This window comes from Callorhinus ursinus, unplaced genomic scaffold, assembly GCF_003265705.2.
Source record: "Callorhinus ursinus isolate GAN/ISIS: 27379988/994484 unplaced genomic scaffold, GSC_fseal_2.0 scaffold30, whole genome shotgun sequence".
NCBI lineage: Eukaryota > Metazoa > Chordata > Mammalia > Carnivora > Otariidae > Callorhinus > Callorhinus ursinus.
The window spans coordinates 7548695-7620783 of record NW_027397092.1 but is presented as its reverse complement, the minus strand read 5'-3'; the positions used below and the strand labels follow the sequence as shown (position 1 = coordinate 7620783).

The following is a 72089-nucleotide window of genomic DNA, read 5'->3' as shown; positions in this document are numbered from 1 at the left end:
CAGCTTTGCTCCTTCTGCTGCTGGGCTGGGTGATTTCTCCATTCTCATTCCCTAGAGAACTTAGGGAGGACCTTTGGAAGGACTGCATCTCAAGGACAGGTGCCCTTTCATTTCCCCAGGGACCTCTCTCCCCCTACACAGTACATAGCACACGCGCCTGTACTTAAGGATTTTGTGGGAATGTGAGCCATGGCGCGGAACAATCTACATCAATTATTTTATTACTTTCTAGCAACAATCGCAGCCGGTACTGCTATTGACCCCATTGTTCAAATGCGGACCCAAGAGACAGAGAATCGAGGAAACTTCAAAAGTCCTGGGGTTGTGGTGATCCATCTGTGATGTAAACTCTGGCAGCCTGCTTCCAGGGTAGACTCCTCTACCAATTCCATGAGGCCACCTAGTCGCCTGCTCCCAGAAGTCACAGGATTGCTGATGCAGCTGCTCACGCCTGGCACATACAAGGGAATTGCGCTGGGCAGCCTGTCCTCACGGGGGCCGCACCGGCCATATTCAGCTCTCTTAATTCATCAGTGACAAGTTTTAGTCCTCTCCCCAAGCCCTTCATCTCTTTTGCCTTTTTGCCCTCATCTTTCTGAATTCAGAAAGCCTTATCAGTTCTAATTCTTTCTAAATTTGCCGAACACCCTCCCATGCAGGGCTTGGCACAGGGTGGAGGCTCCAGAAATCTTTGCTGAATGAGTTTAGAAAGCAGACAATTCCCACCCTACTGGGCTCATTAGCGTCAAAACCATTCATGACACACATCCTGTCTTAAGGATGGCCCATCTTTGTTCTTTCCTTCGAATATATAAATTCCCATATTTGCACCTTAGAACATCTGCTCCATCAGGCTGGGATCACCCAGTATACCATGCCAAACTCACTTGAGCTAATGGCCCCATTATAAAAACATTTTAGAAGGCTAAGCTTTTTCCCAAAGTTCTTATTTAAATATTTAATCAACACTCCTAGAAACTGCTCTAGTCAAAATAGTCGTTTTCTAAGACCCCACTGATAACATTTATTAGATTTGTATATGGTTTCTGTCAAATGAACATCACTCTCAGAGGGATCAGATTTAAGACATGATGTTCTGGTACGGCCCAGTGTCTTGCAACCATCTTTAAAGCAAGAGCTAAGAATTAAGAAGAAAGTTGAGAAGAGAGGAAAGGTCTTATTTGTGTAGAGACAATTCCTAAAAGTTATATAAGTTGTGTCTGAAAATGCGACCACATCAAACAATCAACAATATTAATTAATAAATGTTTTCCATAGCTTATGTCTACTTAGCTACTCTCAGCTATCTGCCCTGGTTCTGTGCGTGTGCGTGTGTGCGTGTGTGTGTGTGTGTGTGTGTGCGTGTGTGTGTGTGTGTGCGCGTGTGTCTCCTGACAGACTACTATTATCAGCTGGTTTTTAATTCTGTGGCCAGTGCCATCACCGAACACTAAGACCTAACTGGAAGGAATGAGACAGCTCTGGCCAGCTCTCCATATAAAGATGTAGTCTTGCTTTCAGTGGCTCCTTCTCAGAATCCCACCTCTACATTGTGAAAGGTCAAAAAATGGTGAGATTTTTTCTTCAAGAAACCTAGAATTCTCATTTAACTCTGGTTACTCCTCAGACTCCTCTCCAGTCAAATGATCCTGTTGGAGATGGAGCCAAGGAAGGAATTTCACTCCCTTGTTTTCATTAGACTTGTAGCTCAGAGTCCTAAGTGGACTTCGAAATACTAGACACATTCCAGCCAGTACTCTGGGGTCAGACAGTGGAAGTGCCCCACTGAAGGGCTCCACAGATGGTTCAGCAGAATTCTTTAAAGTGATTTTTGCCTCTCCAAACAGAAGATCTTCACCTCCAGCTACCCTCCATTACCTGGCCACATCCTTCCTAGGCTCTCCTCCTCCTCCTCAGAGTTCATCAGCGACTCTCTTTTCCTCCTATAACAAGTTTAATCTCCTCCTGGCTTATGGGACCCTCTGTACATTTGTGTCACCCTTGCTATCTGTTGCAGAACAGATTTTGAGGTGGAGATTTGCATGCAGGAAGCATTGGGCCTACTTTGGGAATTCTTATCTTTAGGTAAGTGTGGGAAGCCGGACAAGGGAAGCAGCGAGAGATGTCAGGCCATGATATGGTCATAGCAGAGGTCTCTGACAATCCCATGGGATGCGTGGAGCTGGAATGGCCCTGCAGAATGGCCTCTTCATGGAAGCAAGAGGCCCAGCCCTTGTCTCTTAAATTCCATCAATCACTGGATATGGGCTGTCCCCGGAGAAAAGTTGAAACCTTGGCCCAGAGGGCTCCCTTCAGCTGAAAGCAATTTCTGGACAGGTCTCAGCTGAGAGATTCAGCAGACAACAGTCCAAGTGGCTGGGGAACGGTTGCTTTCATCTTAAAGCAGGGGTCTGGGTGGTCTGCCATGGCATCCGGCATCCATTTTCCTTCTCCCCCCTCTCCAACACGTATTATTCTTCCCGTCTGGTCCTGCTGCATTAACAGGTGTAGTCTCCAGTCCAGAATCCTGGGTCTTGCCTCCAGCTATTGCACTAACCTGTTTCTCTAACCTAGGCCCCAGCTTTTTGTTGCCCTGGCTGGGTGCTCTGTTATCTGCCTATCTTCAGTCTGTGGCATCAATTAGCATTTAAATATGGTGTCTCATTTGAAGCAGCAATGTCATTGGTTTGTGCACTTGGGGGTGGGAACAGTAAGGGAAGACAAAGTGTTATTTGTCTCCCCATTTGGATTGCATATTCCTTGAGGGCAAAGACCTGGTTTTAATTTCTCGTGTATCACACAACATAGTAAGAGTGCTGTGCATGTGGAAAATGCACAGTGTCTTCACACACACACAAAATACATATATAGCACTTATTTAGTCAAGCACTATTCTAGGTACTGGGGTTTCAATGGCAATTAATAAAAAGGCCTTACTCTCAAGAAGATTACATTCTGTTTATTAGGAACTGAAAGTCAGTCTGCTACTTCTTCTACCTCAGCATTTTATTAGTCATTATCTAGAATGTGCAGTAATTATAAAGAACTCTAATAGTCACATCTCCTGTCTTCCTTGTGTTGTGACAATAAGTTAACCTTGAAATCTCAGGGACATAACAACAATTCTCATCCTCATCATACCCTGATGGGGGTTGGGTGGCTCTCCTCCATCTTGGAGCAATACCATTGGGAACATGTAGCCTCCACGTTTTCTTCCTCAGGAAAGAGACCTTGAAAGCACACTGGCCCTTAACTGCCTCAGTCCTGCCCATGGCCTTAAAATAAATGCAGACGAGGCTGGGAAATGTAGTGGAACAAATACATAGGTATTGAGCACTAACTGTCTCTGCCACAGTAGTCAATGTCTGTTAAGTACTTCTATACAGTTCTAAGCGCTTAAATGTTCTGCACCCAATTCCCCAGGGGGTGGTTTCGACACCAACAACCATTGTTAGACACCAGCTGGGTGTTCTACAATTCCAGTCATTTCTGACACTATCTATCCAGATCCCACAGGTAAAGGGTCCTGTCCTAAAAGACCGCCCCCTCCCCACTAACTGAGATGCCCGTTGCCAAGTCCAGAGGGTCACCTGTGCTTCTGAATGACTGGCTCTCCACTGGAAGTTCCAAAGACCTCTCCTTGAGTCAGACACCTTTGCTAGAGCAGCTCACAGAACTCAGAGAAATATTTCACTTACCAGATTACTGGTTGTTAATAAAAGGGTAGAACTCAGGAACAGCCACATGGAAGAAATGCATAGGGCAAGGTATGGGGAAGGGGCTCCGAGCTTCCTTGCCCTGGGTAGGTGTAGCACTCTGCCTGCGTTCACCCAACCTGCCCTGTGTTCACCATCCAGGAGCTCTCAGAACCAGTCCTTTTGGGTTTTCACAGAAACTTCGTTACACAAACAGAATCGATGAAATCATTGGCCTTTTGCCACCAACTCAAGTTCCAGCCCCGTTCTGTCCCAGAAGGCCTCGGGGTGGAACTGATAGTTCCAACCCTGGAATCCCCTAGTTGGTTCTCCAGGCGACTAAAGTGCTTCCCAAAGTCACCTCATTAACATAAAAAGAGACACCTCTACGGCCCTATTTCCCTTTGGGAAATTCCAAAGGTCTTTAAGACCTCTGTACCAGAAACAGAGACCAAGGCCAAATCTATCCTTTTTATTATAAATCACAATATCACAGTGCTTCACACTGATCACACACAACCCTATGATGTAAATACTGATGTTAATTCTCTTTTACAGATTAAAAAATCTGAGGTACGGAGAGGAGTAATTTAGCCAAAATCCCATAGGTAGTAGTAATTGGAGCAGGTGGGCTTCGAGTTCACTCTGTAAGCTCCAAAGTCTATGTTGTTTCCACCAACTATACTTTAAGAATACAATAAAGACTGTAAAAGAAAGGCCTTTCCCCTTTCAGGATAGATCTCTGAGAAATACCCTAGAAAATAATCTCGTTTACTCTTGGTATGCCTTGGAAATACTTATCCAACCTACTTCAGAAGTTTCCCTCTTTCTAACCCTTCTTGTGAGTAACATCGCAGTTCCCTTGGGGCTCTGCATGAGAACACTTGGGATTTTAAAATTTTTGCTTTTTCTAACCTTCATTAGTAGTTCAAACATTTCAACGAGCTCCCTTTGAGTAAGCCATACGAATCTGCCAAGAGCCTTGCTATTAAACTGAAAACTATTGCTGATTAAAGTTTTATTGTCCCTTCCCAACTGAAAAAGAAAGAAAGAAAAAATCCTCACAATAACATGTCCAGAGGCTATTGAAACATACATGTTCTTTATGAATAGGAGTCTCCCGTGATTTGGAAACGCAAAGTCCTTCTCAAGCGTTCAGATTTTATGTACAAACCTTTATTCCTCTGGTTCTATCCTGACTCCGCCTATCTTCCTTTCCATGACAACGAGGAGACCATAAATGATTGAAATTAGGTTTCTTTTAAGGATGGGCTCAGAAGCTGAATTAACGGGAAATGCCTGCCCATGGAGGGGAGAGAAGAGACTTTACTGCCCCCTGCTGGGCTCCACGTTTCCATCCGCCTATGCCGCCCTCCATTTCTGACGCTGAATTTCCGGCTTTCGGCTCCTTTCACAGGCTAGATGCCCTCTGACATTTGTCAGTCTTTCTGTTTCTGTTTCGATGGAACACTGTTATGAAAAAGAGATAAAAACTTTAGCCTTCAGCGTCATGCTAATTCATAAACAAGGATAATCGCTAACCACTTCGCCACAGCGCTCAAATTGCTTCCAAGTGTTTTTCATTAAACCTAAGTGAAAACACTTCCCACGATGCCATTTTAAGGGAATATTATTAATCACATGCCTTGATTAGCTTTGGACAGTGGGATAAGCAACCAGCTGAATAAAAAGGATTCGCTTCTTTCTGAATATCCTCATTGTACAAGATGGGTATTGCGGAAGGTTTTGGTTTTCTGAAAAACAGAGAGAGCTCGGTAGAGTGAGTGCTTTTCCAACTGTATATTCATCTGCAATGTTTGGCATTTAATTTCATCTGGCTTTATATTTTAACTATCTGATTATAAAAGGGATTGTTGATATGGACGTCCTCAGGCTCTAAGGCAAAACATTCCAAATCTTTTCCACAGCACTTAAGAGAATAAACAATTTAATTTAACAATTAAATTTTTTTTAATTTAAGAAATGAACAAAGTCCTGTAGTAGTTAGAAAATTTCTAAGTATGAAGTTTTTATTGGCTTCAAACTCTTCATTTGTTTTGTATTCTCTGCCCCTCATGTGAAAACACATGGCTGTGAAAAAAAGATGTCAGGGTTCCACAGAAAGCAGAAAATGTGCAGAAGGATTGGTATTGGCAAAACAAACAAATTAGCATGGGTGGGTGAACGGAACTCAGGGTTGAGGATTTGTGATTTTAAACTTAAATTGCATACTGTGTTGCTGGGCAAGAGTCCCTATTGTAAAAATGGGGATTCTTCCTGAAGGAATGTTTTCAATTTGATTCAATACAAAGTAATATCCTAGCAAAATTATTTGTGTGATTTGACCTGCTTGATTCTAGAATTCATCAAGAAGGAGAAATCAGTAAAAAGACCTGGCAAAATTGTGGAAAAGAAGGAGGTCTTTGCCAGACGACATCAGAATATACAGGAAAGAAAGTCTGTAATCAGTGTGATAATGTTGCAGAGATAGAACAGGATGGTGCATCAAAAATGGTCACATTTATAGATGGGATCAATTAATAAATGATCCTGGAACACTTCATTGAAGAAAAAAGTTAGAACCCTACTATATACCATAGAATCATGAAATTGCAGGTGATTTAAGGGCCAAATAAAAAAACTAAATATTGTTAGAAGAAATTGAAGAGTCAGGGCAGCTGGCTGGTTCAGTCGCTAGAGCATGGGACTCTGGATCTCAGGGGAGCTCAAGCCCCGAGTTGGGCATGGAGCCTACTTAAAAAAAGAAGAAGAAAAAGAAATTTAAGAGTCTCTGTAGTCTTGGGGCAGAGGGAGTGAAGAGGGCTTTTAAGCTTGACATCATACTCAGAAAGCATAAGTCTAACGTACTTGACCACATTCAGATGTTTAACCGCTTCCTGATAAGATGCCTTTCTTCCAGGTACAGCATTGCCTACTGTGGGATTTAAGGGAGGCCCACAAAGCTCCCTTTAACCTCCCCCATCACATTTCACACTACAGTGCAGAAAGGAAAGGACTGAGCACCAAGTACCCCTAAACCTAAGTGAGGCCCCACGCGCTCCGGGTCAGACCCACACAACAGTCAGCGGTCCTGAACACTGCCTCCCTTCATGTCTCCCTCCTTAATTGGAAGTGGGAACAGCCATTCCCTAAAAGACCAGCAGTACTCATCTTGTTGGGAATTACACCCATTTACTTGATACACTTAATCCAGAAATTCAAGCTTTCCAGGGCCTCATGGAGACTCTTACCCAGGGACAGATCTGGATATTCCCTAGTCGTACTTTTCCCAAATTTGCACATATCCATGCTTGCCATACATAATTTGCAGAACCTAGTGCAAAAGGAAAAGGTGGGGCCCCTTGTCCAAAAGTGAGTATGAATTTTATGATGGTAACAGTGAGACATTAAGGCAAGCATGGGTGCCTTCCATGTGAATGATACCCTCATGAGGCTGCCTGTGTTCTCATCCCCAAACCCTTTCTTTATTGCCTTGTAGTTGTTATCAGCAAAATGTAATCTCAATTTCTTCTCTATTTTTTTTAAAGATTTTATTTATTTATTTGCCAGAGAGAGCAGACAGGCGGGGGGGGGGGGGGCAGGCAGAGGGAGAAGCAGACTCCCCGCTCAGCAGGGAGCCCGATGCGGGACTTGCTCCCAGGACCTTGGGATCATGACCTCAGACGAAGGCAGACGCTTAACCACCCGAGCCACCCAGGCATCCCCTCAATTTCTTTTCTAAATGTTGAAAAGACTTCTTCATACTCTAACTCATTATTAGCTGCCCCTGAGGACACTGCCAGATTCCCATACCCTACATACTATGGTGCCTGGGGACGGGGTGAGCATCCTCTTTATTTCCCCCTGCTCTCCCTTTATAGAACTTTCTCTTCCTTTTTCAAAACTCCCATTTCTTTCAAACCCATGCCATCCACCCTTATCACCCATTGTCTCTCCTTGTGCTTATCCGCATACCCCCCCCCTTGTCCAGCCAGCAGGGGACAACGAATAGAAGACCAAAAAGTAGGTATTGAGAAAGTTGATCCACGATGTGTGCAATCATTTTGAAAACAAAACCAAAAAAAAAAAAAAAAAAAAACCTGGGTAGAGTACAAATTCGACTTGCCAACTGCATAAGAGCAGGCACGGTTTCAGCAAAGCGCCCGTACTGCCGGAATCACTCACGAGATCTGGATATTTGCATTCTATATTCTGCCTGTTTTGTCAGAGAACCGGCCAAGACGTGGCCTGTTGCGAAGCCAAGTCAATATTTATACCGTAAATATTTACGATTTCTTTTAAAAGTTGGCAAGGGGACAAGATGAAGGAGTCACTCGATATGACTTCGGCAGTAAATTCCTGTCCCTTTCATAGGTTTGTTGCTACAGTAAGCAAGAACCGAGAAGCCCGCAGGCCTGGCCATGCCTGTCCTGCACGGTCAGGATTTCTCCGATCATTGCTTCCAAATGCTGCCCTCTTCTGGCCAGAGTGCTTACTGGCAGAGCCTGGCGACAGGAGCCTGCTTGGGGACACAGATGGGACCAGAGGCAGGGATACTCTGCAGGCATGACAAGCACCATGAGACAAATCTGGGAACAAAACGGGAAAGGTAAATCTACAGCCCCCGCCCCCCAAACCTCGATGTTCACTGAGTCCATGTGTCTCCTCCTTGATCTTGTCCAAAGTCCACCTGAAGAAAACCAGGCAAGTCTAAAAACTCATCAGACTTGCTTTAGCACCTCCCGCAAGCTGAGGGCTTGGAAGAGCGAAGGCACCGTTGTCAGGGCCCCTCTCCTCTCTAGCACACGAATCCCGCACGCACCCTTTATCCTGCTTCGCCCGTTGCTCTGACTTGCTGTGGGTGTCGCTGTCCCCGGAACCTCCGCACGCAGCTGACCTGCTCTTGGACCCCCGGGGAGCCTTCCCGATGGCACCAGGGGTTTCCCCTCATTGCTAAAAGGTATATGGAATTGCTTCTCCACCTGCTGAATCTGGGATCCTCTTTCTCTAGAAAATTCCACATTGGCGATAGAAGCTGGGAAGGAAGCATGTTTTAAAAAAAGAAGAGAAATAGCAACTTTCGCCAGGGCAAGTAACTAAAATGTGAACTTTGATAATGTCTTTTTATAGTTGATCCCACAGTCTAAAGGCTCTGTGCTCGTCTTTATCAGGGTCAACATCACTTACCAACACACAGGCTGCAGATCTCCCCAGCATGCTTCGCTTTCCAGCACATCCAGGAGATGCTGATATGGGTCCCGCACACTCGCGTTAACCACCGAGGCTGCTCACAGCCAGAGGTGACCACCACCAGGCAGACAGCCTGGGGGGACAATGTGTTAGCACAGCAGTAATGGGCACCCTGGTTAGGAAGCTGTGGTCTAGAAAATGCCCCAGACTAAGGCCAAGTCGCTTGCCTTAATCAAGTTATCAGGAAATCCTGTGGACAGACCCCAAGGAGTAACAAGGAAAGACAAGCCAATTTGAATGCAAACAAAACATACCGAGCTCCACAATTCTTAGAGCGGCCCACGGTTGGTTCCTGTGGTTTCCTTCCTGGGGTGTCCTACAGTGTCCCCGCTGCCTCTACCTGTTCATTCTCTCAGGGCCAGCTCCAAATTCCCTCTGCCTCATGGTCTTCCTAACCATATCAGCTTCCCTGTCTGCTTTGGCCGCAGGACTCAGAACCTGTCCACCACCATTTGGCACTTGGTCTGGGGTTATTCACGGACGTTCCCTTGGAGCATGTTTAATCCTCTACCCACGTTCTCTGGCCTTTCAGGGCTGCATACTCCTTTGCTGGCCAAAATAACCCAGATCTGAGTCCTCGTTAGATGACATCAGGAATCTCCATCCTCCCCGTAGAGGGTAACTGAGGATTAGCGGAGAGACGCACCTGACCCGGCTGATGCGCCTAACTGCTACTAGGCATGCTCCGTGCAGGCTCAAGTGTTTCCTTGCTCTGTCCCTGTGCAGACCTCAGCTTCCCTCTTCTTTTACATATCTACCCCCCACCCCAGCACAGCGAACAATAAGGCAGCATGAAGGCTTGAGGATGCACAATAAGAATGGGAATGCATGTAAGGAATCTTTAGAACTTAGTAACAGGAATCACTGCTCCCACATCCAGCAGCCTTCTCCCAATGTACGGAGTCCTCTCTCTGTTGTCTCTCACCTCCGTCTATCTTGTGGACACGTTGCTATGGTTTCAGTCCCTCCTCATATAAGTGGGAGTCCCCCGGATCCAGTTCTGAGTCCAAAACTTCAATTTCATTTCTGTCCAGCGCTAGCCCCAGAGGATGAAATATAATAGTAATTCCCAAAGTTGGAGCTCTGTCTGCTATGCCTTTGCAAAATTGTTTCTCTCTTCTTTGTGGCAACCACCCATATAAGACTAAAGCCAGGGTTAGGCTTTGTATATTACAAATGCCCCTTAAAGAGTTTCCTTGAACAATAAAAAGAATCTTTCCTTCCAATATCAGATGATGCTGCTAGTATCCTGATATGTGCATATGACTGAAATTTTTTATTGACTTCTTTTTTATTTTTACTTTATTTTTTTAAAGATTTTATTTATTTATTTGACAGAGAGAGACACAGCAAGAGAGGGAACACAAACAAGCAGGGGGAGTGGGAGAGGGAGAAGCAGGCTTCCCACAGAGCAGGGAGCCCGATGTGGGGCTCCATCCCAGGACCCCACCCCGGGATCGTGACCTGAGCCGAAGGCAGACGCTTAACGACTGAGCCACCCAGTTGCCCCAATTGACTTATTTTTTAAATTAAGCAGCCTCCATGCCCAACATGGGGCTTGAACTCACGACCCCAAGATCAAGAGTCACGTGCTCTAGCCGACTGAGCCAGCCAGGCACCCCTGACTGAAAGTTTTTAAACTTTTGCCTGTTTTGAACCTAATTTGCCAAATTTATCTGCCTCAATGGCAAAAAACAAAGCCTTGTTTGCTCCTGTTTGTGGCCAAAATGTTGTCAGTTTTTCACGAAGGGAAAGTGGTCCCTAACAAGAAGCCAGAAATAGATTTCTGTTAGAGCAGCATGGTAGAGACTTGCCCCTCTGAATGTCTGTCTACCTCTTCTTCCTGCTGCCACAGTGAGACACTTGGCCATTGTTCCTTTTAAAGCAAGAAATAAATTTCGGCATTATTTCAGCCATCATGTTTTGGGTCTAGTACCCCAGTTAGGCTCCCCTTAACACAAGCTATAAATGGATACATCAGAGATGCCCCTGCTGAGATGTGGAGTTAGCGGAGGTCTGCCTGGTATGGGGAGCGACACTTATGGTCAAGGAGAGGCCTGCCCCCCACGCCTTTGTGACTTCCATCCCAACATTCTGTCTGAAATCCCACCACACAGATTTCATTACTTTGGATAAAGGCATATTCTTAGGAAGCTTCTCTTTAAAAAAAATTGTATCGCCTGATGTTAACTTACTGAAATTAAAATAAAAAAAAACTACATCACCTGAAAGAGATAGCACATAAAACCATTCCCTTTAATTATCCCTTTGCAGAGATGACCTTCTCAAATTTCTTTCTACTGAAACATCTAGTGAAAAGTCACGGAAGGGACACAGGCCGTGAAATGTCAAAGGGCAGATGGGTGAAGGAAAGCTAGAGGGGTATCTGGAGCATGGCGCATGGAGCCCTTGAGTTTTTGTTCCCCTAATGGACACGGAAGTCTGGGCCAGCAGTGGGTGGGATGTGGGACCATAAGATCCTGGAGAAACCTTGAGAGAGAACCAGAGGTTCTAAGAAGGGAGAGGGAGGCGTTGAAGGCAAACCTCATGCTCGATAATTTGGCTGAATACCGATCCTGAGATCGGTGGTGTCAGCCTTTCCCTGTTTTAAGTGAGTGATTTCGATGGCCCAGCCCATGGCCCCTCCGGAGAACCCTGTGCACAGTCATCAGTGAACCTTGGGATTTGTTCAAATGTAACCGAACGCAACCTTTCAGGGTTTGGGTGATTTGACTAATTTTTCACTCAATAGCTTCCTTAGAGATTCCTCTACTGATAGCTACCATTTCAGACGATGAAGTTATTTTTCTCTCTGTGGCTCATGAAAAGGACAGACAGGTGGGCGGGGCAAGGCCTTTGGGGTTATCGGCACCAAACTCAACGACCAAATAATTCAGTAGCATCTGTCCATGTACGGTTAGTTTTTAAAACAACTGTGGGCACATGACAATCGGTTTTGTGGTTAAAAATATTAACAGGACATTAAGATTAACAGTGATGAAACAGAACATTAAAAATTTGCATCCAGAAGGTGACATGTTTCAAAATAGCTGTGTATTCAGGGGTGGCAAATCCTGGAGCCTGTTTCCTTGGGCAATCTGCCCCAACCAAATTCGGTTGTGTTCTCATTTCCTTGAGGCCGGCCGTGGAGGTGGCCGGCTTCCCTCACGGATGTGATTGCTGTAGCTCTGGTCCATAGTTACATTGGTCCTACCCTACGCCACCTAGATGCTTCTATTCGTCGTCTATGGCTGCCAAAATAAATCACTGAAAACTTACTGGCTTGAGCAATGCACATTTATTTTCTTACAGCTCTGTAGGTCAGGAGTTCAACCCTGGATTCACCAGATAAAAATGAATGGTGGGCAGGGCGGCGTTTCTTCCTGGAGGCTCCAGGGGAGAATCCGTTTCCCTGCTCATTGAGGTCAGTGGCAAAGTCCAGGCACGTGTGGTTAGAGGACGGAGGTTCCAGTTTCCTTGCTGGCTGTCAGTTGGGGCCACGCTTAGCCCCTGCAGGCATCTCTCTGGTCCTTACACAGAGTTGCCTACATCTCCGCTGGCAACAGGGTGATAGATCCTTCTTATGCTGCCGTCTCTCTGACTACCCCCCTTTCCCTTCTTATTCCACTTTTCAGGACTCATGCAGTTCAGATTGGGGCTCCCCCAGATAATGTGAGATCATCTCCCCCCCCTCAAGTTCTACAACCTTAATCCCATCTTCGAAGTCTCTTGTCCCCTGTAAGGTAACATTTTCAGAAGGTTTGGGGACTGGGCATCCACAATGTTGGGGGGCTGTTGTTTTGCCTAGCACACTCTCAACTAAGAGTCACCTTAAAACCCTTGGCCTGTAAGTGATCAATGTGTTTCAGTGATAGGACCTGGCTCCATAATGCCTAGGTCAGGTTTCACTTTTTTTTTTTTTTTTAATCACATCTGAAGTTGAAGCTGATATCCGTTGCTGGCTTGATCTCATGTTCCCATAAATATAGCTGAAGGGCGTTATCAGACGTACCGTGGAATCCTATGCTCTCAACAGCAATCTCTGCCATTCCATTTTCCTCTTTTGCCCCAAAAATTAGGAGCTAAAATTTAAACCATTCCAGTTCGACCCCAGTGGGATGTCAAGAAGAGAGTTTACCTGGGTGTAGAGAACATGAGACTTCACTATACTTTTTCTATGAGTTGTGTTTATTTAAATATTTTTATTAAAAAAACGTAAGCAGAACTAAGGTGTATCATCTTACGATAAGTGTTTTTCCTGGTATATATTCTCTCTACACCTCCCGGTTTGGCCCCCACTGGAAACCTGACTCCTTCCCCAAGGAGTCTGTTTCCTTCAAATGCAGGAAAACCTCACGTCTCATCTCTGATCACAGTGCTCACAGAGATTGGGCAGCATGAGCCAGACAGGAGCACCATTTCATGTGGGCTGGATGGTGGGTCACCAGGAAAGTAATAAATGATAAAGGAAGGTGGACCATCACTTCAGGATGGGGGAAGGAAAGGCGCTGAACTTCCAGCCCTGACTTGATACAGGATTAAAGCCACACAGGCTGGTTCAGGCCGGAGTGTGAAGAAGAAATGCTACTAATGTCAGAAGGAGACAAATACAGAAAGACCCAGGGCTGTTTTCAGTAGGTAGAAGGCACTGGATATCTGCTCTCTCTCTCTCTCCCCTGCTCCACAAATGAGTCCGCCTGCCCTTAGCCATAGCAGCTTGCTTCTTTTTCCACGAAGAGTCTCAGGTCAGGATTCCTCAGGCCCAAGCAGTGTCATCTGGGAGCCAGCCCAGAGACCCCAGTTGGAAATACTTGTCTGTCAGAAAATACTCAGAGGAGGCCGCCCGAAGAGTCCCCGTAATGGAGCTCTTAACGGGATTTCCAGGCGGACTCACAGCGGGAGATTCGTCCCCTCCACACCCCTGCTAGGATATGCTTGTTTGGTCCCCCGTGTTCCCTGCTGATAGGACATCCCCTGCAACTGTGATGTGAATTGAATGTGCAAATGAGCATCCAGAAATCCTGGAACCTTTCCCGTAGACTTAACTAGAGGGGATTTTTTTTTTTTTTGCAATTCCTAAACTTTTATTTTTCTTTCTTTTTCTTTCTTTCTTTCTTTTCTTTCTTTCTTTCTCTTTCTTTCTTTCTTTCTTTCTTTCTTTCTTTCTTTCTTTCTTTCTTTCTTTCTTTCTTCTTTCTTCTTTCTTTCTTTCAATTCCATTAATTAACATAGAGTGTATTATTCATTTTAGAGGTAGAGTTTAGTGACTCATCAGTTGCATCCCACACCCAGTGCTTATCACATCATGTGCTCTCCTTACTGCCCCACCCCTCCACCCCCCTCCTCTCCTAGAGGAGAATCTAATGGAAGTTTGCAGCACCAGTTAACAGAGCAGTGAGGGCGGAGCGGCGTTGCCCATGCCTCTAAAAATCACGCACCCCAGACCAATAACTGCCCAGCTGGGAGTGGAAATGGAAACCTAGGAGTACCTTCATCTAGTGTCTGCTCCTCATCATCCAGGAGATTATCTACGGGGACCACAGCAAGGTTCGAATTCACAGCTCACGGAGGTTCCAACTACTGTTCAAGAAATTATTTTCTTTTTGCGGTACAAATACCGGCACAGAAGTGAGTTAATTGGAAGGAGGGCCGTTGGCAGAGAACCGTGGAGCTCCCTCCTGCCCATGTGGAGGTTCTGACGACTTGTCTTTGCTAAGAGACAGGAACTCTTAGACTGAGGTCGTCCCTCCTGAGCTTGCTCTGGGTGTAATTCCACGGAACACTTGCAGGCCAGCTGAGGGGGAACTGTTGGCGGGGGGAGTCTCCCCCTGTGTCCAGGTGCATGTCCAGGCGACTCATGACTCCCTGTGGAAGTGACAATTCCTGCAAGAGCCAGTCGTTGCCCACTTCCAGAACTCACAGACCTAATAATGTCTACAGAGTAGTTGGTTTGGATTTTTTGGGTCACGCTTTGCAAGGAACGGGTATCAGAATGTCTTGTTAGGACCCCAAGTGGCAACCCATTTCAAAGTGGAGGCCGGCATTTTTGCTGTGTTTCCTCGCTGGACTGCTGAGTATCAGCAGAAGGCAGAGTGGCTTTTGAAAGACAGCGCCGTTCAAACTTGGGTTTTCACCTCCTCAGTGTAAGAGAAACCCTGACCGGCAGGCAAACTAGAAGCATACTAAGATTCCCATTTGCCTTGGTTATAAACACTGGATAAAAAAAAAAAAAAAAAAAAAAAAATCACATTTGGCAGATCTTTTGTTTGCATAGTTCATTGAGTTCATGATGAGATGAGATCTGTTTGTAGCATACAGATAGCACTGGGTACGAGTGGTGGTTTGGGATTCCGAGTCACGAGTTTGCTTCCCTAGTCCGTCCCTCGACTCAAGCTCAGTGTGACCTCGAGTTAGCTTGTTACCTATTTAAATATCAGTCTCTTCAGATGTAAAATAAAGATAACCTCTCCTTGTGGCTGATGGGAGATTTATACACACGGCAGTCTAGAGAGCTCTAAGCACAGTCTGACCCATTACTCTAACTTGGGTATTAGATGTTGTCATCTTTGCTAGCGAAATGAAAAAACTAAACCATCAACGGTATGAGATGTTATGTCTTTCTCAAGGGGATAATGTTCTTTGAGGGTAGCTAAAGACTATTTTAAAGTTAATCTCTTCTTCCTTTGGAACAGACAAAAAAACCAACAACGATGATTAGTGCAACTATCTTAACTAGCCTCTCATAATACAGTGATGTGGGACTAAAATATTAGGTCCAACACATCTGCTTGTATAATTTGGAGCTGACTGTGCTGTTAGGTCATGAATTCAAGGTCTGCAGCAACCCAGTGGATCCAGGATGGCTCTGAACTTCAGCCATAAAATGAACAAAGATCCCAAGCAAAACTGCCGGGAGTCTGGGCAAAGCAGCACTGTCCGGGGGAGCAGAATTTCCTGGGCAGAGCCCCTCCCTGACCCTGGCCTCCTCCCAGGAGAGCCTCGCCTCTATGAATGCACATTCAAGGTCTAAAATACAGGGCAGTTTCACAAGCCATTGCCTGGGCAATGGGTGGGGAGGCACAGGACTTCCTGGCAGGCTTTTAGATCTCAACAATAAAACACCTATCAGCCCCTCGGAGACCCTGGAGAACTCTCTGGACTTCTCCTATAGAAGGAAAGAGCTAACCTCCACCCATGTGATGAATCGCACTGTAGAACTCTTCTGACATATGAGGCTGGCACCAGTTCTGAAATTTCTCTGTAGAATTTCCCACTCTTGGTAAGGGAGTAGGAGTTAGGCACAGTTCTAGCACTTTAACTCCTTATCTCTTTTTTGAAAGTCTTTGCTGTGCAATAATTTTGTAGAGAAAAGAAGATTTCCAATCAATAGCTCAGTCAAAAGCGTTTCCCTGGGTGGCACGTTATTTCAGAGAGCACAGGGATGGGGAGGGATCCGGTTTTTCTTGAGACTAAGGAGTTGCCTGAAATTGCCACCTGAACCCTCTTGTTCCCATAATAATAATAGGCCTAATTGTGAAATTCCAAAAATCTTGCTCAGGAAAAGAGAAAGGAAGAAAAACAGCAACAGTTGGCTCTGAAATTTCCTGGGGACAAAAATGCCAGCCCTGAGGAGGTGCAACCCACTTGTAATTCTGCCCGACGGAGTGTGACGCTCCGCCCCCTACCCGTGTGTCTGCGCACATGCGCACAGCTGTTCGGGGGTGGGGGGGGGGGGGTTGCGGGGGAGGCAGAGCGTCGGCCTACCACGTCACGGTCATGGCCAGGCTCGTGCCAGCGGACCCCTGAGCTGGCTTCCCGCGCTAGACAACCTGGAGCGGTTTCCAGGGTTTCTTGTTTCCTCTCCTTACCCCCTCTTCCTCCTTCCCTCCATTACCCCAATCTCGCTCAAAAGGATCTTAGTCCTGTGACACTTGTGCTGGGAGAGGGCTTTACTTGGCGGCTTTTGGTTTACAGGATCGTTGGTGAACAATCAGTCTGTCTGGCAGGAAGGTACGCCCACAAATATTACAGGGAACCAGCTGGCTCAGGGCGCTGGTCCAAGCAGCTTCATTTAAGGCATCGAGATCATAGAAGCCTTTGGCTGAAAAGTTAAAAAAAAAAAAAAAAAAGAAAGAGGAACAAAAAGGAAAGAAAAGAAAAAGAAAAATGGTAAAATGGATCAGTTTTTATTCTGGAGAACCATACTCTACTTTTTATGGAAAATATTTTCAGGAAATACCTGTTGACTGAGGCTTTTAAACAAATCATACTACTTTTGCCAAAAAAAAAAAAAGTGCCACTCCCTCTTGCAAGGGTTGAATAAAAAGTTAGCTATGAACCAGAGACTTTTCGCTCCTTGTATTTTAAAAAGGGGAAGACATTGTTTTATGTGTTATGATATGCATTCTTCACTAATTATTAACATCTTTGCTTACACATTATTATCTTGCAAATACAACTTTTGGCCTTCTTTCAATTGACTCTAAATATAAACTTACAAAGGGAAAAGAACATGCATTTGTATTTTCCTCTTCTGTAATCCTTCAGTGGAATGTTCTGAAAAGCCAAAACTGACAGTTGAGGGTGAATTTAGGATGAATGATATCCTAAAAATGTATCATCTCTTCAAGGCCATAAACTTGGAGATTCTTTAAATAATTAGAGCAAAGAATGCAAACAGAATAGTTGATCTGACAAAAAGAAGTGTCCTTAAGAAAACAACCAAGACATCTGAGAAATGTATAATCTTCATTGGCAGACCATAGGAAAAAAGGCATATGGCTTTATTTTAGAAAAACAGTGTGGGATTTAGCTTTAATAAACCTTATTTAAATAGAATGGCTTTAGTACATTAAATTGACTGTGTCTTCGAATCACCCCAAATAGGTCCCCTTAAGTGTAGCCAGGCACTCAAACATAGATTGCATTCTTTTCTTTTTATCATTTTCACAGCAAATATTTCTTCATTAAAGCCCAAGCAAATCTCCTGTGACTTCTTCCTAATGGTTCACACAAGCATAGCAAACTTTAGATTCCCAACCTGCTACTCCTCATGTTCTTTATTTTACTCCACGGGAAATTGAACCCCAGCACAACCTCATTTTTCTCCTTTGGACAAACCAGTATCACTTTCCACACGAATGTATACTTTGAAAGCTTTGAAAACTATTGAAAAAGGAATGGCGTGGACTTTCTCCTCACTCATACAATGTAATATGTATTCAAAAATTCCAGAGTATTCTTTGAGTCTCACTGGGGATGATTCATCACATCGCTAAAAGTTTTTGAGCAGGACATTGACTTTGGATCTGGAGGAAGGGTTCTTTGGATTCCATGACCATAGTAAGGCCGTGGGGGTGGAAATCAGAATGGGAATTCTCTCTGCCTCGAGATGAATGACGCCTTCAGAAACAAAAACAGCGTGGCGCCCAGAGGAAAACTGCAGGGAAGTACAGTGATAGGGCCTACCATTTCCACCTGTGGCCAGTAAGAGACTAATGAACACCCCCAGGGCCTTCAAGTTCGTCATTTCTCTCTCCTTTTCGAGACTTGTGATCATTATGCTCAGGCACAGAAGGTGATAAAGTCAGAAGTGAAGAAAACAGATTTTTTTTTAAGATTTTATTTAATTATTCATAAGAGACAGAGAGAGAGAGAGAGAGAGAGAGAGGCAGAGAGAGAAGCAGGCTCCCCGCTGAGCAGAGAGCCTGATAAGGACCTCGATCCCAGGACCCTGGGATCATGACCTGAGCCGAAGGCAGATGCTTAACCATCTAAGCCACCCAGGTGCCCAAGAAAACAGATTTTTGACACCACAGAGAATTGCTAGGAGAGAGTTTCAGTGAGGCAAACAAGGTCTTTGTGGGCAAATGCTCTAATTTCAATGGATGCATGTGTTCATCTTGAGCCCTTTTCCCACCTGAACGATGAGTCCTCCTACTCTTGGCAAGGACTGTGAATAGTTGGGTTCTAGCAGCCTCTAGAACTTCATCATGACAACCTAGATTCCACTCTGTGGGTTGTTAGAGAACTCTCCCGGGTCACATTTCTGACAAGAGTGCTCTGGACTGATCAATACTAAATGACTTAGAGGTACCCTCCAGTTATGCAAATCTACAGTTACAGAAGGAGGATTACTGAATTGAATGATACTTTTCTTAAAACCAAGAATGATTTTCCTTTGAGGCGATCCACTGAGAAAGTGATGATGGTAGAAATAAGATTCACAAGTCTGAGTTGGCCTGGCAAACATTCTCTGAACTACTTTGTTCTCGCCCCAAATGAGCAAACAAACGCTCCGTTAGTAGGCCACACACGGCAGTCAATGGGGTTTCATTTGGCTTGTGCGGTGCTTTACAAAGCATTAATTGCAAAATTTGAAAGATCTGGGCATTGCCTATCGATTTCTGGATTTACAGTTTCTTCTGTGTTTTCGAAAAACATGCCCACACTGGGCTACATTTCTTAATGGTAACAGCAGGAAGCAGGTAGCCGTGGCCTCCTTTAGAAAGAGTCGGTATTCTCCCACTCCTGTGGCCCCCACCCTCCCTTTTGTCATACGTGGACTAATTTATTCAGTTTGGCACCCTGGCTGGTGGACCCTGAAAACTGTGAGGCCGGTAGCCTGCTCTGTGAACACTAAGAAACATTCATATTTGAAAACATGTCTCCAGGTGCCCGCCAAGATTTTTTAAGCTTCATGTTTTTTAAGTATAAGTTTGATAATATACGAAAGTAACTTTTGGGAAATACAGGGAATGCCAGTGGGTCTCTCTCCTTGCACAGTTTTGACAATAGTGTCTTTGCGTCTTAGCATCTGAGGCCCTTTGGTCAGGCCTTCTAGAACTGTTTTTCCTATTTGGTTATAGTCAAGACAGTAAATGTTGCTGATTGCAGTTATTTGAATAAATAAGAAGGAATACCTCTCCTCTTAATAAGTTCAGAGAGAAAAGTCTCCCTTTACAGACTCAAGTGTTTTTTTGTTTTTGTTTTTGTTTCCCAGAACTTACCTGTAATGGTCCTGACTTCTGGTTTTTTAGGTTCTGATCTCCTTAACTCTTTAGGTAACAAGTTGTTTTCATTATGCCACTTTTTCAGACATTGTGGTTCATGGATGGCAATAGATTTTGTTCCATATTCACGACCACAAATGTAGCAGATAACTGTTGGTGGACGCCTTATCATTGTTGGCTACAAGTAATATAAAATATCTGTTAGATAAAGTGCAGGCGTAGAAATTACACTTTAAATTATAATACATTCACATTAACTGGACAATCACATTTTTTAAAAATTCCAGCCAGTCAGGTAAACGGAAATTTTTTTGACAACTAAGAGAACAAACCATGTCATCTGAGTGATTGGGGTGGGGGTGCGGGTGTGGGTTTGGGAGGACGATAGGAGATAAAGAAGAGCTGACCAGAATTCTACAAATTGGTACTTTATAAAATGTGTTTTCTCATTTAATGATTTTTGATTACCTATCTTCTGGCCATTCTCCACGCTGGGAGACTACGGAAATAAATCAGGTATGAATCATCTTTTCAGTAACATCAGGCTCTAGTAAGCCAATATTCCTGAGAAGTCAAGTCATTAAGTGTCACTGGAGAGTCTAGAAGGGACACTGTGTAGCGAGCGTCCCACATTCCCTCACCTTAACAACTTCCTGTGATTCTAAGCCTTTTCTGACCTGGAGCAGGCTCCCCCCACAGGCAGGGCGGCTAATCAACCACAAGTGGGAGTTGGTCGATAATGGCCACTTCACCAAGGCTTTTTCCATGCAGTGTTCCAAGAGCCCCCGGTGGGATTTCACCTCAGCTGCTCATTCACACACTCTATAGACTTCCTTCTCTTCCCTGTCGCTCCTCCCACAACTTTACTGGGGGTCCTGGGATCACCACCCCAATAAACTACTTGAACTCAAATTCTTTTCTTAGCACTTGTTTCTGGGAGAACTAAATCTAAGGAAGACTGAAGGTTAAAATGGAATAGGGAGTTTCTGCTTCTCTCCAGGGTATAGAAAGTGACACGAAACTTTGCTCCCACCTAAGCAATAAGAACAAATCAGAGAGCTTACGGAACCGTAAGTTTTTAGTCTATTGGAGAATCAAAGTTGCAAGGTAAATTAATGAACTAGAAGGACTGCCTGAGTTTGAGAGTGGATCAGCACAACCAAGAGAATCTCCCAGGCTGCAACCTTATGTGAATATGAGACAGCAGGTGTCTCCCACAGAGAGAAGGCAGGACAGCTGAGTGTGAACCCTACTGAAATGCAGGCATGCATGCAGTAACTATCTATATAAGCCCTCCCACACCCCGTCTTACACCCAGTAACAGTAAGGGGTGGGGCAGTCTAACAATGCGGAGAGAAACTCTCACCAATTCAGGAATGCAGGTCCTGCCTAAATCTGAGGCTGGAGAACTAGGCCTTGCTCTGGGTTCGAGATAAGAACAATCGACTGCTGATGGAGGGGTAGGAACTAAGGAGGGAGGGGGCAGTAGGAGGGACTCCCTCCGTGTTGCATGCAGGAAGGGTCCACAGCAGCCTAAGGGTGCGGCAGGAGAACAGGGAAAAGCCTTGTAGCTCCCAGGCTTTATATGAAGTACAAGGCAGGGGTAGCTTACCATTGGGGAGTTTAAACCCCAGGACTAAACTTACCTAAAGCAAGGACTAAACATTGGAAATAAATTGTCATAGAATTCTTAGATTTTTCTTAAACTGATTTTTTTAAACAGAGAATGTGATATATTAAAGGTGCAAATTTTAATGTCTACAGTAATCACAAACCACAAATACATGCAAAGAGGCAGAACTAAAAATTCAACATGGGACGTAGAATGAAAAAAAAAAAAGGTAAATTAACCACTTGCCGAAGAAAGATAGGAAAGAAGGAACCAACAAAACAACAAACAAACAAAAAAGGGCAAGAGGAATAGAATTAAAACACCAAGGTGATAGACTTACACTCAAACAGATCAATAATTACAGCAAATATAAATGGACTAAAGAACATAATTGAAAGGTCTGGATTGACAGACTAGATAAAATAAAAAATCTCTAGATGAAAAACCCCAACTATATGTTGGTTACAAGAAACACATTTTATGAATAAAGGCACAAACAGTTTACAAGCAGAAGGATGGGGAAGAAGTTTCATGTAAACACTAAGCAAAAGAAAATGGGTATGGCTCTATTAGTGGTAACACATAAATGAAATGCAAAGGTTGGAAATGTTTCTTCCAGTTGTGAAGACCAGGGAAGCCTGAAGGAAGTAGCATTTGAAGAATGGGTAGAGTTTGGATCACAGAAGGTTTTGGAGATGGGGAACAGCATGAGCGAAGCCTCAGGGACAGGAACCTAAAAGTGAGTGGAGAGAAGAGCAACTAATATAAAATATTTATATTAATAATAACAAATAGTTGCCCAGTGATAAGTGTAGCCTTGAGAACTATAATCAGATAGTTTGGCTGCAGCCGTGCTATGAACAACCATGAATGCCATGTTAAGATCTGGATTTTGTTTTGTAAGTGATAGGAAGCTATTAAGCAGGGGAATAACCTATAATTGCACTTATAGAAAACTAGTCTGGCAATAATGTATCTCCAAGGGCTGTGTTGGCAGCACATCAATGAGAGCTTGAGCATCCCTGGCTCTGGGGTAGGGAAATCATGGATCCAAGAGAACATCAGTGGTGATGTCACTTGCGGGAAAGAGGAAACCCGGAAAGGCAGGTTAGGGAAGGAGAAAAAAGTGGATTCTGTTCTGGACGTGTTGCGTTTGATATCCTAGTAGAATTCAAGTGTAAGTCCAGCCAAAATAGCAAATAGAGGCCTGTCCTTTGGAATTAATGGGTTTCAGAGCTTTGCACACAGAGATGATGTTTAAAACCGTGAAAATTCCAGAAAAGTAGAATATAGAGTATGTATGGAGGGAAAGTCCTGAGGGAAATCTACAGTGAAGAGATTGGGCAAAGGAAATCACAGCCTGAAAAGACAAAGGTTCAAGTTCTCAATTAAAGAAACAGGGCGTGGAGACAAAAGACTCCGTTCAGAATTCAGGAAACACTTCCGGTTTCCGGGAAGGCGGCATCACTTCTGTCCAATGCCACAGGGAATAATGGGGGGTTGAGGAAAGTCGCTAGATTTGGTTGCTGACAGATTATATACCAGTGACTTTTGAGAGTTGAGCTCTGACAGAGGGATATGGGTAAAAACTTAACTGTTAAAAGTTAAGGATTAAGTCAAGGAAAACAGAAATACAACTTCAAAAAGTTCGCAGAAAGGAAATTTGAGACAGAGGTAGAGCTGAAGAAAGATCTGTTTTGGGGGCGCCTGGATGGCGCAGTCAGTTAAGCCTCTGACTCCTGGTTTCTGCTCAGGCCCCGATCTTAGGGTCATGAGATGGAGCCCCACGTTGGGCTCTGCACTTAACTAGGGTCTGCTTGAGATTCTTTCTCTCTCCCTGCCCCTCTCCCCTACCCCCACTCTCTCTCTCTCTCTCTAAAATAAATAAATAAATCTTAAAAAAATAAAGAGATCTGTTTGGTTGTTGTTTTAGGGGTAGAACAATCTTAGGCAGAAAGAGACAGTTAGCACTGAGAGCAGAGGGCTAAGTATGGGAGCAAGGTCTCTGAGGAGGCAGGAGGAGATGAGATCCCCGGATGTAATTAGACATGTTAGCCTCTGAGGACAAGGAGAAAAGATGAAAGAGGGATGGGTCATCAAGAAGTGAGGCACAAGAAGGAGCTCCTACAGGATGAATTCAGTCTTCTAACTATGAGGCAAACCATCTTCAGAGAATGAAGAGATTTGGATTCTGGGAAATAAAATAGCAAAAATTACTGAGGTGTTTGCAAAAACAAACTGGGATTCTCTTGGTACCGCAGAGAATGTGACAGTCATTCAATTAGGGAAGAATACTCACCGGATAATGGGAAGACCCAGTGAGGATGAGCTGCAAGAAACTTAGTGGAATGAAAAGACCTTTGCCAATGTTTGTAAGTAGCACTGGGTGGCGTGAAAGCAGAAACAAATTAAGTTGGTGGTGTGGTTTCCTTTGGGGATATAAGACACGGTAAAATGTGTGCAGGTTTGAGAGTCAGCCAGCTTTTCACTAAGGCTCATGGGGGTTACACCTGCAGTGCAAAGAGAGAGCAAAATCAAAACAAGAAGGAAGCACGTTTCTGGTTTCTGCATACCCGAGCAGGAACGACAGATTCTAGATGAGTGAAGTCACTAATACACAGCAAGCAAAATGGAAAATGGAGTTACTCCCGAGATGATCCACTTTTTAAAAAATACACATTATTTGCTAGAGGGGAGGTAGATGGGGGACGGATGAGATAAGGTAAAGGGGATTCGGAGGTACCAACTTCCAGTTATAAAATAAGTAAGTCACAGAAATGAGAAGTACAGATAGGGAATATGGTCAGTAATATTGTAGTAACGTTGTATTGTGGCGGATGGTAATGACACTTGTCTGGGGTAAGCACTGGGAATTTACAGAACTGTCAGATCACTATGCTGTACACCTGAAAGTAATATAGCATTGTATTATATTGTATGTTGACTATACTTCAATAATTTAAAAAAAAGAATAATTTTTAAAATATCTTAATTAATTAATTAATTAGAGAGAAAGAGAGTGGAGGGAGGGGCAGAGGCAGAGAGAATCTCAAGCGGACTCTGAGCTCAGTGCAGAGCCCGATCTGGGGCTCGATTCCACGACCCTGAGATCATAACCTGAGACAAAACCAAGAGTCGGATGCTTAACTGACTGAGCCACCCAGGCGCCCCAAAAGAATCATTTTTTTTAAAAGCACATTATTTGAAGTAGAATATTTTTCTTCTATTATTCTATGCTGAACCATGCCAATAAACTACATTTCTCAAAAAATGCCTAAATTGTTTTTAGACTTCTCTTTTATTAGCCACGTAAGAGGATCTAATGCCTGAAAAGTGACTTTAAAAATATTTGGCGAATTCGAGACCTAAGAGAAAGGCTAAAGCAGAAGCAGTGATTTTCAAAATACTCAACAGTTACTATTTTTTACATGTTCATTTACTTGAGGATTAATTAAATACAGGCTTTTTTAGTTTAACATGAGAAGCTTGTCTTTTTACTTTGAGAATAATGAATATTAATATTCCATATGGAAAGCATGAGCCGATTCCAGTATTTAACCAAGCATATAAGCAAAATAAATGGCACGGGTCATTAATGGGGACATTCATGTCACATTGTCAGAAGGTTTCCTTTGGAAGGAAAAATTAGAAGAAAACAGGCAGACCCAGAGGCCAGAAGACATGCACAAAATAACTTAAGGGGATGTGGGAGAAAATTAATACCATAAAAAGGCTAAGATGTTCTATATTATATTTTCCAAAGCTTGGTCCATGCTCTCTATTTGTGGTTGAACTGCAGTTGAACCTGCAACACACTCCATATTCTTAGGTTTTAAACATTTCACTCCTAAGCCTGCTCGAGGGAAGTGCAAGCAACCCAGAACACAGCTGTAGAGAAAAATGCATCCCCTGTGGGGCTGAATGGAGATAAGATAACCTCTTTTATTTTTCATTCATTTCACGATTGTCAGTCTGAAACTTGCAAAGAGAACTAAACGATCTCCATCCCCTGGTCCCTGCCGTGGGTTTGCTCTTCAGCCTCTTTCTCTGGTGTTTTGAGCAGGATGGGGGCGCTGTGGGGAAGGTGGAGAGGGAACAGAGGTAGAGGGGGTCAGCGCCCCAGGAAAGAAAAGGGCAGGAGGCTCTGCTATGAAAGGGCACAGCCCAGCCGAGCAAGGCAGGCGCACTGAGGCTTTGCCCAGCGCGGCGTGGGGACTGTCTACCCGGGGCCTTGCCAGGGCCACGGATTCCAGGAAACCGTAATCAAAGGAAGGCAAAGAGGAAGCCGATAAGTCTAAAGTTCCGACAGAGCAAACGGTTAGATCAACAGTTTTCCTGTCAACATTTCAGATATTCTTGGGGTGAGGCGTTAATTTTTTAACATCTAGATAAAAGATTTTTTAAAAGAAGTTAATCCCTGAATCTACAGAAGAGCTCTTTCAGGTGTGAACTGTTTTATGGGGGTGGGAGGGGGGAGCAGCTAAAGCCCCACCCCCATGCAAGTTTATTAGGACTCATCACAAATTTGCTTTTGCTTCCTGATTTCCTGGGAAAGTCTACCGAGGCTGGAAATGGACAGAGGGCGTTGAGCCCTTCAGGGAAAGCTTTCAGACGTGTGTATTTCTTTTAACTTGAATCCACTAACTTTCATATGTTTCCAATCATTTTGCTGGCCACCTTTGGCATTATCATTTTATTTTCCACGCAGCATTTTTTTCCCTCCTTTATGCTAATGTCTTTTCTCTGCTGGGAATGCTTCATGTTTAATCTTTTGGGCCAGGATTGTGCATGACAAAGGAAAGTGGACACTTAACAGCTTTTCTCCGGGTCACTGTGGGTGACCGGCCATCTACCTACTCACTATTACAGTTTAAAAAAAGTGGCAGTCACAACCAGCGTTGGCGAGGATGCGGAGGAAGGGGAACCCTCGTACACTGTTGGTGGGAATGCAAGCTGGTGCAGCCACTCTGGAAAACAGTATGGAGGTCCCTCAAAAAAGTTAAAAGTAGAACTAGTCTATGACCCAGGAATCACGCTACTGGGTATTTACCCAATGGATACAAAAACACTAATTCAATGGGACACATGCACCCCGATGTTTACAGCAGCATCATCTACAAAAGCCAAACTATGGAAGAAGCCCAGATGCCCATCAATAAATAAATGGATAAAGATGTGGTATATATATATATATATACATATATATATATATACAATGGAATATTATTCAGCCATCAAAAAGAATGAAACCTTGCTGTTTGCAATGACATGGATGGAGCTAGAGATTATAATACTCAGTGAAGTCAGTCAGAGAAAGACAAATACCCTATGATTTCGCTCATCAGTGGAATTTAAGAAACAAAACAAAAGAGCAAGGGAAAAAAGAGAGAGAGAGACAAGCCAAGAAACAGACTCTTAACCCTAGAGAACACACTGATGGCCACCAGAGGGGAAGGGGGTGGGGGATGGGGGAAATAGGTGTTGGGAATGAAGGAGTGCACCAGTCATGATGAGCACCAGGTGATGTATGGAAGTGTTGAATCACTGTAATGTACACTTGAAACTAATGTAAAAGTAAGATTAAAATAAAATAAAATAAAAAATAAATAGGTGTGTAATACCACCCTCTAAGCAATGGAAACAGAAAAAGGACCAAAAAGGAGAGTGTTTTGGTATTAAACGAGGTATTGACAGAAGAAGAATGGAAATAATTCCAGTAATCCTAGATTAGGATATCTATTTCAATAGCTTCAAACAGCTCCCAGTGACCACCCTGAGAGCTCAGGCTGAAAGGAAACCCTAGCAAACAGCACAGCTCAATCCCAATAGAGCTTATAGAAGGAAGGATAACAACTGATTGAAGGGGAAAAATCCTCCAAGCATTAAGTGTTATCATACGAATCCTAACGAAATTGATACTGAAAAGTAAAATCAAAGTCTTTACTAGCAATTTTACAAAAGATCAGAAACACTCTACATTTGGCCCTTGCTTATACTAATCCCACAACAAAAACTAAGTAATAATAATGTGAAATTATATTTGTGTGACATCATTTCTAGGAGATTAGGGGAACATAATCCAGCAAGGTAGCCTTTTGGAGATTTGTGGTGAAGTAGAAATTAGTAATATTTATGCGGCAATAGTCCCCTTTGAAAATCTAATGAGTTATATGGTCATCTTTCCAGAATAATGCACATGTATACAGAATTATGGGTATGATTTTGAACAATTGGTGGACTCCGTAAAGCCTACCCATTAGCCCCGAGAAGTCAGCTGTTGAAACCTTAGTCAGAGCAAACTTTTTTTTCCCCCCAAATAGAGGCTTCTTTGTGTAAGGAGCCATTTGGCACCATTTAAATGACTCAAAAAAGGGCTGAGTTGAAGAGAACTTATGAAATACACCACCTCTGGCTTTAGGATGATCTTAAGTTCTGCTTTGCCTAAAACAGTCCCTATGATACCTGTTGTCTTGACATGTGTTAATAGCTCCTTCTTGCATTCTCTGAGGTGTCCCCATTTGATTAACAGATTATGTAATCACTCTACTTCTGATCCCCTTTGGAAAACATTATTTAATAAAATAGAAGCAATCAAGAAATGAAACAACCAGACAAGCTCAGAAATCTTGAAGCCGTGACTCTAAGACTGGCAATGGATCCAGTTAAGCCTAGAACTAAAGCAAGACGACCCTAGAAATTGGGGGTTTGAGAAGAGAATAAAAAAAGAACATACCTTGACATACAAAAATACTTATCAAAATTTGGGAAGGGAAGGAGAGGGGCTAAGATGTTAATGATACTAAATTCTTTACTGTCACGACAAACAGTCACTTAAAACAGTATAAAATTAAAACCCAGAGTTACATTTTTTTTTCCAAATCTGGTAACTTATCTTTGTTTTTTAACTGTAGTGGGTCCTTTAAAAATATTCTTTAAAGAATATTCTTTAGGGAAGAAATATTTTTCTGAAGCTCAGCAATACCATCACCATCTCTTTGCTTTCTTTTTGTCAAATTCAAGTAAAATTAAATATAGTATCTCTGGTTTTGCCTTTATAATATTCTCTGGTTTTGCCTTTATAATATCTGTATTAATAACTTGTACATGACAACCTTAGTCCTATGAAAACATCTGCATGCCTGCTTATTTATATATGTTCGTGCCCAGAGAGAGATGGCTGGAGTAATAGTCACTTAGGCCAAATGAAAAGGAGCTCACAGCAATTTTTATGCCAATCTTTGTACTTTACTAGGGGCTTGAATTTTTTATAATTTTTTTGAATTTTTTATAACAAACTTGTGTCATTTTTATAAGAATAACAAAATGATAAAAAGAATATCAACTCCAGGGTCAAAACTCAAGTTGGGATTAGGTAATCAAATCAGTCCTAACAGGAAAAACCAGGTGGGGCCCAAAGTACTTTCCGAATATTCCTTAAATAACTGATAAAAGATGGTAATCAAGCTTGTGTATATAAGCCAATCTAGTGTTGTCATCAATTAGTAATTGGACCTAGAATTAATATTACAAATGAATAGTTTTGCATAGCATAAAATAAAACTGTAATGCAAAATGAAAATATTTACAGTGTCTTAAATTACATTAGTCCAATAGTACCTTTTTATTTTGTCAACTGTTTACAGTTAACATACATCAGTCACATGTTTATATGATACAACTTAATTGAAGCCCTAGAATTCTACTCCATTACTTTAAAAAGCAATAAAAAGGCCTGGGGAAAAAAAAATCTGAAGACAGAATTTAGCATGAGTTTGTTTCCACCTAAGATAATCTAAATCCAGGTCTTCCAGATATTTTCATTTTGTTCAGGCTCATTTGTCTGGCTTGGTTACATTAGCCAAAATATGATTTCAGAAATAACTAAATGGAACCGTATGGTATTAGCCATCTTATGCTGAAAAGTGGCAGCCAAAAGGATAATTTGGGGGGATGGATGGATTGAACCATCCCCTGGGTCCTGTGTTGCCCAACTGTGGCTGGACTGACAAGTCAACATATAATTTTCAGCCTCCCAGCTGCCCCCCTCTCTTCTCTGCACTTGACTATGTTTTGTGCAGACTTGGCCTGTCTGATGTGGTATCCAGAATTTCTGTGGTTCTTCGTGGCTACAGAATAAAGGCCAAACGTTTCATGCTGACTTCATTCATGCCAACTTTAGCCCCGTGAAACAGGTCTACTAGCAACACCAAACTCAGCCCCAGACCCCAGGCCCACAGTCCTCAACTTTTCCTACCTTCATGACTTTATTCGTCTGCTCCTTCCAGCAATAAACTATTTAAATGGAGGATAGCGTCTTCCCCGTGCTGGAGGTTCTGGGGAATGCCAAAAACCTTAACTCTCCTTAGTAATGGAGACTAGCATATCAATTACTCATTCAATTAGAAGGCAAAATTGGTTAAGTGCTGTGATAGATGGGGCCCCACAGGAGGCTCCAATAGGAAGGAAGGAAGGGTTTTGACCAGAAGCCAGCAAAATGGGCTGTTGAAGCGGTAGAAACGTACTTGACCTATTCAACAACTGTTTAATATTACTGTAGTCAGTTAACATGAGCACATTCAAGTCGGTCATGAAAACTGATTAGAGAGAGTGTGAGAGCAAGGATCAGTCTATTCAAAATAGGTGGTCAGTCCTTGAGAACACACTCAAAGTTTGGCACCTCTTCAAAGCATCCTGCCACCTTTCCGCTTGGGTCCTGACCCCAGACTTCACCTTCCTGCCACAAGAAGCTAGCCATGCCTCAGACGCTGGGGAGTGATTTGACAGCAGGTACTGGCAGCCAGCACTTTCTCTGCCAACAGAACAGCATCAGCCACTGCTAAGGCACTGTGCTGTTTGGGGCATCAGGCAGAGAGAGGGCAATGAGAAAAGTAACGCAAAGGCTCTTGATCGTACTGAGACCTGAGTGTAAGGTTGAGGATCTCATCTCTTTGAGGCAGAATCAGATGAAGGCATGGATCACATGGGGGCACTTTATACTTTTCCTAGATTAAACCATCTTGATTTCTTTCTTGTTGAGGAAATGCAGATGGGTTTTTGCCTGCCCTGAAGTAGACAGCACTCTTAGGTGATAATAAAAACAGTAAGGCGCGTGTTGTGATGAGCACTGGGTATCATATGCAACCAATGGATTGTTGAACACTACCTCAAAAAACTGATGACGTACTACATGCTGGCTAACTGAACATAATAAAAAAAAATTAAAAAAAAAACAATAAGGCAACTGGAAAAACCTGTGAATAGATAAAGTATAACACTGTCATGGCATGGACCATTACTTAGCAATACGTACCACCGCCGCTTGCACCAAAGTGGATAGCACTCAGAGCCCTTAGGCTGAGAGCAGCCAGACCCGGAAGAGTCCATTGCTGCCTGATTCCAGGGAGAGAAAATCCACACTAAGCTGTAGTGTTTAAAAATCAAATCAGGGGTTGCCAGGAGGTAGGATCAAGAATGAAGTATATAAGGAATCTTCGGGGTGATGAAAATGTTCTGTATCTTAGTTATGGTGGTGATATAACAGGTACATAAAACTGTCAAAACTCACTGAATTGCCTGAGTTTAATGAATGCAGTTTATTGTTTGTTTTCGTTCCCCAATAACACTGGTTAAAAACCACTCACGCAGACCTCATTTAGGGGAGTATCTTGCATTGCCGTGATCAGGGACTGCAGTCAATTTCAAGTCAGCAGTACACCCCGTCACAAATGATGTATCTTATTTTTTTAAAAGATTTTTTATTTATTTATTTGACAGAGAGAGACACCGTGAGAGAGGGAACACAAGCGGGGATAGTGGGAGGGCGAGAAGCAGGCTTCCCGCGGAGCAGGGAGCCCCGACGCGGGGCTCGGGGCTCGGGGCTCGATCCCAGGACCCTGGGATCGTGACCTGAGCCGAAGGCAGACGCCTAACGACTGAGGCACCCAGGCGCCCCACAAATGATGTATTTTAGAGCGACGTTTGCCGGGCATTAGAGACAATTGTTAAGTCATCTAGATTCACAACCCTTTAATTTGTCTCCCAAGAAATTCTTGAAAGAAGAAAAAAAAAATACCACAGAAGAAAAATGAAAAAAGAAAAAGAACTAGAGCGAGAATTAGAAAACGCTTTATTGAGTTGTTTGTTTGTTTTTTTTTTCCGGGACATCAACATTTTTACCAGAGACAATGCCCCAGGGAGTGGCAACCCCAGTCACATACAAATTCATTCGGAAAAGTCCAATTCTAGACCGTCAGGCCCTCGCCCTGGGGCAGAGATGAATAGTCTGAAAGTAGGGCTATGCCTCCGTGCCCACGTGCGCGGCATCTGGTCCGTTGGCAACATCACTCAAACCAGTTTCTCATCTTCCTGTAAAAGGAACTACAAAGTCCTTTAGTGCATGAGTGCGTGTGTGTGTGTGTGTGTGTGTGTGTGTGTGTGAGCTTGTGCACAAAGGACACAGGTCAGGTCAGTCACTTTCCGCACGTGATGTCAGGGGTATCCAAAGGCGCCCTTTGCTTCAAACTCTCCATGCCTTTACATTTCCCCTGGCTTTGTCCTTGACCTCCTTCCAGCCTACAGTTACCATCTCTCAGCTCATTTCCCTCAAGAGGAAAGAGACAGAGAGTACTGAGGGCTTTGGTTCTAGAAGGTCCCAAGCACAATTAGCTATGTGCCACCAGAACGCAGAGGAAGCCTCCCACGTTCACCCACTGGGAGACAGTCATTTGCTGGATTTCTTTGTCGTCATGGAAGCCGTTGGCCTGTTCATTTTGAGGAGGTCATTTCAGCGGGGCTGTGCTGAAGCAAACACATCAAAACGTAAAAGATGTCATTTTATTACCAAATATGTATGTAAATAAAATGCCTGCTTTTTTCTCCAAGGAAATGTGCTTCACACATTATTTGGAAATGAAACAAAAAATGCAGTAAGTTTACTTGTCCTTTTTTTTAATTTCTATTTTTTTTTTAAGATTTTATTTGTTTATTTTAGAGAGAGAGACAGAGAGGAAGAGTACAAAGGGAGTGGGAGAGGGAGAAGCAGACTCCCCGCTGAGCAGGGAGCCCGATGCGGGACTCGATCCCAGGACCCTGGGATCATGACCTGAGCCGAAGGCAGACGCTTAACCGACTGAGCCACACAGGCGCCCCTAATTGTCCTTTTTTTAAAGGGTGAATCATAACATCCCTGCATCAAAACAGCCATATGTCCTGTGTTCATTTGGGGACATTCGTTAACCTGAGAGTCAAGGAACCCAGAGGTGAGAACATCCTGAAAAAGAAACCATCTCCATTGTTCTAAACCATGACATTGATGAGTACATTAGAGAAAGGTACCCCGCCTTAACACGCTTTCAAACCATCTGGTTGTGATCATTAATCTGTAATGGTAGAAGTCACAAGATGCAAAATTAAAAAGTGATGGCCATGGGAGGGATACACATGACAATCCTTCCCGTCTCAAGACTTGGCCCCGGATCATTCTTCTATATGTTGACATGTACTTTGTTTCTGGGAGTGTGACGGGTGATAAGCCCAGTATGGCCAGTCTGTAAATATCTGGGTTCCATCAGCTTTTTTTCAACTTCACAAAAGCCAGGAAAGCAATGAGGTTCTAAATATTGATACTGAAGGTACACTGTGAGCAGAAAGGACCTAGGGACACCTACTAAAAGCATAGCTCAGGCTTTTGGAAGGCTGAGACCTACCCTAAGTGGAACTGCATCTGGACGAATGGGCTGTCTATCAGAAGGTGATCCAGTGCAGCCCAGATATTGTTGCTCAGGAAGAATCTTCTGGTTACAGGCCATGTGCCAGGCACCACGCTAGCTACAGAACCAGGAACTGGTCCCAACAATTGGGATAACCGTACTTCACTCCCTAACTTTACTTGGGAAATATTTTTTCACTTTCCCCTAAGCCCTTTCTCTGGGACAGTGGGTCAGGCGGACAGATCCCTCTGTGGCATGCCCAGAACCCACTCCATGTGAAGTTAGTCAAGAAGCAGAGTCTGGGTGATCAAGGGGCCCACTGAGGGAAGAAAGCATTTTTTCACCTCTCCACCCACTAATATGTTTAAACTCAGACTCTAAGTTCTAAAAAGTACTCTCCAGATTATGGAATCTCTCTAGGATCCTGTACTTTTTGTGGCCCTGTAAAATTCTTAGAAGGTTTGTCTCCTGGATGTTTGACTCACAAGAACTGCCTCTTTGTTCTGGGGACTCTCACAGGTGATCCAAATGGCAGTTGGTGGCTGGGGTGAGTTATGCTACGCTCAGGCATGGAGGGTGCAGGCCAGCATTCCCTGCACACAACTGTCACACAACTATGTGCGTCCCTTCACAGGTCCCTCACGACTCAGGCTGTCCCCTTCGCAGCATCTCACCAGGCTACCGCCCAGAACTCCCTCCCTCTGCTTCATACTCTGGATCTCGGGCGGTAACCCGATGGACCAATGACCATTTCAGCCAAAAGACAGGCATGTTGTACTTGACTAGCACGATGTTCTTAAAAGTTTTAAATGTGATACCTTTAGGGAGGACTTATTCTCCAAAATACCACAGCCTCTACCTCTCCCTCTAGCCCTACAGGCAGCCTGCCCAAACCCTGAAAGCACTTGAGCCGGGGGCCCTGAGTAGCTAATTCCCCACTCCTCTCCCCGATAAAAGGTATTTGCCTTCTAGCTCCTGTCTAAGAAATAAGCCGAACTTGTGGTTAATTGGCATTCGTGTGCCAATAGCTAAAGAGGGTTTGTTATCCATCTAGGAAATCTTTGCGTTTTAGCTGGAAGTCAAACGACTGAATCTCAGACTTTGGAATTCAAGACTCGCCGCCAGGTAGCAGGGAAGGTGTTAAAAAAAAAAAGAGAGAGAGAGAGAGAGCGTGTACAGTGAAAATTAACAGATGGTCACAATGAGAATTCCCTGCTTTCTTTGAATCTAGCACCGAGGCAATTCCCACAGAGCTCGACAGGAGTCTTGACGCCCATCCTGAGGTCTAAAGAAGTTCTTACTTTAAAGGCTGAGGATGGTTTCCAAGACCACATTGTAACTGTGCGCACAGTGACTGTGCATTACCCACAAGTCGTTGGCTTGCTGGACGATGTTTTGCTTCCCCCACTCCTGATCGCTGGCTGTCAGAAACAGGGCCCATCCTGCCAGAGGCTGAGGGTCTCCGCGGCTCTTTGGATGGGTGTCATGCCATTGACGGTGCTCCCTTTCCGCATGACAAAATTAAACATAGAGGACTTGGGCCTTCACTGCTATTTTAGATTTTCCACACTCCTGACTCCTTCCATTAGGGCCAAATAATTGAAATGTCTGTGGTAAGTGCACAAGGCATATCAGAGAAGGCAGAAAGTTTGGATGGAGAAACAAGAGGGAAAGTTTTTCTCCTCCATACTTGTGGAGAAAAGAATAAAATCTCTTGTAGAAATCCTTGTGAATGTTCCAGTATTGAAAATACCTGACCAAGTAGCAGCTAGTAATTCCCCAGCACCTTCTAAGTGCCAGGCCTTGTACTAAGCGCTTAACATGCTTTAATCACAATAATTCTCATGAGATTCTTCTGGGCAGGACTCCGCGCCCCCATTTTACAAATCAGGAAACGGAGGCACAGGGTAGTTAATAGGTAGTGAAGTTTGTTTTCACTCAGACAGTAGCAGGAAGGAGCCGATGAGGGATGATTTGTCAGACACCATCGCCGGTTCTGTGTGGGAGATCTTTCATTTCAGCCTCTCACAGCGGGGGGACAGAAGCTGGGGAAATTTAGTAATTGGCTCAAAGATCTGTGACTTCATTGTTCATCTACTCTTAGATTCCAGGTCTGTCCGATGCCGGCTGCTTCTAGGAACATGGTGGAGGTAAGGTCACCAAAGGTTAGCAGAGTGTCACACTCAGTCTTGTCCGCAGCATCAGCCACTGGGTAAGATTTGAGAGAAACCAGCACAATTCCTACGTCTGTTCTCTTGACTACCTCGAATTTTTATTCCTTTGGGTTGAACACTGCCCTCTTTCCAGATCCTCTTTCAAAATGCAAAAAGTCCTACGAAAGATTTTCCTGTGAAGGATTTTACTGGATTCTCCCAAGCCCCTTCCAACGATATCGAGAGATGGAGGTGCGCAGGGACAGGGAGGGTGCACAAGGTGCTAAAAAGGAGAACAAGACCAGAATATGAGACCGGGTCACCAGAGACTCATTTCCCAAGTCATAATTTTGCCTGTGGCCATTTAAAGCATAATTTCAACAAACCTGACTGAGACTGAATGTGTATAATTAAGTTTCCATCCCCTCAGGCACGCCATACCATGCAAAGTATAAATAACATTTTAATATATAGGAGTAACAGCATAGCTCCATCTCAAACCTCAACAATTGTAGTTTGATTGTCTAGAAACCACTGGTATTTCACATTTCCTTCTGGTGTTTTCAAACAATTCTACCCAAATGTCACATCTGGAAGGATCGTTGTTTGAAATTGAATTGTTTTTGGAAATCACTGGATGCCACGTTAAGGAATTTTCCGACCCAGCCTGTGTATTGGCCAACTATTAGAGTCTGTTACTTATGATGTGGAGTTTTGTTTTGCTCCTTTGAACGATAAGAAAGACTTCGCCAGTCATTTGGAAAGGCTGTTAATATTCAAGTATCTGCACATACCTGATTTTTTAAAATGAGCTACGAGTATTTGGAATATATGCTTGGCATTTTAGAATTGCTCATCCTGAGATACAAGGCTGAATAATGTAAGTCAAAGAACAAGTGCCAAATTGATCTCTGCTTCTGAAAGGAATACAGTTTCTTGGCTGAAGTTTGTTGTTTTGTTTTGTTTTGTTTTTTTGTCTTTCTTCTTCTTCTTCTTCTTCTTCTTCTTCTTCTTCTTCTTCTTCTTCTTCTTCTTCTCCTCCTTCTTCTCTCACATTTGAGATAAAACTGCTCTTGTCCCTGATGTTTTGGAAAGATATTGGTTGGAAGGTGAGGTGTATGATCAATTAAGTCTCTTGCCAAATTATTATCAAGACTGACTTTCCTTGAAGAAAATGGCTGGAGGATGTCCCTTGTGTTTGGTTCTGGTGCTCCTCTGTTTGGCATAAGGCCTGAACTTGTGGCTCTGAAATGACTTTCAGGTCACAGGTAAAATGAACAATCAAGGGAGCAGTGCGAGTAAGAGAGGAAAAACTCAAAAACTGAGAAAACCACTCAGTTTTTCCAGCTTTTATAGTTAGAGAGAAAAAAAGCAAAGCGTAGATACTATCTAACCTGGAACTTGAAAGCTGGGTTATTTCCAATGCTTGATTTGTCTCCAACTTATATGCTAACGGGCCCCCCAGCTCAGAGGGAAGGTCAAAGAAGAATATTAGAATATTTATATATTGAAATATTGGAAACTTCTTGAGTTCCTGGGCATATTAGGCCCTCGTTCAATCTCTAGGACATTTCTTCATGTGTAAGACAACCTCACAGAGGTAAAAATTTGAAAGGGAAGTAGATGTAAGAAGGAGGTGAATTATGTAACATAAAGGGAAAGTGAGACACAGAGTCCTAAGTCAGACCCTCTTGAAGCTCCACCTATTCAGGGGCTGAACTTCTGTCTGACGTTTAGCAGTGAGATTCTGTTCACAGGAGAATCACCTCTGTTTCAGTAAGAACTTCTTCAAGGTTGCATTGCCTTTGGTGAAGTTCTAAGAATCTTGGGAGAGATCTTAGTTGTTGACCCTGGAATTTGGATTTCTAAGAACTATGTATATCCATTCAGTCATTATGCAATGATTTACTGAGGATTCACAACCGGAAAATATGGACGTCTGCTTGGGCTGGAAGTAGGGAGAAGGAAGTGACAGGGAGCGGCAAGCACATAAAGACATACGAAATTACTTAAGCTGGACTAATTGTTTGAGATGGTAGCATGTTGTAATTTGTTCATTTTAGGCCTGAATAATATTAGAATTTATTATATATGACACTCTCCTCTCACAGAGGTGACAGTATATTTGTACATATTGGAACACTAATGTAACAAATACCTAATATTGCTTTGGTCTTTGGGCTCTGGAAGAGGTAACTCTGTTATGGTCTCTCCTCCCATATATACAACTGTAATTTGATACTGATTTTTTTTAAAAAAATTATGTTAGACTGTCATTTGTACAGATGAGCATTATTCTTCACATTTTCATATTAGGAAATGATACATCAATTTCACTGATGATGCTGTTGTTCTAAAATTTGTAACTCCCCCCTACCCTCACTGCACACAGAGCTCACACACGATATACATGCACAGATTCCTTTGGGCTGGCTTCTAGAATCAAGAGTGTGGAAAAGAACTAGTCTGGTTACCTTTACAGTTGTGCTTGGTACACCTGAGAGTCATGGGATCCAAGAATGCTTCCCTGATATGCAGGCATGGTTGGCACCAGGGAAAGATGAAGAAATGGCACATGGAGTTGGACATTAGAGGTCCGGCTGTCAGCATCATCGGGGGGCAGTTTGTGAGGTCGATGCTGGTTTTCATGACATCAACACAGCTGAGGAGGTGAATTAGGGCCACTGTAAGGCTAAGAACTCCCAGAAGGATCCCACTGAATGTTTCATCCACCATCTCCAAAGACTTCCAAGCCATTCTTGTGTTTGGGAATCGTAGAGGCAAATGGTTCCGGGAACCTAGCCTTACTCTTGATTTCAGGAACTCAGTCTAACCGAAGGCATGAAGAGACAAATGACTAAGTAGACTCTTATAAATCAACCTTTTACTCCCTCCGCCTTTCTTTCTCATCGGATAGGCTTGATAAGCTCGACCGGTATTTAATTGAGAAAACATGAGATATAGGTGAACAGATCCAAGTTACCTCATCTTCCCTCCAGCAGCCTACAAACTGGCCTTCTCTGCATTCAACCTCCTTTGGACATGAGCAAGTACCACCTCCTGTCAAACCCGCCCTCCCGGTGTGCTAGGATTCCACCCGCTGCTGTGTGTTTCTCCCCCAGCTTTCACACTTGTCCCTACGACCTCCCCTGCATCTTCAACCCCCTCTCTCCACTGAATCATGATCCTAAACATTCTCATATGGTCTAGAGGTTCCCATCTCCTATAGAAACCTCTCTTACCCCGCCATCTCTATTTCTAGCCCACCCATTATTTCTGTCCTGGTCTTCAAAGCCAAACATTTCAAAACACATCCCACTGTTATTGGTTCTAGGCAGTTTCACCATAAGCGTCTTCTGCAAGCATTCTTGCTGCATACCTAATGGGTGGTAGGGCAATTTTGCCGTAAAGGATAAAATGATGAGAAAAGAGAGACAGTAAAAAGGACATAATGAAACCTAAAAAGTAATAAAATTAATAATTTCTTCCGTCATTAAGAGAGGTATCAGTTTTCCAAATCCGAGGGTGCATATTTGAAACTGAGCTTTGCATTGCATTGTGAAAGCCTTCTACGCTGTTTGTTCTTGGCATATTGGCACATGTCTGTCGATAGACGTTCCAAAGTTCTACGGGAAATGTGGAAGAAATGCTAATGTAATGCACCACTGTCACTGATGCATTATCATTTTTTAGTATGGTAGAGGATAGTATACAATCTGGCTTCACACTCTCTTTTTTTCACACTTCAAGTAAGTTTTATCACTATTTTCTATCAAGTCTACATATGGTGTTGTTATTCACTAACATTAAGATCACCATGTCTGTTCGTCACTGCACAGAGCTTTATTAGGGCTAGGTAAGATTTATATAATGTAAAAATTGGAATTTGTCAATAAAGAAATAAAACAAAACCGTCAACCAGTTATTTTGTCTTTTACAGCCAAATTGCCCTACAGCCAATTAGTTACGTGGTGAAAATGTTTGCAGCGAAATGCTTGGGGCAAAGGTGTCTGTGGCAAAGATGCTCACAGCAAAAATACCCCAAGGACACAATCTTCATCATTCACACACTCTGGAACCCCCATCACTACAGGGAATGTGTCCTTTCCAAGGTTATGAGACTCAATCCACATTGCCAAATCGAAGAGGTGTTCTTTCGGCCCTCCTCCGACTCCACCTCTCAGCATCCCACACGGCTTTCCACACCCTTGTTCATGACATTTTCTGCAGTGTCTCCAGGCTGTCATTCTCTAGCTCCTCCTCTAACCGCTAAATCACTTAATGCCTCAGGGCTCAGCCTGGCATCTCCTTTTCCAACCCACTACTCATTCCGGTGACTTGAAATATATATTAATAATGCACAAATATATGTCCCAGTCCAGTCATCTCTTTGGAGATCCAGACTTCTATATTCAGCCCGACTTACCCACTTAGATTTCTCACAAGCACGTTGAATTTGCTGTGTCCAGAAAGGAACTATTGGTCTTAACCTCCAAGATCCTCCCGGGGGCTCCAGTCTTCTCATCTTAGAAAATGGCACCAGAGCACTTACTCAAGCCAGAAGTCTGGGAGCCATGCTCGGCCCTTTCTCAACACCTCCAACATCCCAACTGCCACCGGATTCTGTCTATTATACCTTATCTCCATCTTCGTTATCAATGACCTTGGCCAAGCTTTCATCTGCTCTCAGATGGATCCCTGCAAGAGCCACACAGCTGATGACCTATGTTCACTGGGCAGCTTCGGGGACCATACTGTTTCTACAGCCTCATCTTCTGTGCCTGTCACGTCCTTCATCAGGCTCTGGCCACTTGACCTTTGGCCAGAATGTCTCTTCCTCTTACTATTCTCTTCCGTCCCACATCTTTACTCTTGGCTAATTCTTTCTTACTTGTCATGTAGCAGCTGAAATATCACTTCCTCCCAGAGGACTTCTCTAACCAAGATTATTGGAATGTCAACCTCCCATCATTAGACACTGTCATATCACAATTTGGAATCCTTTTTTTTTTTTATTTAGTCCTGCATTTATTAGAAAATTGTAAAAAAGACGAATAGATTTTGTTCATAGCATTTAAATAATTGACATCTAAGGCAGTAGTATTCAAGTCTGGCAGGCCACAATTTGGAATTCTGCATTTATTTCCTCCATAAGAATAAAAACTCCATGAGATCAAGAACTGTGCCTTTTTTATGACTCTATATTTAGGACTCAGTCCACTGCCTAACAATAAATATTTGCTGAATAAACACACTTCTGTCCTCTGTCGTACTTAACACTTCCACCCTTTTTGTATCACACGCATGCCATGTCTCTTAGATTTGAAAAGATAAGGTCTTTGGAATTAGATCTGGCTCTGACACCCACTACCAAACCCACTGTGTGACTTTGGGCAGGATGCTTCACCTCAGTCTCCCCAGATGGAAAATGGGAAAATCATATCTGTGTTATGGTAATACTCAAAGGAGATCATGCATATATAGGGCTGATCATAAAGGTACTTAATAAAAAGTCAGTTTTCTTTCTTCCATGCTTTCATATAAATTCCAAATGCTTCTAACCCAGTAGATGCAAACGTGCACACACATTTGACAAGGTGACAACATGCATCCTGCCCCTCCTGAGTCTTTCTGATTGTGACATGCCCACTGAGAGTTTTGCCTTTAGAGAATGAGAATACTTAGTCATGGAACAGCATTCATAATGTTAAACCAAATATATAACTGAATCTCTAAATAACTGCAGTCTGTATTATAAGGGCACCTTCTCAAATATATTTGGAGGTAACACAAGAAGAACAGTATTTTTGACAGCATAGAGACCTGACTTTAAAAGAAAACGCCAGATGGCAGCACCAGATGCTTACGATGTGTCCGATGGGATTTTAGTTCAAACCTAAACATCTAGGATGCCAAACGTAGCTTAAAACTCAATTCAGAGAGAATCATTTACAGAAAAAAGATGATTTCCCTAAAGAACACCTATTTTGTAATATAGTAGGGGATTTTTAGGAACAATGTTTCACGTGTTACAAGCAAAATTCTAAGAAAATAACCCCAAGCATTACCTAACCAATAAAAGATAATGAGACCAAGGTTTCATTTTGGTTTGTAGTTACATTTCATTAACTGCTGATCTGTGTTCCAATTAGCCAGAAAGGGCCTGAAATCAAAGAATGAAAGATGATCGGGTTCTAGAAAAGGGCAACATTTTTTCCCAAATTAAGATGCAAGCACTAAAATTTATCCACTCGTATTAAAATAAGGAGCAATAATGACCTCTATTACTGTACCCCTCAGCATCACTTAGGAAATTGCTTAGTAAAATAGACAGTAGGCTTACTAAATAGACTAAAATGTAATAGATTAAATAAATGCAATATTAACATTTAAAGGGATAATCTATGGGTTTCCATGCTATGCATCAACATTTCATCTGGGCTTATCACCACTTTTAAAATCTTGCTACGGTGGAGATTGTTTATGCAGGCTTTCCATTTTTTTGGGAGGAAAGAGACAAAGTGTGACTCAGCTCACAAAACCATCTAATGCAGATGCGGCGGCCCCAGGGCCGTCACACCTTTGAAATAAGGATCCTCACTCAGGGTTTTATTGTCTGCTCCATACTGCTTAGCATCCTTCAGAGCTTGCCTGTGAGATCAGAAAGGGTAAATTCAGCCCTGTATTCTGGAAGAGAAGCAACGGCACAATTCAAGCGCATATGGTGGTCAGTGGGCCAAGCAAGAGCTAAAGCAAAATGCCCGCGGAAGTCTTGGAGAAGAACTCATCTCAGGCGGTATTTATTTGTGTTTAGATTTGATTGAAGGGTAACAGCACCCCTGTGTCATAAGAGAACTGAGCCAGTCTATGTTGGAGGAACATTCTGAGCAGAGGCGTATTTCCCTCTGCCAGCGAAACAGTCATTGTTGCCCAACTAGAGCGAATTGTTTTCCAAGCACCATGATCACGGTGCTGAAAATATTCTTCCTCACCTGAATTTGCTACAAGATTGAGCCCTCCGAGAGCATCAGGCGAGCTCTGATGCTGATCTGAAGTCAGACCCAGGATTCTAGATTCTGACTGACAAGAGAAGCAGCGCACATCTGAAGTGTGACAAGAACGCGTGTGTGTCATAACCAAAAGTCGGCTGTCACTGGCAGATAAATATTAAAGTCTAATCGTGCACAAGGCAGTGATTTTCATGGGAAATGGATGGTTTCCCATAATATCTCAATTTTGAACGATACAAAGAAATGGTGCTATCTAAATTTCAATTGACACAAAGAAAGAAAAACAGCAATGGATCAAATTGTAACTGACAGAGAAAACCACACCGCCCGGGAGACATTGCCGGCTGAAAGGCACCGTGGAATGGCAAATGTCTCTTCTAGGGAAGTCAAGTCCATTGCTTCAAGAGAACCTCTGTCTCCCTGAAGTCTACCAGTTTTCTCCATTTTAAGTCATGCAAGCTTGCTTTAAGTCTGGCAGTGAAAGGGATCCTATGTTGGATGACCTTCCTATGCCCTTCACGAAAGCCTGTGTGGTCCCCAAACCGGGCCAGCACACGTCTAACAGCTGTGAGCGCCAACTACCCGCGGACACGCGCCTCCTTGGGTCCGGGAGCAGGGTTGGTGGCGCTGTTACAGAGCCACGTCCTCTAGATGCCCTTGTTCTGACGGACAGGCCCCACTTTGATCTAAACTCCCCAGTCACCGAGGGCCATTGCTGTGACCTCTTCTTCTGACATCTCCCCTCCAGACGACTGGCTGAGTCAGGAGGTGTCTTCCTGTGAAGCCATGGGCCCAGGCCAGCCTCTGAGCAGTCGTGACTGAGTAAGAACACGCTGTGCTCAGCCTGTTGGCACAAAGTATGTGTTACAACAACAAGCACAGGAACCCTGACCACACTCTTCCCTGTCTCGAGATCTGTGCTGAGAACATGTGAAGCAAATGCATACACTCAGGAAAACAGGGCTGCGAGTCAGAGAGCTAACGGACTCGCTGATTTGTGACCCCGAGACACGGATTCTTGTGATCTCTGAATCCAGACCCCACACATTTTGGAAGAAAAGCAACAGGCAGGAGATGGGAAAAACAGATCATGTGTAGGAGACCAGCCTTTCGCTCATGCCACACTTAAGAGTGTGGGTTTTGATTTCGGCACAGAAACTAGCTATTCTTTCTTCAATGTTCATCGGAAAACTTGCCCAGCCTCTCTTAGTCTGACTCTTGGGCTTTATGATCATGGTCTTGGAATCTACTAAACCAGTAAGTTTCTAATCATTTCATTTTAAACATGAAAGTGAGGAAAAAGTACTAGAAGGTTGCCAATGTAATGCAATAAAAAAGTAAGGAAGAAAAGTTGCAGTAAAAATAAAGGCTGCTTCCCGCCCCCCCAACCCCCAGTCCTTCTGGTTTAATCTTTTAGAATAGCTTGGGTAACCTCAGTTTCCCCCAAGCAGTCCATTAGAAAACAGGGGTGCCTGGCTGTCTCAGTCAGTAAAGAATGTGACTCTTGATCTTGGGCTCATGAGTTGGAGCCCCACAGTGCGTGTGGAGCCTATTTAAAAAAAAAAGAACTATTCCCTACAGGTGGGGGGCTTTGGGTAGCAAACCATAGAAAAGATTAACCCGGGCTTAATGGCAGGACAAAGCACACGGACCACGTCTTGTGGGGAGCCACCCTCGATAAGCGTTCTTCCCCAGTTGTGGCTGATGGTGAACCTTCAGGTAAACGATACTTCACCATACAGGTCGGGGACCCATGGCGTCATGCTTATTCCCAAGTGCCCGAGTGGGGAGCAGAGCCTGCTGTCCAGCCCAAACACAGGCCACTGAGCAGCAGTGGGAACTGAGCACTTCCCGGAACCACGGACCCACACCCCGTCGCTTTGGGAGTGCGCCCTGGGGTTAATCGCCCACGTATCAGAATCACAGAAGTGTTAAAAGAAAACATGCTGTCTTTGAGGAGTGCGTCTATTTCTGTGAGTGCTTCAGCGCCTAATTGTTGCTAAAGTCATTTGGGGTTTTTGACACAGATTCTATTTTAGTAAGATAAACTCAGCATAACCCGGTGTTGCCAAAAATGAATTCCTAAGGTAGATGACTAAAATAAACCGGTAATAAATATTGGCTGTTGGAATGGGAATTATATCTCTGCAATGTAGACACAGCATTAATGACTCATTTTCCAAAGAACAGTCTCTCCCAAGGATTCCTGGGATGAGGAATCAGGGAAGGACGTCCATCTCTCTTTCTTTTAGGCGGCAGAGTGTAAAAGGACTATAGACCCACCAGGCAGGGATGTTCTTATATCGACTTGGCCGACCGAGATACAGGGTCCGACAGCGGTCAGCTTGGGCAGGATGCACTGAGGCAGACATAAGGCATTGAAAGAAACCAACCTAGGGGTTGAGGCAGCTGATTCTGGGGATAGTTTTCTCTCATTCCCCCGGGGAAGGGGGGGGTTGCAAAGTACCCATGGGTCGACACAATGCGTCTCACGTGGCATGAATTACCTTATCAGTCACCATGGGTGCTGCCATGTTCCTTTGCTGCTTGGAATTAGTGGACTCTTTTAGGTCACCTTTACTCCCTAAGGTCAAATTCTGAATTTTTGGCCCACGAGGTTGAGCTTTACAGCTTCTCTGGTGTACCAGAAGGCGGTCTGGGGCAAAGGTCCGGCCGCAGTTTGGACAGGGCTCCCGCTGAGCTTGACTTGGCCCCTCTTGGTTGGACTGCCCAGTGGGAAGTGGCTGAGGCCTCTGTGGGAGTGGTCGGCGGAGCTCCCTGGGGAGCCGGTCATTTTCTATTTTCCACTTTTCCAGGCATTTGGGCTCATGAATGGGAAGGGACAGAGTGCCAAACTCCCTACCACAAATGTAGCAGATGAGAGTCTTTGGTCGGGCTGGGATGCCCCCAGCAGCCTTCCTGGGACCAGTACAACCGTCAGAACTGTTGGGGGTTGGTGCTCTGGGCCCTTCGCCCTTGGGCTTGCAGCTTCTCTGGTGAACAGGTAGCCGATCCGGTAAGAATGTGCGGCCACAGGCATCGCAGGGCAGCAGCTGAGACCGGGAACTCTGGAGCGCTGCCTCGTTCACTGCCTGCAGATTGGAGGACCCACTGCCCCTGAGAGGCTGTGGCTTGGAGGGTTCTGGCCTCCTCAGGCGCTTGGGCAACTTGCTGTTTTCAACCCGCCACTTCTCCAAGCACTGGGGTTCATGAATGGCAATTGACTGGGACCCAAATTCTCGGCCACAGATATAGCACACCCGGAATCCAGGCCTGCGGGAGGGGATCACGGGGGGGCTGGGCTGACTTCCTGACATAATTCTCCTACTGGACTGTTTTGAGAGCATCACCGTTCCGGGTCTCGTTTTCTGAGGTCCTATCCTTATTTTTCTAGCAAGACTAACATGCTCTGTGTCCGGCAAAAGGCTAGAACGGGAGTCATCATGTAGAATGGCCTGTTTGATAAGGAAGGTGGGCTCTTTGGAATGGTGGAAACTCTGTTGCAATTTGTTGCAAACCCTTCTCTCCTTTCCTGTTTCCATTAAGGAGCAAGTTTTTCTGTAGGCTTGCTCTGATTTCAGGCCAGAATCATTTTGGGATTCTGCTCGGAGTGAAGGTTTGTCAGGTTGGCTGTCCTGGGGTTCCACACTGTTGCCAACTCCTTAGACTCAAGGACCGTGACTCAGAGCTTCATTGCAGGGCAGCGGTCTGGAATGCCGGAAAGTCCTCATTAAACCTCAGATGCCTCCAAGATCTGTGGGGGAAACATAAATCAAGAACTCATTACACACACACACACACACATACACACACACACACACACCCCTCTTAGATTGTAAGTTGATAAAGAGCAGTAATTTTTTTTTTTTTAACCTAGTATCCTCTTTGGCTAGATAGTAACTAGCACATAAGATTTGTCCAGTAAATGTTGAAATAAATTTGAAGAAAATTTCCGCTACGAATTGCACTATCACTGTATTGAAAGGAGTGTTCTGAGCAAAGAAAGATCAGCAATTACAGTATATTAGAGACACGCACAGCACAAACCAGCAGAGGCATGGTGGTGAGACCACGGAAGACAGAACTAAGACCTGTGACAATTAAATTAATGAAACTGCAGAGAATAGACAAAGACCTTTTCCACTCCCTTAGGGATTCTTAGTTTTTTAGTGCCATGGATCCTTTTGACAGTTTCTCTGAAGCCTATGGTTTTAAAGGCAAAAGTGAAGCTAATTTTATTGAAACAGTTGATCGAATATCTTTGGTCCTGATATATATTTTATTCGAGATATAGTAATAGGCCACACTTAATGAATGCCCATTAGCCTAAGTTTAAGAACCCCTGCAGAAGGAATTCAATAGTGAATATTATGAGTATTATCAGGAAAACCCGCAGAGGGGGTAAACTTCTTATAACCTACCATGTATCCACTTTTCTTTACTATGGGAATGGAGTGTGAATAAATTGGGGCCATGGATGTCAAGCCAAGAATGCAACCCTGGCCTATACCCTTCTTGGTAAATTATCTGTAGATATTCCCGGGGATGAAGATGCTCAGATTTTGCTTGATGTTCTTTATATGGCTATTGTGCTTAATTCCTTATCAGTATAGATACTAGTTAAATATTAGATAAGATAGATAATATACAATTAGATAAGTATTATCTATTTATATATTATAGTTACATATTACATATTATTATATATAATATATATATGGAAGTAACTATAATATGGAAGATAGATAATATAGATAACATCTGTTATCTATAAATATACTTTATATTTATATATTATATATTGTTGTATTATTGTATTATATTATATTTATAATCTATTATTTTAAATTATTTTAAATTTAAGTTATTTTAATTATCAATAGGTTATTAATGTATTTAATCATATATAATTATATTTTATACTAGATGTTATGATAGATATTATCTATCTTCAAAATAATTTTTGTAAAAACATGGCTCATGATTTTCTCAGACAAGCCGGAAGGGCGGGTTGGTAAAATCTCATCCTGGGCAGGAGGCTAAGGAGTTTTTACCATGGGGCGAGGCATAAGTCGATTTCACCCAGGGTAAAGATTATTGTCTAAGGCCCAAGAAAGATTACTGTCAGACGTCTTTGGGCCTCCTTCATTTCCTGAAGGGGGATTCCGTCTGGATGCGAGGCTCTGTATCACCGGCCCCCCATCACAAAGGGAGCAGCGCCTGACCTGAGGCTGGACCCTGCGGACCACAGCAGACCCCTGAGTTCAGGCGGCACAGGGACTGCCTGCTGGTAATATCACAAAGACCAAAAGAGCTGTAAGACTTATGCCTCGTTCCCGTATTTTGGTGCCAAGGAAGGTCTGAATCTTTGCAAATGAGACTATGGGATCAGCTCTGGCACAGAAAAGCAAGCGATTCTTCATTCTGACAGATCCTAAGACAGTGATATTAACACATGTGACAAAAGAATGCATTGGCCCCAGGATAGCCAGCACAGAAAATGAAGCTCACAGAAACAAAGTGTGTCACCTGACTGGCACCATCTGAAAGAGAAAGTGGATCTAAAAAACACAAGGAATCTAGGAAAATGATTTCATTAGGTTTTTATCAGCACATGGGGGAAATAACCCCCAAACCACTCTGCTTCTTTTGTTCTGGCATCTTGTTTACCAAGGATCCTTATTTTCCTTTCCCATTTTCCTTCATACACGGAAGCTGCAGAAAACGAAAGGCCTTAAGACAGGAAAAATCAATGCAATTAAATAACCTTACTTCCCCTAAACTTGCTCACAGTTTCTCTCTCTCTCTCTCTCTCTCGTAAACACACACACACACACACACACACACACACACACACACACACACACACACTGCTCCCAGCTGATCAGAATACTGGGGAGGCCCCATAACCTGCCCCAGCAACTCCTATCTCCCTTAGGATCAGGTAAGAAGACTAATAGTTACTGAACAACTGTGCATCAGATATGGTACTGATTTGTTATATACACAGTTTCAATTAATTCTCAAATGAAGGCAGGTATGATTGTTTCCGTTTTGTAAGTGAAGACACTATGAGTCAGAAGACGGTCCGTTTTTTTTTTAAATTTTTTATTGTTATGTTAATCACCATACATTACATCCTTAGTTTTGGAAGCAGTGTTCCATGATTCATTGTTTGCGTATAACACCCAGTGCTCCACGCAGACCGTGCCCTCCTAAATACCCATCACCAGGCTAACCCATCCCCCTCCCTCCCCTCTAGAACCCTGTTTGTTTTTCAGAGTCCATCAAGACGGTCCGTTTTTAAATGGCAGAACTGGGGACCAATCCCAGCTCTCTTTGGCTCCAGGAGTCAGCTCTTTCCATGATTCATTCTGCCGCAAATTCCACCAACAGAGCTTCTTCCCTTTAGTTTTTATCCCGGTTTTAATGTACGATTCACAGGTCTCACGGGAAGGTAACCAAGGTCCCTCCGGCCTTTGTGTGGCCCTTGAGGAGGAGGAAGAGGTGAAAGGGAGGAGAACAGGGCGCAGGTGGAGACAAGCCTCTGAGATAGAAAAAGCAGGACAGAGAGAGACTGGGGATACGGGAGGCAGCATTTTTTTCCCCGAAGCAACAGGGCTCATTTTTTATTTTGCCGGAAGTGGTTTTCTCGAGGACCTTGTGCCTCTGCAGCATGTGCAACACGGATCCTTTTCCTGATCGCACCAACATCTCTAGGGGTGGGGACGGGCCGGGGGGCCCTGGGGTGGTATAACGAACGCAGGGTGAAAGCGAAGGCCGCCCCAAGAGGCCAGATGGCTGCTCCCTTTGCAGCCCCTTCCCCGGTCTGATTAGGGATGGATCTTCATGCACATAAGCATTTTTCTGCTATTGATATTTTCTCTGCAGCAAACATGAGAGCATCATCAGACTCCTAATTGTATCTTCATCGTTTTTTCCACCATCTCTTTCCTCCTTCAATGTCCTTCTGAACTCGCTGCCTTACTGTGTGTAAAGTTATCAAAATATAAAAGATGAGGTAGCCGGAAGAAGTGAAATTTTGGGCAACCGCAGTTTTGAATGGAGAACCTTGCGATGTTTCTTTCCACCCGTGATTCTGGCAAGGCCTAGCCCGGTCAGAGGCTCTCCCCATATGTTAGTTCTATAAGCACAAGTACTGGAAAATACTAAATACGTGTAGTTAAATCACTTAAGAAATTGGCTTGCCATGCAAACACATCATAAAGCAATGTTGCGAGTTCATAAAGAGAACTACTTTGCAAAGCCAGCCAGCTCTACCCCAAGCAACCGTGGAGAAAGGTTCACTCCAGTTGGTCTGAATTCTTCATTTTGACCATATTGGCACACAGGATATTTAAAGAATGTCTTGGAAGGCATCACATTTTATCAATATGATGCCATTTTTCCATGCCCTTTGGGCTTCACGAGAAGGGAGAGACACTCACAAAGACGAATATAACAACCATGGACATCCAAACCCATCTTGGCATTAGGAGGTGTTTCCCTATCAAAAAAGAGTGGGGGTGGGGAAGAGCACAACCAAAGGATTAAATCTTTTAAAAACAAATTTAGTCTTGGGGCGCCTGGGTGGCTCAGTCGTTAAGTGTCTGCCTTCGGCTCAGGTCATGATCCCAGGGTCCTGGGATTGAGCCCCACATCGGGCTCCCTGCTCAGCGGGAAGCCTGCTTCTCCCTCTCCCACTCGCCCTGCTTGTGTTCCCTCTCTTGCTGTGTCTCTCTCTCTCTGTCGGATGAATAAAATCTTTAAAAAAAAAACAACAACAAATTTAGTCTTTTGAAACAAAATAAATGTAAATGATGCATGACCCCTTCCCTGTTAGTATAGAATCCAAATTCTTTAAATGGACAAATGAATAAATAAGAAAGATGGAGTTGAGCTGGTGCTAGCTCTGAGCAAAATTATAAAATAGAGGAGGTTTGTCTTTAATATCCTCCATCCACCCCACTCAGCAGGCTCCATTCTCCCCTGCCTGGTGTCCTCATCTGCTTGCCAGTCTTCCTTACTTTTGAAACCCTACTTTCAAAAAGGAGCTGATAGACTTATTCACACCAAGGCTTATGACTGATGAGGTAATATCCCTCCCACAGTCTGGCAGAGACACCTGGTTTCCCACCAGTCATTATTTTGCCCAACTTCCTCAAATTAAGAGAGCCCCAATTTTTATCTGGGCACATGATTTCTCAGCTACAAGTCTGCAGGCTCCTTTGCAGAATTGTGTAAGACATGTCCACAATCTGGTCCTCTTTCCTTCATTCTGATGCTTAAATCATGGATGTGATGGCTGGCGCTCCAGCAGCCATCGTGGACCAGACTATATTTATGTGACCCCTGACATGACGGAGCAGACACTTGGATGGACTTGAGTCCCTAATAATGGTGGAGTCACCATACAAGCTCTCAGGTGTCACCCTTAGCCTTAATTTACATAAGAGAAATAAATATCTAATTGTATTTTAGCCACATTTAAAGAGTCTTTTCCTAGCATAAAACCTATAACTAGAACCTAATTCTAAGGAGATACAGTTGTATTTTAATAGCTGTCTTTGGCTTAGCACAAAATGAATTCTAACAGCAATATTTCAAACTGCAGGGTCTTGTTTTTAATAAGTGAATTTTTTTTTTTTTGAGAGAGAGAGAGAGTACACTTTGGGGGCAAAACTGACTTACTAAACATCTACTTTTTCCTGAAAATCGGAAATAAAAAAATTGAAACTATAAATATGAACCAATGGTCCTTAAGAAATTCATTCATGATCTTCCTGTCCTAGAATTATTTTTTGGGGGGAACAAATTTGAATGACTTATTTTGCTTTGGGAAAATGAATCTTATTTTTTCCACAAGCTTTGGAAGGAGCTAGAAGGCATCTGCTGTGACAATTAATAACATCGTGTATTCCAAACACTCTTTCCTGTATTTAGCTTCACTGTGCTCGCTCTGGGACTCCACATGCTCCATAATAGATAGGATTAATCTTAATCTCTTCCCTTTGATACTTCAGCCCTAGGAGTGGTATCTGCCGCCTCCTTCATAGAGTTGTGTTCTCTTTTTATCCTGCTAGTTACCAACAACTTCCTTCCTGGTTAACAGCTCTTTATATGAAACTGTAATTAAATAAATAATTGGTGTAGTTCCTGTCTCCTGACTGATACAACTACCCTCAGAAAATAAGTAATAAAAATCTGTGATATTCAAGCTGCACATTACCTCAGTTTTGCAATAAATATAAACTCAAATGCAATAAATATAAACTTCTTTCATAGCATCTTAGAAAATAATATGCTGCTTATATTAACATTCAATCCTCAACTCATTCAGACCACTGAAAACATATTTTTAAATTTTACACCATCATCATGCTTCCAGAACTAGAAAATGTTGCTTTTCCTTTTGTGACCAACTGAATTAAACCAAAAGAAAAAATCTGTCGTTTTAGGCATATTCATATTTTCCTTCATTTTATATGATTCTCTTCTGCAGCTGACTGCCCAGCCACTGTCATAAGGGAGTCAAATTAAAGCGCTGCCATTCCTAGATCAAGGATGACCAGGTAGGGTGAGGGGGAATGGTCCAGCACACTCTGGCTGATTCTCTGCACTTCCCTGGGCACAGCCCCTGGGCCAGTAGCACTTGTGGTCCTCAACAATTCTAATGGGAGTGACAAAAGGCCAGGTGAGAGCAACTAGGAACTGGAGGTGGTTTGGTTTGGGAAGGACATGAGCAGCGGTCTGAAAGGTAAACAAATAAAAACATATATTCAGAAAAACCACTGAGCCTGAGACATATGGCTTCAAGGGAATCTGGCTGTCCCTGTTGGCATTTCCAGGCTGATTCTGAATAGCTAATGAAAATTTACCCTTCCTTGTCTTTCCTTCACTGTGAAGAATTTTAAACCAGAAGTCAGCTTCTTCACCTTCATTCAATCTAATTCCCAGGTGTAGACATAATAGTCTATGGTGTTAAGAGGGCCATGCACACAGAAAATGGGAGAAGTGTACTCTTTACACTTCTAAGTAGAGCTTTCGGTAAGGACATTTTATGTTGCTAAAGCTCAGAATATCACCCTATAAAGGCTATTGTTAGATTGAGTCTGTAATTTTCACTCTATATTGAGCTTCGAAATCACAGAGTCCTCGAGAGTCACGAACGCCACACAGGTATGACCGTGTAATTGTAACATTGACATTTGGAGTGGTGGAGAACTGGTTATGGAAACCATCAGTATAATCACATTAGAATCCTATCATGTGTAGAAATTCAAAGGGTAGACAAAAAAAAAAAGTGGGGGAGTCAGGCTGTTGAATCATAAACAAGCTTACAAAGCATCTTTTCTGACATTCGGCATACTACTATTCCAATAAAATAGCTCTATTCCAAATAGCTCTTTCTCAAGACTTTAAAGCAGTGGTTGATACATCAAAGCTGGCCCATCAATAAGTTCTTTTTGACCTCCCTAGAGTTAAAAATGTTTTGGGGCGCCTGGGTGTTTCAGTTGGTTGGGCATCTGACCCTTGATCTCAGCTCTGATCTTGATCTCAGGGTTGTGAGTTCCGGCCCCACGTTGGGCTTCCCATTGGGCTCCATGCTGGACATGGCACCTATTTAAAAAAAAGTTTAGGGGTGCCTGGGTGGCTCAATCTATTAAGCATCCAACTTTTGGTTTCCGCTCAGGTCATGATCTCACGGGTTGTGGGATCAAGCCCTGCATCGGGCTCCGTGCTCAGCAGGGAGTCTGCTTAAAGATTCTACCCCTCTGCCCTTCCCCACACTCACTCTCTCTCTGTCTCTCTAAAATAAATAAATATACCTTTTTTTAAGAAAAGTCTGAATTTGGTGCCATTATTTTAAAGTTGGGAGATGTCACACAAAATCAGGATTTTGGTTCCTTTTGAGAAGGTGGGAGAGCGGGCCATATGGAGCCCACATTCCAATGTGGCAACAACCCCTATAAACTGGTGCTGAATGAAGGCTGTAACTGTGGGTCAGATTGCCAGTCTTCACTCTTCCAAAGTTTCTCATCAGTCCTTTGCTTTATTTACTCGTAATTCATTCTTGATTCTCAAAGGCATGTGAGTTCCTGACCATATGTGATCCTCACTTTAAAGTGTCTCTTTCCCCCATTTTTCTCTTCACTTAAGTATTTGAATATCACTTCAAGGAGCACTCACCCTCAGTCAACTGGGAACCCAGCTGAAGGATTTTCTATGGGAAATATTTACTAAAAGCATGACAGATTTATTGGTAAAAATTCGGAAACAAAGTTTCGTAATGACAGCAGAGTGAGGCTGAAAGACTTATTTCTAGGAGGGAAGGAAATATCCAAAGGGAAAAGAAAGAACCAGGGACCTGAGGAGGAATTTTCATACATTAATGGAAGGTCACAGGAAATGATGCATCTAATTTCAGAGAGAAAAAAATTCAAGTAGCCAGTGTTTAGATCAGCCACAGGAGAGATGATAGAACCAAAAAAAGAAAAAAGAAAAAAAGAAAAACACAAAAAGAAATGTGTTTGGAGACCATCTGAACTTTTTGGAGGCATTCCCATAATTATTGAGTTACTACTGATACAACGAGAGCTACTCTTCTGCTTAGGCCAGCGGTTCTTGATTTACCATTAAATGATCCCTCACATGAAGAACGATGGATCGCTTTAGTTATTAATCTAAAGAAAGAATCAGTCAAAAGAACATCAACAAACCATTAACAATATATTGCTAGATTTCCAAGATTTGGGCTGGAAATTCTTCCTAAGAGAATTACACTTCCTTGTATGGATTACAGAATCTGATGCACTTTTTCTTTCCGACAAACTGGCCATTTTGTCAAGTACCAGCTATAAATTAGTTTGAACTGAAAATGTATAAGAACAGCATAGTAATTCCTTCTCAACCTAGAATGAGGTATCAGATATCCATCAAGTGTCTAAAGTTGATGTATTATGATAAAACAGAGTGGGGGAAAGGATATATACCATTTTAGAATTTAAAAACTGTAAATAGATGCTTGTCTTTCCTAGCCCCCATCATGTGCGATGTCTGCACAGAGTTCCCACTGTCTTTGTGCTCATGATTTGTTGTCTCAGTCCCTACCTCAGTGGGATATCTTTGGCACAGACTTGCAAACCACAGGGTGGTAGTATCAGAAGGGTAGTCACTGGATTCGTGTGTCCAGGTGGAAACAAGCACAAAGAAGAATACAGCTGCCTCTGGAGGGAGCTGCCTGGCCAGGAGAGACTGGCCAATGAGAGATGGGCCTCTCTGTATCCCGGAGGAACCTCTTCTTAGCCACATCACCCACTTACCAGACAACAGCCTCAAAATCGTGCCTTCGCCTTACCCATCTCCAGGAGGTCGGTGTCCCCCAGAGCCTGGCTGACACTTAAATTGATCGTCATTACCATTCATTGCAGACATCAACACCTTTTGTTAATGCTCTCTCCACCCAAAGCTGTTTCTCAGGAAAGTCCCTGGGAAGAAAGTCAAAAATAGGGCCGAGCCCGTGAGGCTCGGTGTGTGTGTAATGAATGCGCCTCTATTTTCTGGTCTGCTCGGCATGACTTCCCTGGTGGTGGCTCTGGAGACCTGGGAGCGTATGTACAGCCACAGGCTGAAGGCTGTTTCTGAATGTGGGCTCTTTGTTGCTCTTCTCCCCACATCTCTGGTCCTCCTATGTAAATAAGTCATCAAAAAGCTATTGTCATTCCATTGGACACCTCTGACTCTCATGAACAAGGCATTCTTTCACAGGCCAGATGGTCTGAGATCCCTGATGGTTCAGAATCCTCCGTACATCCTTTCATTGCTCAGGAATCTTACTTGGGCTATCCCCTGCTGAAGAAAACCACTAGAAGGTGTCTTCTGGTATCTAGGAGGGACTTGTCCAACCTCTCTGTCCCCAGAGCCCAAGCCAAACATGAAACGTGGTGACAGCTCTTTATTTGCAAACCCTCTTAGCTTGTAGTTTAATTTTTTTGGTAGTTTAAAATTTACTGAACACTTCCTTCCACCCCACGCCTGCTAACTATCAGATAGCAAGGAAGTCAGAGTGTCAAATTGCTTTGTTCTATTTTCCTTTGGTAAACACAAAGAAGATCTGTGTGTATTTTAAGTCATACCTTGGATCAGAAAGATCAGGATATTTGATTAGAAGAACACAATTTAAAATGAACTGTGTGGATGATGATTTTTCCCCTTTCTTGTGGTTTCAACAGGCTCTTTTCCCACCTTCTGTGCTCTCTCTTGCATTTTCTTTCATTGTTTCCACTTGTCTGTCTGTCTCCGCTTTGGGTCCGGAAGGACAACCCAACACAATACGGAGAAGGTGCCATTAGGAAGGGCACCCCATGGTTGACCCCACTGCTAGTTTGCTCTGGGGCTACAAGGAAATGCTGAGCAGCTCACACTAGAAAAGTGTGGTTTATATTTTAACTCTATTATAATTTTCTGGAGGAAGAAGGATTAGAAATGATAAGCCCAATACAATCACACAAGTCCTCAAAAGTGGACAGCCTTTCCACCTCTTTCAAGGTGGGAAAACCGAAGAAGAAAGAGACCCAACCACCCATGGCCGACTTGAAGATGGAGGAAAGGAGCTATGTGCTAAGGAATATGTACAGTGTCAAGAAGCTGGGAAGACCAAGGAGACATGGGGCCTCCAAAAGGGGCTCCTAAAAATGAACACAGCTTGGCTGACACTGATTTTAGCCTCAAGAGACCCATGTTGGACTTACGACACCAAGAACTATGAGATAATGAATTTGGGTTGTTTTAAACTGCTAATGTTATTATATTTTGCTGTAGCAGTAATAACAAACTGAAACACCCCCAAAAGAAAGAGACCAGCACTGTGACTGCAGACTTCTGCAAAAATGTTACTCGGCTAGTTTTGGCCACACTACACCCCAGAATTTTAATAGTGCACAGTCACCCAGCTCTAGTCCCCACTGGAAACACCCCTTGGGGGGACTCCATCCCAGGGCCATGATAAGATGCCCCAGGTGGCCCTCTAGAATAAGAATTATAATACAATTCACCCTATAGTAACAAAGGCATAAATGATCACATAATATTATACAGCAGAGTCCATTATCTCTTCCTAGCTCTAGTGAGGACCCTCAACCAGTGTAACTCAGGAAATAAATTCTTTAAGATTTGGCATGCTCCTCAGTGTGGTCTATACAGCTTTCTTGTCTACATGTCAAGCTTGTATTCCCCTTTCCTCTTTGACTGTATTCTCTGTCTTGGCATCTACATGTTTACATAAGGTAAAGTCTTTATTGACTGTTTTCTTTAGAAAATGCTCATGGCTAACTGACTCCACTTCTTGTTAAGGGCTGTGCGGTGTACCTGACAAGGGTCCCCTTCTCTCTTTTCAGCCATGTTGTGAGACCACAGGCAGCTTTCTCAAATGATGGAGATGGATGTCTAAACCCTTCTTAGGTGGAAAGGTCAGTATCAGTTTTGATTTTGAGCTGAAAAGCCATTTCTGTTTTGTAGAGTGATTTCCTATTTGGAATTGTAGGGTATCAGATTATGCCACTTTGGCATAAGGATTATTTTGAGCTGAAGGCAATTGGGAAGAAGATACCAGGAAAGCTCTCTGCTCTCAATCTATTTGCCTAAATGCAAGACATAAATTTGTAAAGATGTCTCTCCCAAATCAGGAAGGGAAACTCAAAGACAACTCTAGACTCTGGTCCGGTCAGAGCCAAGCACCAAGAGGAAGCTAAAAACAACATCTCTAAATAGCCCGTATCTTCTATTAGTTTCCCCCATATATTTACTTCCTATACTTTGCCACCCCTAAAAGCCTAAATCCCTTTGCCTTGTCACTTCTCCACAAATTTATTGTTCTTTGTTAAGAAGTGATATAAACCTCAAATTCTGAGCACCCCAAGACTTTCTCATCACTGAGTCCTCCTGTGTGTATGTGTGAGGCACATGTTGACACACTCCATTTTTCTCTTGTTAATCTGTCTTTTGTTAGCATATTCTGCAGGCTCAGCCACTGAACCAAAAAAGGTATAGAAACTGTCCTTCCCTGCAGAACCCTATCATAAAAAGGATCCCCCAACATGCTGCACCAGTGACACTTTCTGTGTAACTCCATTAGATGGCATCAATAGTTCACGGTCATTACAGTTCAGCCATTTCATACCCATGTATATGTGCATAAACATGGTAAAAGCAAAAACGAAATTTGGAATATACTGTACAAAGAGCACAGCAACATTGGAGACATTGCCTGTAGTGCTCAGAAAAAAAGTGGTAGGTTTGTTTTTAATACAGAGGCGAGACTATTTGGTCAACAGCTGAGTCATATTTGGAACTTCTCCATAGGGAGAAGAGGGTCACACCAGATAAGTCACTGCATTCATGATGTAGCTACCCAAAATATGGCATGTTTGCCGTCTGTGTGCTCCTCACAAAGAAGACCTACTCGGTAATTCGACTTCAGAGTGTGTTGCTTAAAGCTGTGGTGAATGGTTGGTCTGCTTTATCATTGTGTCCCCAGCCCTAGTTGCGGCCATGTGATCCGCTGCTGAGCTAGGTCTTCCTCAGTCTGCACTGATGTGATCGACCATTCGGATCTAATTACAGAAGTTGACGTTTTCCTAGGTGCATTTCATCCCATTTAGTTTTATCACATTGTGATCCTTTAAAATGTATCTTGTTATCTAAATATTGAGAATTAATGTTAATGTCTTAGGTCTGAAGATGACATGATGATAATATTCTTAATTGCAATTTTTATTAAGATAATTGTAGATTCACATGCATTTCTAAGAAAAAATACAGAGATTCCTTATGCCCTTGTCTGGTTTCTCCCAATGGTAACACTGTGTAAAATTATAGTATAATATTTCAACCAGAATATTGATATTGATACAATCCACTTTTATCTATATTCATGTGTGTGTGTATTAAGCTCTATACAATTTTACCACCTAAAAACATAAGAACCACTATAGTCAAGATACTGAACAGTTCCAACACCATATGATGTCTCATGTTACCAGTTTATACCCACCTCTCTCCTTCCCACTGCCCTCTTCAAGTCCCCGTCTCTTACTCCCAGACATCATTAATCTGTCCTCCATTTCCATAATTTTTTTCATTTATAAAATGTTCTATAAATGGGACCATGCAGTATGCAACCTTTTGGGATTGGCTTTTTTTCTCAGCATAATTCCCTGCTGATATGTCTAAGTTGTATGTTTCAATAATTGGCTGCTTTTAATGGTTGAGTACTATTGTATGGTAGGCATGTGCCATAATTTGTTTTACCTGTTCAAGAACATTCAGGCTGAGTACAGTCTGGCTATTACACAGAAAGTTACTATGAACAGTTGTGTGTAAAATAACAATGTCATTTGGGCTGGTTTGTGAAACAAGAGTAGGAGTTACATAGGGAGAAAGACATTTCCAGCTGACACAGACAGCACCATACGCAAAAGTGTGGGAACCTAAAGAGCATGATGTGCTTGAAAAAAATTGTGGGGCTCTGGTTTGTGGCAGGAAGAACAGGTTATGGTGTATGTGAAAATTTGTGGAGGAGAGGTCTGAGTGTGTGTATGTTCATAAGCAGATGGGTATGTAATCAGATGTGAGTAGATGGATGTAAGTGGATGAGTGTGTGTATGGTGAGTGTGTACATGAGTGTAAGTGTGTAGATGGAGAGTAGTTGGTGGGTGTGTGAGGACAGGTGTGAGTTGATGGGTGGGCCTATGTGACGGGTGGAAATGTGTATGAGTCTATGAGTATATATAATTGAGAGTGAGTGTATGTATATGAGTGTGTAGATGGGCATGAGGGAATGAATGTGGGTTGTACATGAGTATAAGTGAATGGATGTGTGTGAACGGATAAAGGAATGGATGGGGTGATGCAAGTGGAGAGAGGGATGTGAGTGTGTGATTGGATATGAATTATTGAGTGTGGTATATGTATGAATATGAGTAAATGTGTGTTGAGAGTGACTGGGATGTGTGTGGATGGTTGTGGGTGTGTAAATGGCTGGGTATATATGAGTTGGTAAATGGATGTAAGTGGTTGTGTATGCGTGTGCGTAGACGGGTAGTAAGATGTGGGTGAAATGGCAGAGGGAAAAGAATGAAGAAAAACAGATCTAAGTAATAAGGAAGGTAATTTGAAAACAAATTATGAAAAGCACTATAACTATTTCCAGAAATCTGATTGCCTTACGGGAAATGAGGACCCTTTATAGATTTTCTTATAACACATGCAACATATGATTGAAAAAAGGTCTTGAGTAATAAAATCTGGAGAATATCAACATTTCACATCTAAGGACGACACAAAGGAAGCTCTTTCGTTTCCTAAAAGGATCCACTGCAGAATTTTCTCAAAAAACAAACATTTAGTAGGAAAATAGATTACCCTGATCTACAAAATATATTTTGTACCTAACTTCTTGAGACTATGTGTACTACACAAAGCCAGATGTATATGTTTCTTCCAGTTCTCAAACACTGTTTAACGTTGTTTCAAACAGTCGCCTCCATGTCCCATCTTAAGTTACTAGTAGCTGACACATGTCTAAATATTTTTGTTAAAAATCCTGACAAATACTTCTGGACCAGAAAGCAAACTTCTGCTGTAGAATTTTGCTGCATTTAGACAGAACTTTAAAAAATGAAAGAATTTATTTAAAAAAAAAAGCATTTTCCCTTTGGATGCTAAACCAATTCCCATTCCCCTTTCTGTGTGGCCTGGGATCAGGTCACTCAAGATCTTAAGTTTGATACTATCACATCTGGGAAAAAAGTCCAAGTTCAAGCCAACCATAAAATCCCCTGGTAAGGTCTAATTTGCCAAGTAAAAGTAGAGAAAGTAGCTTATAGCAAAGACTCAAGTAATACTCTTGTTAGTCTCCACTCCAAAGTACTTTTTGCATACGCCTTCTATAAATTCAGACATTCCTGAAGTGCTAGCTCCAAAATGCTTATCAGTTGTGGAATCTGGGGATATGTAACTTCTGGGTGTCTCAGTTTCATCTTAGGTTTAGTGGGATAATAATAGCTTGCACAGTTATTGTGAGGCTTAAAAGTAAGACAAAATGCTTAGCACGCTGTGTGGTAGGTGGTAAGTATGTTATCAGCATTGTCACCATATGGCTTTAATGTCTGTCTTCTCCATATTTTCATAAACTCAGCAGGTGGGAAAATGTAATTAGGAGACTAACTATAGATTTATGAAATTATTCTCCCTTTCCTAAAATATTATGAGGAATTCCAAAGTTGAGTTAGCTAATTCAAATCATATTTTACTTTATTATTATTTTTTTAATTTAATTTAATTTTATTATGTTATGTTAGTCACCATAAAATACATCATTAGTTTTTGATGCAGTGATCCATGATTCATTGTTTTCGTAGAACACCCAGTGCTCCATGCAGTATGTGCCCTCCTTAATACCCATACTCTATTTTAAAGATATTATTTATTTATTTATTTATTTATTTATTTATTTATTTGAGAGAGAGAGATTGGGAGAGCCTGATGTGGGGCTCAATCTCACGACCCTGAGATCATGACCTGAGCCAAAATCCAGAGTCAGACACTTAACTTACTGAGCCACCCAGGTGCCCCAAATCACATTTTATTAAAAGACATTCCAGGGCACCTGGGTGGTTCAGTCCGTTAGGCATCTGCCTTCGGCTCAGGTGGTGATCTCAGGGTGTTCAGATTGAGTCCCACTCAGGCTCCATGCTCGGCAGGGAGTCTGCTTGTCCCTCTGCCTCTCCCCCTTGCTCATGCTCTCTCTCTCTCAAATAAATGAATAAATAAAATCTTCAAAAAAAGACATTCCAACCTGTAGTCCCAAAAAGGAAAGAAATACTGAAAAGTTAGGAGGTAAAAAAGTAAAAAAAAAGTTTTTTAACGTTATCAAATCCAATCAGTATGAAGTGTGTCACTCAACTCCCCCTTCCCAGTCTGGGCAGATTGGAACAGAACTGGGTGCTAGACAAAATGCTGGCAATCCGTGGCCTGACATGAAAAGAACTGGTCCAATCACGTTCCTGTCTTGGGGAAAAGAATAGTAATGGTCACTCAGGCCGAGAAGACAGAGAGATGCCACATCCCAGCAAATAAGCGATGCGTTGGAGGAAGGCCGAACAGAGGGAATGGGAGTGGCTGTGGCTGAGACAGAGTAGAGCTGATGGGCCAGGCTGATGACAGGATATCTGGAGCTGCCCTTGTTACTTGGGGACAGAAGACACGTGATGTTCTTCAGTCTCTACATCTTACTCTGAGTGTAGAGAATATCTGTGCTCCTGGAACATCATGATATTCCTGCCAGATATGAGAAGAAGCTTTTGTCACCATGTCCCAAATGAAAACTAGATTCAGATGTTATCACCATCAATCATGTCAGGTGTGAAAGAGGAAGCAGTCACCTCAGATGGAAAAGCAGTGACCACATCAGGTTTGTGGAACTTGACTGTGGACAGGCCTCCTTCTCCACCTCTCTTCAAAAGGGAAGCAGGCTGTGGTCTCTAGTTCTCCTCAGATTTTTTCAACAATTCAAGAAAGAGACCTGATGAACATAGGTCTGAAAATCAATGGGGGTAATATCCGGTTATTAATGCTCTACTCGGCAGAAATAGAAAGAGCCTGGGTGAGAAGTTCCTTTGATTTTCCTCTAGAATTCTGAAACTGTATGAAAAATTACCTACCAATTATTTTGGTGTCTGGGCCAGAGAACAGAGTCCACTCAACCCTCTGGCTCAGAAGTCCCCTGGAACAGGTAGGTCTTGTGTGTCCGGAAGCCTGTATTTCCATGTGCATGTATCTTTCTAATAAATGCCCCACGGTCTGAGGTCCTTGAATCTGGTAAGAGGGCCTGCCTGGATTACTTTAATAATTCATTCAGCCCAGAATGCTGCCTCTGGCAGTAGAGTTCAGAACAGATATTTCGTGACATAATTTTCGAGTTCCCACCACCACCACCACCACCATCAACACATTATTCGTTAGAGATAGTTCCAAAGAGCCCAACCCCGCCAACCATGGAGTTAACAGGCTCATTTTTACAGCATGGCTACTTCGACTATGTATGGTTAAGATTTTGTGTCACTACAAATAAAGAAAATCCTACCCCAGTCACTTCACGAAACGGAGGCATATCTTCCTATCCAAGTAAGAGGTCTCAACAGTCAGAGCCTCAGCAATCCTGGTGCTTCAGTGAAGACCTTGGCTTTTCCCTCATGGATGTCACGAATGCCCTAGTACTACAGTATTATTTAAGTCAGGTCATTTTCTTGTCTTCCTCCAGAACGAATAGGCCAATCCTAGGGTCCCCAGTCCTAGGGTCGAGTTGAGCTCTTCTCCTGTATGGGTTTTCTGCGACGGTTTGTGGTCGACCCAGCTCCCAGGTAAACATTTCGGAGAATTCCATCAGCCTATGTCCATGGGACACCAACACTAGGCATCACAAACATCTTCTTACTTCCTCTCTCCTCCTTTCCCTTTCCTGAGTTTTCATGCCCAGAAGTCAGATCTACAACAGGCTATTCCACTGAAGGACAAATATAACAGATTTCTCATGTGCCCCCTAAGCTGCCTAAACAGGTTTTCCCTTCTTCACTGCCTTGAGAACTATTTTGTTACCCTGAATCCCAAGGTGGGCAACTACAGCTGAGATGCCTTTAGTGAAATCCCCGTTTGCTTTCAGTGAGCTTCGGCAATTTCTCAGTGTTTTATCCACCCCCTCCCCCACCGCCCCCCCCCCACACACTGTTCTTTCCTCCCAGAAGCTTCATTTAAATGTTTTTAAGCCGGTTTTCACTTATTTGGTCATACCATCATGTTCCTGGTTTTCAAACACCAAGATCTTATATACCATGTTTATATCTAAAAAATATACATATAGAACAGGCTGGCATATCTCAAGATGCTATGGAATCAGTATTTGAAGATGCATAGATTTAGAATCTATCCTGCAAATATTGTGTGGAGAAATGACGATTTTAGGAATCAGTCCTTTTTGGTTAATGGTAAAATTCCAGCTACAAAATTAACATTGGAAGAGATGCCGTCACATTAAAGATAATTAAATTATTGGTGAAGCACTCAGAACCTATTATATTTAGGAAACCAATGGATAGTGTCCAATTAAGTAATTTTAGCTACAACAGTATTCCAGTGCTGCTTATCAATAAGCTTGTCCTGGGAGTCTCTGTTGGAAATTTATTTACAAGTATCTTATCACCCATAAATATGCTAATAGCTAAGGTAATTAAACTCCACTTGACATAGTATTTGACATAGGAAATAGGCTAACTGAAGAGGAAAATGTGGTTTTAATTTTTGTTGATCAAAATGTCATGTGTTTCATATATAAGATGGTTCACTTGGAACTAAATAGAGTAATCCAAGATTTATCTTATTCTTACGTTGCACAATCATTTGGTATTTTTGAGGTGAAATGCCATGAACTGATTCAAATAATGTAAATCCTAATTTCTTTTTACACATTTATGACTTTAAAATGATGCATAATGTAAATCGTTTTTCACAAATTAAATATATGTATTTCCATCCTTCCAATGAATATATATATATATATAGTTTCTTAGCAAGACACTGGAATTTTATTAGCTATATTTATTATCACATCACTGGGCACTCTGCTTCCAAATTCTCACACACAAGAACACACAGACACACACACACACACACACACACACACAGACACACACTCGTCTCTACACATATTCCTTCTAGGTCAGAGAATATATTGAGAATCATTGTCATAATCATCACTTAGCAATGAACTGATGCCAGGATCCATCTAACACTTATTTGGTAACAATATGCTGGATTGTAATCAGGTCAGATGATACTAATAAGGACAATTATTGGCTGAAGATTGAATTCTGACTCTATCTGCAATGGTTTATTTCTTCTCCCATCCTCATTACTTCTCATTTTGCTCTTCGTTCATTTCACAGTAATTTTACTAAAATAACCCTTCACCACCATATCTCTGGACTGAGAAGAAGTCACAGCGGTGGTGAGTTCAGGTTGAAATGATCATGAGGGTGTTTTCCTTTGGCCCAGCTTTCCAACGAGGCTCTTGATCTTAGCGTGGGCTTGCATGGGAGATGAGGGGTCAGGGAGAAGAGAGTAAGAGGAAAGGTAAGCGGCACTACTTCGTAGACACTAGAACATTTAGCATCTCTTCATTCCTTGTATGATTGCCTGTTAATGATCTGGCAGAGAAGTAAACATCATATCCCACTCCGCTCATCTTCTCCCTTTTTTCTGCTCACCTTCTCATCTTCCGTTGTCTCTGCTTTTTGCATCTTCATGCATCTTCTTTCCTATGTTCTTTCATGCCTGTCTCAGTTCTATCCCTTTGATACTGGGTAACCCTGTGATATTACATTAATTCGCATAGAAACATTCCCACATCTATCGTTGATGTGGCCAGTTATTCCTTTTGGGTGTTTGGACTGTCCTCCTAAGTTTGCTGCCAGGCATGTGAATGGGCGCTCCTCGCCAGCCGCGGGCTGCTTCAACGGTAGCAGGTGCATAACCCCTCCTGCGTGCCCATCTTTTTCAGAGCAGTCACATTCAACTCCTTAAATCACGAAACAGGTCCTACACCTCCCTGGATTAAATGTTCCATGGTTGTCCTACCACTCTCAAATAAAATCCTAACTCTTTGCCACAATGGTCCTCTGTAACCTGGTTCTTCTTTAAGTCTCTGCCTTGGTCCCTCTTTACTCTCCCCTGCCAGCACTGAGCTTTATTCATGCTCACTTTTCAGGTCCTCAAAGAACACAAAGTCCTTCTCACTCCAGGGTAGGTGAGGGGAGGGACTGGAAAGGGGCTTTCCACAGGCTCTTGCCATTGCCTCGAATCTTCCCCCCAGGTCTTTGCCAAGCTTTCTCCTATTTTCTCTACTTAAATATTATCAAACTCAAAGAGAACCGTCCTGACTATGCTTCTTCCAGTACTTTCTCTCTCAAACACACATACTGACACACATATGCACATGCACACCTACGTGCAGAGATACACATGTGCAGACACATGCATATACATGCACACAGAAATGCACATGCACACACAGACAACATGCACACACACATGCATGCACACGTGACCAATGCCACCACCATCGACACAGTCACCAGCATAGTGACACTGCTTTTTCTTTTCTTCACAGCACTGACTGTATTTTTGTCTTGTTTATTTGTTGTATGTATAGTATTTGTTTCCTCCACTTGGACATAAACTCCAAGACATTAGGGACTTGTTTTCTCTCCACATAGCTATATCCCTAGGGCTGGGCACGTAGTAGGTGCCAACAAGATAAACTGAATGCTGAATGAACTGGCTGAGTTTAGCTTGATTTTATATTAAAATTTTAAACAGAAATCAACCCTTCTATTAAAATGGAGCAGTGAAAACACAACAGGCCTTTTGGAAAGGAAGGGTTAGCAGCTAGCTTTGTAGTATCTTCTCAAGTCTTGGGGATCCCTGAGCATCTAACTCTTGCCCCTTGTAATCCTCAGGAAATTAGGAATTAGTATTCTAGCTTTAGAAGTGTAACTCTACCAAATCCCAGAGAAAGGAGAATGCAGCCAAGGACTGCGTACCGGACCAAGCCCTCATGGCAAAGATAGTTTATCAAGTCATGAGCAACAAGCCTCGATGGCCTGGAGCTTCCCCCAAGAATGGGGATAACCGACAGGGACTAGCTAGATCATAGCATTAGCTAGATCAGGACTAGCTGTGTGACTAGGCAGAGAGCTGAAGAAGGATCCGAGAAGTTGGCTTTCCTGAGCTGAACTTACTCATGCCTTGTCTCTCTTGGTCACCTGCATTCTGAGTGCAGATGGTTTTCAAAGTTTAGTTCTCTTTGGAAGTCATATCTCTTTTGAAGGGAATCCCAAAGGACTGGGTGCACAAAGGAAGAAGAGTTCCAGAGCCACAGGCCTTTGAATGTCAATGTATGAGATGGGAAGGTATTTCATCAGAACTGAAGATCAGACAAGTGTCAGCAAATTATGGCTCACTAGCCAAATCTGGCCAGCTGTCTGCTTCTTTCTGTAAATAAGGGTTTGCTGGACCAAGTCACGCTTATTCATTTCTGTGTTTAGCTTTGGCTGCTTTTGCCCCACAACTGCAGAGCATATGGCCTACAAGGCCTAAATTATTTACTGTCTGGGCATTTAACAGGATAACTTTGATGACTCCTGAATGAGAGCCTACAGATGAGACCCCATTTTATCTTAACAGTGAAACATCCAATTAGGAATCAACGTGAATTTACAAAGTAGCACTCAATGCAACCAGAATTCTACCAAATTTTGCTTGCACAGGACTCTGTCAGGCTCCTCGTAGAATTTTCTCTCAAAACAACAACAACACAGTAACAAAATACTCTTGCTGCATTACACTCTGGACATTCTATTGGCAGCTTGTCACCACTTTGAGGCTCTCAGCAGCTTGCCTCCCATACATTCTCCCTCTCTGCGGCCCCAGCATGGTATACACTATGCCTAGTACCATACTTGTGTGCTGTGATATTCAGAAAATGCTGTTAAGACTCCACAGGAATCACCACCTGCTTCCTCAGGAAGGGTGTTCTGCAACAGTTCACAGTCTTCGTCACTTATGGGTTTTTTGTTTTTGTTTTTTTTCTTTTTTTTTTTTTTTTTTTTTAGAATTGCATGTATATTTGAAAATGTTTCATTCACCACAGAAGTTGGGAAAATTATTTAAGATGATATTGCATATTCATTTAAATTATTTAGACACAGAGAAGAAACAGCCATGTTAAGGTCCAAGTTTGCGAAGAAATTTCCTTAGAAAAAAATACATGAAATTTAAATTCTAAAATAAGCTGAAAAATGCAACTGGAAGAAATGATAGTTTACATTCTGAGGCTCAGAAGGAATGGGTATCTTTCAACAGCGATAGCAAACTTGGGAAGCCTGAGGAAATGTTCCTTAGTAAACACTTGAGAGTTGAGAATTTTCTGTCAATTCACAGGAATGTATGAAGACATTCAATCTGATGTTTACTTTACCAGATACAGGTTTTTTTTCTCTATAATTGTGAGGAATACATTGTTAAATAGGCAATAGAGATTATGAATAATGTTTCCTTGCAAAAATTTGAACCAAGAAATAATCTCCTCCCCTCTTTCTTTGTCCAAAATCGTGCCTGGAATATAGGAGACACTCAATAAATTACTGAATGAACGAATGGAAATTAAATTCACGTATCATTCTGTACAAATACATTTGAAAAATGCATCTCTTTTGCTGGGATTATCATTCTTGAATACATTTCTGACTGTATATTTTTGGGTTTTGTTTGTTATAGAATCACTTAAGATCAGATTATTGCCTAGGGAAAAAACTGGACAACATGCAAGGAAAAATGCCCAACCTAATTCAAACTCTTGTGCATAGTTCCACTGGCAAGAAGTCATGGAAGGGCTCCACTTGTATATTTGTTTTTAATACTTGCTGCACTACTTATAAGCCAAGATGAGCTGCTTTATTAAAAATTAACAATGCCTGTAAAGATAGAGAAATAGGTTTATGTAACAGAAAAGTGTCCAGAAATATATGGCTGGTTCACATATGCAGTCAATTCGTTTTTGACCAAGACGCTGAGACAATTCAATGGAAGGAAGAAAATCTGCTAAACAAATGATGGTAGAACAACTGGATACATGTAGGGAAAAAGTTAATACCAACTCTCTTCTTTCACCACACATGAAACTTAGTTCAAAGTGGGTCATAGAATTAAATTTAAAAACTTTAATATATAAAATGTACAAGTATAAAAACTATAAAGCTTCAGGAAGGAAGCAAAGGAGAATGTCTTTAGGACTTCAGGAGATACAAAGACTTCTCAGACAAAACACAAAAATCACTAAACTTAAAAGAAAAAGAATTTAAAATTTTTCCTTCATATAAATTAGAAACTCATGTTCCTTAAAAACCACCATCAAGGGGCACCTGGGTGATTCAGTTAGTTAAGCGACTGCCTTTGTCTTGGGTCATGATCCCGGGGTCCTGGGATTGAATCCCATGTCGGGCTCCCCGCTCAGCCGGGAGCCTGCTTCTCCCTCTGCCTCTGCCCCTCCCCTCCACTCACACTCTCTCTTGCTTTCTCTCTCTCTCTCTCTTAAATAAATAGAATCTAAAAAAAAAAATCACCCAAGAGAAGTGAAAACATATGTCCACAAAAGACGTATACAAATGTTTACAGCAGCTTTTATGCTTAATAGTGAAAAATTTAAGAAACAACACAAGTGTACGACAACAAGTAAATGAGTAAGCAAATTATGGCACATTCATGGAATAGAATATTACCCCACAATAAAAATGAACAAACTTCTGATACAGTGATATAGATCCCACTCAAAAATGTTTTGTTGAATAAACAAAAATTATGCTGAATTATTCCATCTATGAACAGGCAAAGCTAATCTTCAAGGGACAGAAAGTATATTGGTGATTGCTTGTGGGTGGCTGGGTGGGAGGAGAATGCACTATAAAGGCGAATTGGCATGTTTTATGTTGGTAACATTGGTGGGTAGATGGATGTAATCATTTGTCAAAACTCATCAAACTGTGTACTTAAAATGTGTGCATTTTACTGGATGCAAATTATAGATCAGTGAAGATGATATAAACAAGAAAAGAAGCATCTAAAATGAACACGAAATGTTAGCCAGATAGTTAATAAAAGTGAGCTAGCGATCTCCAGCAAGCTCATGTAAAAATGCTCAACTTCATTAGTCAGGGAAATGCAAATTATAATCACAGTGCCGTATCATTTCATACCCATTATAAAGTTAAGCATACATCTACCATCAGTTTCAATGCTAGGTCTGAATCTAAGATACATGAAACCATATGTTTACCGAGAAACTTGTACAAGACTGGTTCCAGCAGCTTTAGTTATAGGACCCTCAAAATGGAAACAAGCCAAATACCAATGAATAGGAGAAGAGATAAACAAATGTGGAATAATCCTATAATGCAATAATACTCGCCTATAAAAAGAATTGAACTAGTAACATACACAGTAACATGTAATAATCTCAAAAACATTCTGTTGAGCCAAAGAAGCCAGATACAAGAATATATACCGTGTGAGTCTATTCCTATGAAGTTCACAGACAGCCAAATTATTCTCTAGTGATAGAAATCAGAACACTCATTGCTCATAGAGAGACAAAGGACTGGAAAGGATATGAGGAAGCTTTCTGGGTGATAGAAATGTCCTGTGTCTTGGGGAAGGTGATAGTTTACATGGTTATATGTATTTGTCAAACTCACTGATTTTAAGCACTTGAATTTAAGAACTTAAGATCAGTTACATTTCCCCACGTACATTTTAGCTCAATTAATAAAAAAATCCACCAACCCAACTGAGTAACTATAGCCTTTCTCACCCCTTTTTCTTTCAAGGATAATTTGGTTAATAAACATATAATCCTGGATTAATGTAAAAACATTTTATTTGCCTTTCTTTCAAGACAATTATTTTTAAATAATTATACATTTAAATAATATTATTCCTGGGGCACCTGGGTGACTCAGCCAGTTGCACGTCTGGCTCTTGGTTTTGGCTCAGGTCATGATCTCAGGGTCATGAGATGGAGCCCTGCATTGGCTCTGTGCTCAGTGCAGAGTCTGCTTGAGATTCTCTCCCTCTCCCTCTGCCCCTCACCTCCCCCCCCACTCTCTCTCTCTCTCTCTCAAATAAAAAGAAATAAATAAAATCTTTAAATAATATTATCCTTTCAAATGGAATTTGGTTTTGGTTCTCTTTCAGCCCCTAAAACATTGACTCCATGATTCACATTACTGCCAGCATCATCCGATGAAGTAAACTGATACTTGTTACTTTGTTTTAGCAGTACTCGAGGGTTTTTACTTCATGATTCATTATTTTTTTTTTTTTTGCTTTAAAGATTTTATTTATTCATTTGAGAGAGAGAGAATGAGAGAGATAGAGAGCACGAGAGGGAAGAGGGTCAGAGGGAGAAGCAGACTCCCTGCTGAGCAGGGAGCCCGATGCGGGACTCGATCCTGGGACTCCAGGATCATGACCTGAGCCGAAGGCAGTCGCTTAACCAACTTTTTATTTGGGGTTCCTTTTCTATAGTGAGAAAGTATTTATGACATACTAGTGAGATGGAAGTGGAGGAGATCAGGATGACCTAACAGAAGAGTCTATTATTAGTGGAAAGGTAAGGTTGGAGACTGACTGATTAGTTAGATAACAGAGGAAAAGCACGCCTTCCGAGAAAGCCTCACCTCGTTATATTTGTTGTCACCCTTCTGCTTCAGCTTGTGTCATGGCCTGCTGAGCCCCTCAGGGAGGGAGCTGGTGGAAACAGGAGCAGAAGAGCTGGGAGCTCCACGATTCACATGCCCTCCCGCAGGAGTTCTTAGAGTATGTGCGGCTGGGCTGCCCGGAAGAGGAACCCCAGCCTTTGAAGCCTGGAGGTATCCTGGCAACCTGTCAACAAAAGGGACAAGACTGAGCTGTCTGGTAACGGCTTGGAAAAATCCAAAACAAGGGGTGGAGGGTGTACTCTGAAACCAGCAGTACAACAGGCATGGATCTCAGCTTTCTTGGAAGTTGACTCCAACGGACTGAGCTCCAACGGAGGAGAGGGGCACGAATTTCAGTCACAGGGCTCTTCTCAGGGAGGAAATGGAGTAGAACTGACTTTTTCTTTTTCTAAGGAAGAAAAAGAAACAATTTACTGACTGTCTTGCTGATCTTGTCTAAGGTCTTTAGAAAGCATCATCTACAGTAGGTGAGGAAGCTTGGCCTCCTAGGGAGACAGATGGAGGTTCTCCATGAAGATGTGGCCCTTATGGGGAGTTTATTTGCTAATGTGTCCCAGGTTACAGCAAACAACTTTAAGAACTCAGGTCAACATTTTAAAATGTATCTGAAAGAATGATTTTTCTAAGGCCCATATTTAAAAATACTGAGAGATTAAGCTACTCGTGGTACATTCTTGTGATGAAATACTCTGCACGCACTGAAGCTCCTGAGGTAAAACAGTTTACAAATGTGGGGAAAGTACACAGTCTATTTGTGGGAAGAGAAGCTTCGAAACAGAATAAATGCTCCGATCTCATCAAACTCTGCGTGTGTGCTCGTGTGTGATCAAACTCAGAGAACGTACACCGAGATGTTTATAGCAGTAGTTGCTGGATAATGTTGAAAAGATCCTACTAAATGTTCCTTAAGATGCGGAGTTGGGGGAAAAAATACGCCCTGACCTCTAAGATTCTACAACCCTGTTTCTTGCCCCCAGATAACTGATTTGGGAAATACAGGTGATTCATAGGACTGTGAATTCTATTGAATTCATGTCTAAAGAGCCTGCTGGACCATGAAGCTCCACATCCTAACATTCTGCAATGCTCCAACGATGACTATTTATATAGAGAGATTTAATGATGTTTCAATTATACTATCACCTAAGGTAGTTCCAATTTGGATGTTGTTCTCCTGAAACCTTTCCTAAAATGCCACAGATAAATGATAGAGCATGCCTTAAGTGACTAAGCGTGGGAGTGAGAAAACTTCGTTTTACAG

At 42.6% G+C, this 72089-nt stretch overlaps 1 protein-coding gene across 4 annotated transcripts; it reads right to left on the bottom strand.

Moving 5' to 3' along the window:
• Positions 1–16876: 16876 nt before the first annotated feature.
• ZNF475 (zinc finger protein 475) lies at positions 16877–70921 on the bottom strand. 4 transcript variants are annotated; one of them, XM_025860919.2, is made up of 4 exons: positions 70787–70921; positions 44948–46194; positions 19955–20135; positions 16877–17046 (listed from the first exon to the last, which is right to left on the bottom strand). In XM_025860919.2, the coding sequence occupies exons 2-4, from the start codon at positions 45980–45982 to the stop codon at positions 16895–16897; spliced, it is 1368 nt and encodes a 455-aa protein (XP_025716704.1). In that variant the 5' UTR covers positions 45983–46194; positions 70787–70921; the 3' UTR covers positions 16877–16894. The 4 variants fall into 4 exon arrangements, with proteins under 4 accessions (XP_025716704.1, XP_073734669.1, XP_073734672.1 ...); XM_073878568.1 differs by having other exon boundaries at positions 16877–17040; XM_073878571.1 differs by lacking the exons at positions 44948–46194; positions 70787–70921 and adding an exon at positions 37905–38016.
• Positions 70922–72089: the final 1168 nt, after the last annotated feature.

Coding starts and splice junctions, on each gene's coding strand:
- ZNF475 (XM_025860919.2), bottom strand. CDS start 45,982: ATGGAAACAGGAAAGGAGAGAAGGGTTTGCAACAAATTGCAACAGAGT. Junction 20,136..44,947: donor CACCCATGGTGACTGATAAG/GTAATTCATGCC, acceptor TATTACTTGTAG/CCAACAATGATAAGGCGTCC. Junction 17,047..19,954: donor AGAAGTCAGGACCATTACAG/GTAAGTTCTGGG, acceptor TTAACTTTTCAG/CCAAAGGCTTCTATGATCTC.